Below are 72,089 nucleotides of genomic sequence, written 5' to 3' on the forward strand. Positions count from 1 at the left end.
AATAAAAGACAACTATGGTTGTAAGTTATGGTAAAACAAATCTACACAAGTCTTTTTTCTAAAGAAATCCATGTTGTCGTCATTCACTTCGGATAGCGGTTTTTTGGCTAGCAAGTACTCTAGATGTTTGATGACATATACCCCACAATCGCCACTGCAAAGGAAATAAAGTTTTTTAATTATTGGAAGACCATATTGATTATTGGAAGACCAAAGTATTTTAATATAAATATGGTTAACAGAGTTATACCTAGTTTTGGTCTGTGGCACTTTTTCTGTGCCAAGTCTTGTGAACTCAAAACGCACTTTCTGTGCTTGTAGTTGGACATCTTTCCTATGGCTTAACAGCCCACTGGATTGAATTAGAAATGGTAGCATTTTTCCCCATCTGCTCATTTTATTCTCAAACTCCTTGTTGGAGACCACAGTGATATCAGAGTCATAAGCTTTTAAAAGACAGCTTGTCAATGATATCTCTAACAACACCCAATGTGTCCCAGAAAAATTAATTGGGGTAAACACTTCATCAATGTCTTTCCAACTCCTTTTGAAATTGTTATCATCACCTACCAAGTAATCAAGCACTTCTTGTGGCCAAATGTAGCTTGATTTGATTTTCTTCTTGTTGAATTGTTCCCAATGTGGTTCGAAGAACTGTTGGAACATAGAATCCACGATGGTGAATCTTTCGGAGTAAGTCTTCTTGTAAGTGTACACTCGTTCTTTCATCAACCCTAAAGATGCATCAATGTGCTGCATGCCAAATATTATAAGTATATATGCATTCAAATTATATATATTTTTTAAAAAAAATTATTTCAGTAGTCTTACCAGTCCGTCCAGCCATGTACGTGGTGTAAGTAGCTGAATAAACCATTTCGCAGTGCACGAACCAGCCAAGAGAGAAATAGGCTTATCATTCTTTTCTAAACCAATTACCCATTTCTTAAAACGTCTCATTTGCTTTTCGTCATATGGCTGTAGGGGATTAATTTCACAAGGATCAGTTACAATTGTCTTTGCTTTCTTTTTCTTCTTAGTTGGATCAGTAAACTCGGAACCAAAAATTCTTTTCGTTGGAACCCTCCTTCTCTTGAATTCCACCCCAGCCATATCTCCAGGAGATACCACCTTACAGCTAGGGCTATCTTCTCCAACAACGTGCTCCATAATAAATGTATAGTGTGGTGAAGCAAGATGCTCATCTGATAATGAATCCTCAGAATCACTACCTTTACGTTGCGAGAGCACTAATTCAATTAGATAATCCAACTTCTCCTCCATTCTTTGTTGGTTACTTTTCAAAGTGTCAATATCAGCTAACAACTTTTCATGGTGGGTGTTAATTGGAGTTGGTATCTCTTTCTTGTCTTGCTCGTGACGATGCCCATCTGCTACATCGGGCTTTGTGGGAGATTCCTCACGTTCTTCCCTTTCAAACTCCAATTCCACATCATCGTCTACAAAGCTAATAACACGTCCCATGAGTAGTTCATCTGGTCCTTGAATAATAGAGTCATGAAATTCTTTCTCTTCGGGTCTTGGATTGAGCGTGGCCTTCACAAGATTCTGCAACAAAATAATAAATTAATAAAGTATAAACATTACTTATAAATCACAAACTCAAATAAAATCTTAACGACTTACACTTTTTTTCTTAAATACACCTTCAATATCTTTCTCTTTCAGCATTTTATGCGCTGACCAGCTAAGCATTCTTGGAAAGGCCAGGGGTTGTTGATCAGCAAATGAAGAGAACTTTGTGAAAATTTCATAGGCCCAATATTGCAGAGCAATGGCATAACCATAAATTGTGTACTGAGGTGCTGGTCTTTTTCTCTTTTGCTCAACATTCTTCAAGTATTTATTCCTTAGCCTTTCCATATCTTTTGCCAAGCCGAATAATGTCTTCTCGTACGATAATCTCCCCCAAGGATATTTGAAGAAGTCATCTTCATTTTCCACCATGGAAAGGACATCAATAAAGCATTTCATCTTTGGTTCACTAGGTAATAAAAGAGAGTCTACCAAAAAACATAGACCTAATTTCCATACATCTTCTTTCACATCGCACCTTTTGAATCCATCTTCCAACTCTTCAGAAGACAAACATTCTTTATTGTTCAAGTATGTCTGGAGAAGTCTTTTACTCTTGGTCATTTCTTTATACTTTGCCTGATCCGGAGAAATTCCACAATTCAATCCAGTGATCAAACCAAATTCACTAATTCCAAACCTTGTATTCTGACCACAAATATTAAAATTTAAGCAGTATTCGTTCTTTCCTCTACCAACAACTCTCCTAAGCAGTAACTGGTGAATAATAACTCCAGAATATTGTAGAGGCGGAGCTAAGAAGAATTGCTTGAATGGTGACTGTTTCGCTCGTTCCAACAAGTCAAATGTCGTGAACTTTGCTATTATTGTACTCATAATGCTCCCTCCCCTATACGCAGCCTTTGCTGGATAATGCCTTTCAGTAGGAAGCATGAGGAGTGACATCTGAAAAGGTAAATTAAATAAGCGCTTAATACATAACTCATATATATTCACACTTTCTTCACATACGGTTCACACATTATTTACACATGGTTCACGCATAGCTCACCCAAATTCACACCAACCTCACATAGTTCACACACAGTTCACACACAATTCACACACAGTTCACACATAGTTCACACATAGTTACTATTGAGGTACATTTTATGTACACTAGTTTAGAAACTCTACAGCAACCAAATCACACCAAACCAAAATACCAAACACTGCAGCAATGACAAGTAAAGAAAACACAGGGGAGTTTAGAGCATGAAGGTCTCCTAAGTTCATTTTGCTAGTCTTGCCATCTCAATTCGCTATTCTCAAAGAGTTACAGAGCTTCTCTTCTCTCTTTTTCTCTATTCTCTACCTTTTTCACCAGCCATCTACCGTACAAGTTTTCCATAACTCAGCCAATCATTTGTACCAACTGCAAATTCTAGTTGTCACCTTAATTTTAAACCACCTTGGCTGCAATTGCAGAACCAAATGCAACTCTGGCCAGCATTGCCATAAGCTATGTCTTACTCTTGACCACTTAGTACATATGGTAACTAATGTGAGAGACATCCTTAAATAACAGTTATTATAACTAAAACAAGCCTAATCATAGTGCATACCCCACAACAACCAGAATATATTTTCCTCAAAAGTTCCCAAAATAAAGTCCCATTCCTCATTCTAGTCAACCTTTTCTTGGTTATATTAAAGAAATATATGTATATATATTCATGATTTCAGCCGAGGCCATACCATAATACACATCACTTAGAAATTATTTCAACACTTCAAAATAAGACAGTACAATTTGATATTGACAGTATGTACAAGTTTCTCATCATACTCTTGCCTCACTACAAGGAAATAAGTCTAATAATGGCTTATTATAATCAAGAAAAGGTTCAAGAATCACTTTTAATAGGGTTAGTTAGTATAGTTTCCTTTTATAATTCACACATTATTCACCATAAGTTCAGAACATGGTTCACACACCATTCACCCCAAATTCACACATGGTTCACACATCATTCTCACATTGTTCACCATAATTTCGGAACATGGTTCGCACATCGTTCACACACTATTCACACCAAATTCACACACTATTCACACTAAAATCACACATGGTTCACACCAACTTCACTTCATACATGGTTCACACCACAATCACACATGGTTCACACCAATTTCACACATTGTTCACACTTAAATTACATAGGGTTCACAACAACTTCACTTCACACATGGTTCACACTAAATTCACACCACAATCACACATGGTTCACACCAATTTCACATATTGTTCACTGAAATTACATATGGTTCACACTCGTTCCTTCACACCAAATTCACACTAAATTCACTCCTTATTTCCCAATTAAAACATGCCTCAAGTAGTTAGAAATTCCGAAATTTAACCAAAGTAAAAATTCAAAATAAACAAAGGAGTCATAATAACAACAAGGGATCCCAACAACAATACCTTGGGCTAGGGTATCGGGCTTGCAAGGGGAGTGTGGGGTCTTAGGTGTTGTAAACCTTGGGCTCCGGCGACGTGGGCTCCGGCGACGTGGGCTCGACGATATGGCTGAAATGTGGGTGGGTTCGGCGTCGGGACCAAGCGGAGGGGATGGGTTCGTGGGTTCGGGACCAAGAGTGTAAAAGGGGCTGGTGGCTGTGGAGATGATGATGCAAGTGGGAGGAGGGACGAGGTGGGTGCTGGCCGGAGTACCACCGCAGCTTTGACGGGAAAAAATCTGGGTTTGGGAGGGAGGGTTTTCAATGGACGGGAAGGGGGAAGAGTAAGAAACTGAAAGAGTTATTTGGGTTGTTTAACAAAAGGGGTAATTTTGTCTTAAAGAGTTAAAAATGTGAAAAACTTTAACTAAGGGTTAGAGTTATAAATATGGGGCTGAATAGGGTTAGTTCATGGAGTTACCCTATTAATTTAGATATAAATGAAGTTAATAGTAATCCTTGAATATAAAATGAAATATAATTTAAATAAAATAAAGGTGAACTACACATGATGTGATGCATGGCCTCCAGCTACCGTTATGTCCTAGTTCTGCTGCCACTTACATTTAATTTACAATTTTTTTTTCTCTTTTTTTTATACAATTTTTTATTATTAATGGAAAGAGCCTCCTCATGCTTTTTTAATATATTCTATTTCTCATGCTTAATTGTTCTGAATACTTTTCAGCCCAATATAAAATGATTTCGACCAATCTATTTATGAACATAAAATATGAGTGGACTTTGCTTTGTCTTCAACCCTTTTGTCAACTTCATAATTTATTGTTTCATGAATTCGTTTAATACTATGCCTCCAAACAAATCTAAAATATAGATGGTATAAGATAAACTTAATTATAATTAAATTATTAATTTAAGTCACAATAATTCGTGTTTTGGGATACATATACATAACAAAAGAGTATCACAATTTCGTAATTTATGGAGTAAAAAACAAACAAACAAAAACTCTCATTCATTGTTTTAATGCCCGTTTCATAGGCTTAATTTGTTGAAGATTTCAGATTTGTCAACCATCAATTTACGATTTCCGGATGAGATTATGAGACGTCTCTTTTAAGTTTTTATATATATTCTTTGGTTTTCAATATGACGTACGTAAATATTAAAAGCAATAAGGAGTTCATTTGGCAAGTTTATTGATTGTTGAAGGAAAAAAAACTATATTGTACTCATTAAAACTCGGTTTTAGGTAAATGGTAATGCATTATGCACGCACGGGTTGTACTTATGTTTTAATTAGTCCAACACTTACTAGGTTTGATCAGAGTACTTATAATGTAACAGAGTATTTGATAACTCCAACCAGCTGATCTAGCTCTACCAATAATATAAAGAATATAATATATATGAGTAATAATACTATATATATATTATATATATACACAAAATATACCCTTAAAAATATACAGTCACTTTGACATTATTAATAAATATATATATATATATATATATATATATATAAGGGTAGGTTTTTTTTTATCATGTACAACACTATTATCTTATTTTCTACACGTAGAAAAGTTATGATCTAGTTTATATATATATGACGGTGCTTATTACACTCATAGCAAACACACCTCCCAAATTTTAAAAAAAATTTAGATAATTTATTGTGTCAAAATCAGAGTTCAAATAAAAAGTCTGGATAGTTTTGTATTGCACGATAAAAATAAATTGGACTTCTATTTTCAGCACAATATTATTCATATATTTTTAAAAACTTACAAGAAATTCGCTATTATTATATTGAATACAATCTTTTAAAAAAATTAGAATCATAATTAGTACTACCATACCAATAGGATAAAAAAAAAATACCCTACATGTATACATATTATTACCATTCTTCTTTATAATTATTACTTAATGAGCAATCAACGAATTACGCCATAACGTGCACTTTCCACCATTGTATTTAAGTGAATAATAATATGTGTATTAAAATTATGCACAAAAATATTACACCAACTGACAAGATACTGTTTTTAAAACAATGAGTCCAGTCCGAAATAAATTTGATTAATTAACTGTCACGTCAGTTGATGTTACGTTTTTGTGTACAATTTTGGTGCATATATCATTACTCTATTTCAATATCCCTTTCATACATACACACACACATATATATATATATATATATTTATATGAGTAAGTACTCAATGGTAAAAATAATTTTTTTTACATTAATCACCTATTTTACCTTCTATAGTATGTCCCAAAAAATGTAACTATAATGGTAACCTTATCATTGAACAATATATATCTCTATATATTATAAATGTGAGTTTCATGGAAATTGTTTGTTTCCATTAGATTTAACATTTTTTTATTATTATTTTCTAACTCCGTTAGTTTTAAATTCATCTAAATAAGGTAAATATATTCAAAATAAAGATAAAAGGTAATAAATGAGTCATAATAAGTTCTCATCACATATTTTAAAATTTCATATTAAAGTATTTAAATTACTCTATCAATTACGTTTTCAAAACCATACTTGAAAAATAATTATGTTCTTAAATTTATTAATTTTTTTAATTTTTTAATTATTTATTTTGTCATTTAATGTATTTTGTTTATCCAAACATATATGTAATAGTGATATAAGACATAAATATAGATATTTCTTATTTTCTCATTTAGATTTACTACACGAGAAATTATTTATTTTAATTGCTCTTAGCAATTAATTAAATAATATATATTTATGTATAACTTTTTGTTTGCTTTAGTTCTTTTAAATTAAATAATTAAAACTTGATCAATAAAATTTTTAAATTCATAGTTTTAATTTAGAATTTTTGAATATTTTATTATATTGAATATTTTTCTAAAGGAAAATTATAAAAAAATATTTAATTTTAAAACTAGAATCACCATATATAATACATAAATCAAAATATAAAAATTACCAAAATTTACATTATTATGAACAATAAATTTCAAACTAATAAACAATATCAAATAATGTACTTTTAAACTAGATAGCACCATATGTTTTGTAAGAACGCCCTAATTTAACTATTTACTTTGTAAAAAACTTCATTCAATTCATATTTATTAGAAAATACCATTTTAAAGAAAATATTTCGTGGGGTCTTATCAAAACATGCAATTTGGACCCAATAGTTTAAAATAAAAATAAAGTGTCTTTATGCAATCTGAAAAAAATAAAAAAATAGATCCCACTGTGACAAATGAAAACATAAACCATAATATAAATGTTCATAAACTTTCTTGGTGTTCAACTAGATCGTTAATCACTCATGGACACCTCGCATCATACATGCCTAGACATCAAAACTCCCCACATATCACTGTGTGTGCCAAAAAGAAATCCTATTGCCTTCTTGAAATGGGAAAAGTAAAGGGGTGAGCTAAAAGTCCAGTAAGGAAGGACAAATAAAGTACAACAATCAATAAAAAACATAACGTATTCTACGTACATATCGTAAACTCATGGCATAACATAATAAATCATAATCATATCATATTCATATCGTAATCTTAAGACTTCATAAACATAAGCATAATCGTACATCATGCGATCATGACATCCATATTGTCCATGTCACATCATGTGGTAATCAGCAAAAGCATAAACCGATAAAACATCCTCTATGAGGTAAACATGAACTCTGGTCCTCAAATAACCTTGACGCGTTCGTCCTATGCCACTACAACAATATAAGGGTTTTATAACTTTATTTGGGAAACATTAAAAGTCTATAATGTCTCTCGCTGGGCGAGACATCGTAGGTGTAGACATTGTAAGTGCACATACCACATCTCATAATGGGAGATGTGAGAGACATCCCATGTCTCCCAATGGGAGAGGTTGAAAGGTGTCTAAAAATGTGGACTTTCAATGTCTCGCACTGGGAGACATGGGATGTCTCTCACCTCTACCAGTGGGGGACATTGAAAGTCCCTAGGAGACTTTTCAATGTCTCTCACTGGGAGATGTGGGAAGTCTCTCACCTCTCCCTGTGGGAGACACTGAAAGTCCTTGGCAAACTTTTCAATGTCTCACACTGGGAGACGTGAGACGTAAGAGACATCCCACGTCTCCCAGTAGGAGACATTGAAAAGTCTCACATTTTTAAAAAATAAATAACTTAAATTAAATTAATATTAATATTTATTTAATTTGATTTAATAATTAATAAAAATTAAATTGATTTAATAATTAATATAAATTTAAATTGATTTAAAAATTAATTAAATTGAAATTTATATAATTAATAAATTTAAATCGATATATTTAATAAAATGAAATTGCTAATCTTCATTAATGAAAATTTATATTGTTTTACAAGATAAGCAATATTTGTTAGAAATATGCAAAATTAACAAAAATAGCACTATATATGAAGAAAGCTGTAACGCCCTGGATAGCCAAGACCGCTACACTGTGTACTTATAAAGGTTCAAGACTTGCTAATCAAGTCATTAATTTAAAAACGTGTCACTAAACATGTATGAGCTAAGGTTAAAAAGGTTTTGGTCTCAAAAGTTTCATTTTATATACTTGAGCAGTTATATACATGGGATCCCAAAAGAAACAGAGTTTAAAAGTTGGATTACAGACTCCCAAAAATACAGACAAGTGTCAGCTATACTAAGGCAAAATGAACAATTTCTGGGTCTCGCGTCCCTGCCTAAACCTCAACCGTGGCAGCTGAGCAGCTGGCCATGTACATTCCGCTCGAAGAGCTCTCCAAATCAAGGCTGATCAAGCTTGCCCTTGCCTTTACATGCACCATGTAGCACCCGTGAGCCAAGGCCCAGCAAGAAAACATGATGTGCAACTCAAACAATAATAACAGACAACAAATTCACTAAGTATGAACTCTCGTCTAATAATCCACATTAGCCATTCAGCACATATATTCATAATCAAAGATGCAATCAATCACTTGTAACTTTCATATCACATAATAGTAATCAGGCCCGACAACTTAGGCCGCACCCTCTGTTTACCCCACCGACTCAGGCCCGCTTAAACCGAGCTTAGTGCATATTAAGCTGTCCTTGGCTACTAGTGGCCAAGCCGCGCCCTGTGCGCTAGTGTAACCCTTGGTACCCTTAGGCCGTTGGTTCACTAATTAGCTTGCATGGCATAATACCATCTTTTCAAGCATACACAATAGGGAACCCTTAGCCCCATTACAAATATTCCACCAGGTGCAATTTCCTTACCTTTGATCTTTGCAGTTACTAATTACGAGCGACGCTCCTCAAGCACGATCCATTCTCGAGCCTTAGCTTTTATCACCTAGTCACAACCAAGGTGTAGGGTTCTATTAATATTGAAATAAGGGTTTCCGGATACAAAACTAACTTCCGGGAAATCAAATCCTACCAAGCACGGTGGTGAAATAGATCCAGAGCACACTAGGCTCGATTCCATGCTAAAAAACCCTAAACGTTCAAGTGAAGCCTAGTCGCAACCCTGACCTCAAAACAGAACCAAGGGCATGCCTGAAAGAAGACATGCGTCGCGGCCCTTGCTTTGGGCGCCGCCCTTGGCCGAGCTCTCCTGGCTCATCTTCATCCTAGGGCCGCAGCGCTCTAGAACAGAGCCGCGACCCTTCCCTTCGTGCCCAGAAAACCCATCATTTCCAACATCTAAACCTCATCCAAAGCCATCCCAAAGCTCCCCAATTCAAAACCCTTTAATCACAACACTTTTATCATGATTCTAACAACACATCCAAACAGAAATCCAGTCCAAAAACCTACTAGAATTCCATTTCCAATTTCTGAAACTCAAAAACTTCAAACACTAAAACCAACCATACAAACTCAGATTGAAACCTCTAAATCATGAATTAAAGCTTACCTCTTTTGCTGAACCACTTCTCCAAGCGAAATCCAAGCTAATTCCGAAGCTTTCCACCTTAATTCTGCCCTTAAACACCAAAATCACAATTACCTCAATACCCAGTCAAAACTCAAAATTTGTAACCACAAAGAAGGAAATTTCATTCTTACCTTAGTCCTGATCAAGTTCCTGATTGATTCTTGAGCTAAGCCTCTAAATCACTCCTTCAATCCGCTGAATTCCAGCTCAAATCCTCCAAATTCCTCTGTTTATTTCTTGTGTTTCCCTTGGGAGAGAATAGAGACAAGGCTGAGAATAAAGGGTCGGTCTAATTTCTTTCTACTATTTTCCATTTCTTTGTAAGTCTATCCTCTGTCACTTAGGTCAAACCCGAGGCTCGGGGTGCCGGAAACCCCCCCGAGGGCAAAATGGTAAAATTCCCCAATATTCCCACCTAGACTTCCTAACCTCAAATATATCTCCATATATTTATTTTCATAACCCGATAGTCTAAATAACTATCTGATACCTAAAATACCCCTGACTTATCCAAAGTCAACTGCTATGCCCCATTGTTACTTTTCCCCGCTATCTAGCCCTAGGATCGCCTCGAGTCGTGCTCTGCAAACCAACCCACATAATAATGTGGTTCTCACATATACCACATATATATATCACATTAACACCAATATAATCATACAAGCATTTTAATCATATAATTATGCATTTAAATCAATAAAGTCATTCAAATCACATTTAACCCAATAATGCCCTCCCGGAAAACTAATCATGGCCCTTAAGCCTCATTAGCGAATTTGGGGTCATTACAAAAGCCGTAATATGAAAACCTAACAACGAGGTAGGTAACTTTGTATTATCGATAACACATATGTCGCCCATTCTTGTTGCAACTCATCAATTTGTGCCTCTATATATGGCGTACTTGTTAGCTGCAACAAATATAAAGTAAAATATATATTAATTAATTATTTGTTTACATTTATATATATGGTTTAAAAAATAATTTGTAAATTTTAATTAATAATACTGTAACACCCTGGATAACCAAGATTGTTACACAGTGTGATTATAAAGGAGCAAGACTTTCTAATCAAGTCATTTAGTTGAAAATGTGACCCTAAAGTTATAATTAGGTTAGGGTTAAAATAATTTGGTCATAAACAGGAAGTCTCTCATTAAAACAAGCGTTTAATACATGGGATCCCAAAACAAGTTTTAAAGGAAAATTTACAAAAAATTCAAAGTTTATGTACAACCATAAGCCACTCTAATGGAAAAATAGGCAATTTAGGTTCTTTTGTCCCTGTATCATCCCTCGGTCGTGGCGATCGATCAGCTGACTATGTATATTTTGCCCCAGAGCTCTCCAACTCAAGATTGGTCCACCTTGCCCTTGCCTATACTTGCACCACGTAGCATCCGTGAGCCAAGGCCCATCAAGAAAACCATATTGTAGAGCATAAACAATAATCAATAGTCAGATAATTCACAAATCATCAATCAGATACTCAGCAGACCACATTTCTCACATAATCAATTATATCAAACCAATAGTCAATCATTCTTGTAATAAACATGCCATTATCATCAAATTAATAACAATAAACATATCACACAACATCTAGGGTCGACGCCCTTAGGCCGCACCCTCTGTTTGTCCCACTAACTTCTGCTCTCTTAGGCCGAGCTCAGTGATTATATACTTAACCTCAGCTACCAGTGGCCGAGCCGCGTCCTTGTGCGCCAAAATTAATTCCGGCATTCTTAGGCCATTTATTTCATGTTCACATGGCATAATTCCATCGTACAATTTTACATACAAGTATAGGGAACTCTGAGTCCCAACATAACCACATAACCAGGTGCATTTTTCTTACCTTTGATTCCGAGCGCTCTAGCTAATTGAGATGACCATCAAGCAGGATCCCGTCCGAGCCCTAGCGTACACCCAGTCACAACCGTAAAATAGACTCCTCATTAACATTCAATTCTGTAATCCAACTTTAGAACCAATCCCAAGCTCTCGGGAAGCCCAATTCCACCAAACGAGGTGGTGGAATCGAGCCCCGAGCTCCCAAGCAAAAACCCTAAGAAAAATACCCAAAATCCATTTATGGAGGCAGGGTAGCGCTACAACGCCACAAGAAGGGCGCTACAGCGCTACACTCAGAGAGCCAGCCCCCTCAGGAACCAAGCATAGCGCTGTAGTGCTCCTATCCTAGTGCTACAATGCTACAACCAGCACATGCAAAACTTCTGGGTTTTTCCTTCGAACTTTCCCAAGCCAAAGCTCCAAAGTCCCATTCCAAACTTCAACTAAACTCAAAATTGACCTTATAACTCACTATACCTCAGGTTAAAGAACCTAACAACATCAAAAACTTGGCTACAAGCATCATCAAACACAGAAAACCAGAATTGAGCTTGAAGCTCAAGAACTTCATTTGAAACCCAGAAACTCAAATGATCAAGACCAGAAATTATTACCTTTAATGGGAGAATCCGACCCTAGGTTTCTCTCAATGCCCTTCCAACTTTAGTTCCTCCAATCCCTAAGCTAAAGTCCTTAAATTCCCATCCAAAATTCAAGTTCAGAAATCAACCTCAACAAAACTCAGAAATCTCAAAAAAAAAAAAAAACCTTAAACCTTACCTTAATTTGAGAATTAATTCCAGCTAACCCCCTTCATTTACTTCGAGAATCAAAGTTCCAAGACTTAGCCTAGAATTTCTCTGAGTTCTCAGCTTCAAATTCACAAGAGAGGGAGAGAGAGATAACAATTCGTGAGAGAGAGAGAGAGAGATAGGCTTGGTGCTCTATTTTCTTCCTTCTTTTTCTTTCCATTCCTTTTTAGCTTCTACCCCTTTCTACAACTTCCACTAGAGTCTAAAATGAACAGAATACATCATTTATCCCCTTTTAAAAATCAAAAGACCCTTTTGCCCTCCCGATTAAATCCAAGTCTCTTAATCATTCTAAGGGCATTTTTGTCATTTGCTCCCAATTTCGGCTAATTCCTCAAGTGTCCCTAATGTTTACCACTTAAATCCCGTCATCTAATTAATCACCAATTATTTTCCCCATTGTCAAATTGTCTCCAATGTATTTCCCAAATTCCCATAAATACCCCCAGGCTCCTCCAAGCCAAGTATAAATCCCCACTGTGACTATTTTCCCAAGCCGCTCACTAGGATCGTCTCGAGCCTTATGCTGCAAATACATCCGCATAATAATGCGGTCTTAACAATTTATGACAAATAATCCTATTTATGCCCTCAACGGGCTAAAATTACAAGTATGCCCCTATAAGCTAAACATGGCCTATATGCATACTAATACTCGTAGTCATGCATTTCACATATCCATATAATCATATAAGCATGCTCATCACATAATCATGCATTAAACCATATAAATCGCACATAAACCAATTATGCCCTCCCGACAGACTAATAAAGGCCCTTAAGCCTTATTAGTGATTTTTGGGTCGTTACAACTATCCCCTCCTACTGAGAATTTCTTCCTTGAAATTTTACCTTAATAACTCGGGATATTGATCCCGCATCACTGACTCAAGCTCCTAGGTCGCCTCCTCGACCCTACTATTCCTCCATAACACTTTAACCAGAAGAATTGTCTTATTATGTAGAACCTTATCCTTCCAGTCTAAAATCTGAACCGGTCGCTTCTCATATGAAAAATTTGTCTGCAATTCCAAGTCTTCATACTTCAACACATGTGTCGTATCTGAAACGTACTTCTGGAGCATGGAAATATGGAATACGTCATGAACTCTCGACAACAATGGTGGCAAGGCTAACCTGTAAGCCACCTGTCCGATCCTCTCCAGGATCTCAAAAGGTCCAATAAATCTAGGGCTTAGCTTGCCCTTCTTCCCAAACCTCCTCACCCCCTCGCAGTGGTGAAAATCGCAGAAACACGTGGTCCCTAACCCGGAACTCCACGTCCCTACGCTTAGGATCAACATAGATTTTCTGTCTGCTCTACGAAGCAAGCATTCTAGCTCGGATTTTCTCAATAGCTTCATTGGTATCTGAACCATATCCGGCCCCAAATACCTCCTCTCACCCATCTCATCCCAATGAATGGCGATCTACATCTCCTCCCATATAACATCTCATATGGAGCCACTCCAATCGTTAACTGATAACTGTTGTTGTACGAAAATTCAATCAACGATAGGTACTTACTCCAAGATTCCTCAAAGTCGATCACGCATGCCCTAAGCATATCCTCCAACACCTGAACCATCCTATCAGACTTAGTTTGAGGATGGAAGGCTGTGCTAAACTTCAACTAAGTCCCCATAGCCTTCTGCAAACTACCCAAAACTTGGAGGTAAAGATAGGATCCCGGCCTGACACTATAGACTTAGGAACCCCGTGAGGGCATACAATCTCCTTCACATACAACTCTGCATATTGATCCACCGTATAAGTCGTCTTCACTTGAAGAAAATGAGCTGACTTGGTGTATCTATCCACTATCACCCACACCGAGTCATGAAGCTCTACTGTCCAGGGTAAATCTCCCACAAAGTCCATCGTAATATCCTCCCATTTCCACTCGGGAATACCCTAAGGCTGAAGCAACCCTGTTGTTCGCCGATGCTGAGCTTTCACTTGTTGACAGGTTAAACATCTGGCCACGTACTCCACCACATCCTTTTTCATCCCGGGCCACAAATACAACGTCCATAGATCCTGATACATATTTGTGGTACCCGGATGAATTGAATATGGCATAGTATGCAATTCATCTAGTATTTCACATGTTATTCCCCCATCAGTTAGAACACAAATCCGACCTTGATACCGTAGTATATCAACCTCAGAAATGGAATAGTCCTTAGCTGCCCCCGCTAAGACATTCTCTCTAACCTCCTGTAACTGAGCATTCACTAGCTGACCTTCCTTAATCTGCTCTAATAGGGTCAAATGTAGAGTAATGTTGGCCAACCGGCCCACTACCAACTCTATCCTTTCCCTAGACATCTCATTAGCCAACTCCCTTGAAATCTGAGTGGAACTAAATAACTGACCCGAGCCTCTCCGATTCAATGCATCTGCCACTACGTTTGCTTTCCCTGGGTGGTAAAGAATGTCACAATCATAGTCCTTTACCAACTCTAGCCAACGCCTTTGTCTCATGTTCAGGTCCTTTTGCGTGAAGAAGTACTTCAAACTCTTATGATCAGTGTATATCTCACACTTCTCCCCATACAGATAATGCCACCAAACCTTTAGTGCGAATACCACCACTGCTAACTCCAAATCATGCGTAGGATACTGCTGCTCAAACTCATTCAACTGTCGTGACGCATAAGCTATAACCTTCCCATTCTGCATCAACATACAACCTAAACCCAACCTCGACGTGTCGCAATAAACCGTAAACTTTCCTTCCTCTGAAGGAAGACTCAACACAGGTCCAGTAATAAGTCACCGCTTCAACTCTTGAAAAATGCCTTCACACTTGCCTTCACACTTGTCAATTATGTCATTGGTGCAACAATCTTCGAGATCCCTTCCACAAATCGCCTGTAGTAACCTGCTAACTTGAGGAAACTCCAAACCTCTGAGTCGTTTCTTGGCCGCGGACAATCTCTAACTGCCTCCACTTTAGATGGATCCACCTTAATCCCGTCTTCACCAACAATATGTCCAAGGAATGTCACTTCTGCTAGCCAAAACTCACACTTCTTAAACTTGGCGTACAACTGGTGCTCTCTTAACTTCTGCAAGACCTGTCGAAGATGTAGCTCGTGCTCTGCCTTTGAACTGGAGTACACTAAAATGTCACCGATGAATACAATGATGAACTGATCCAAGAAGTCCTTGAACACCCTATTCATTAAGTCCATGAAGGCTGTTGGGGCATTGGTCAAACCAAACGACATGACCAGAAACTCATAGTGCTCATACCTCGTTTGGAAGACCATCTTCGGTATATCCTCCTCCTTGATCCTCAGCTGATGATAACCAGATAGAAGATCAATCTTCGAGAATACCGTCTTTCCCTGCAGCAGATTGAACTAGTCATCAATCCTTGCTAGAGAATACTTATTCTTGATAGTAAACTTTTTCAACTCTTTGTAGTCTATACACATCCTCAAAGTCCTGCTCTTCTTCTTAACAAATAGAACCGGAGCACCCCATGGAGAAAAACTAGGCCTAATGAACCCCAAATCCAGAAGCTCCTGTAATTGTATCTTCAATTCCTTCAGTTTTGTCAGTGCCATTCTATATGGTGCCCTCGACACTGGCTCTGTCCCTGACGCTAACTCAATAATAAATTGAATCTCCCTATGCGGCGGCAGCCCTGGTAAATCCTCAGGGAATATATCCAAGAACTCACAAACCAATCTGCTCTCCTCTGGCCTTGCTGGAAACACCCTAGTAGTATCCACAACAATAGCTAGAAAACTTATATGTAACGCTCTAAACTCCAGGAACCGTTATGGTGTGCCTTTTAAACATTGCTAAACTCGCTAATCGAGTCATTTGGGCATAATCATGTAACTAAGTATGATTAGCAGTTAGGGTTAAAATTTTTGGTTAAGATGTAATGTTTCACTAAAACGTTTACTATGTACATTGGGATCCCAAAAGTATAATTTAAAGGTTAATTACAAGAAAATATTTACAACCAGCCAACCTACCAGCAAAATAGGGTTTAACCCTAGTTTCTCTTTAAACCTTCGGCCGTGGCGGTCAAGCAGCTGCATATGTACACATCGTCACCTAAGCTCTCCAACTCAAGGATGGTCCAGCTTTCTTTTGCCTTTACCTGCACCATAGAGCACCCGTGAGCCGAAGCCCAGCAAGAAAACACAATATGCCCATGAACAAGTAATAACATGTTACTAAGACATAATAAGCATGCCTAGCAGTAATAATCCTACTCATGCATGCAAGCAAGTACAAATAAATGTTTGTGAAGTCTTGTGCTTTGAGTAGATGACTAATAAGTCTCCCACTCTGAGGTAGATGACTAATAAGTCTCTCTGAGGTAGATGACTAATAAGTCATTATTTGAACATTTGACTAATACGTCACTCTCTAAATAGACAACTGATAAGTCAGTCTTGGTCAGATGACTGATAAATCCGTCTCGGTCAGATTACTGATACGTCCATCTCGGTCAGATGACTGATAAGTCCATCTCGGTTAGATGACTGATAAGTCCATCTCGATTAGATGACAGATAAGTCTATCTCGGAGGTCCCATACCCTCCTAGCCACGAGACATGTAGGTCACCTTAGCCTTTCTGGCTCTGGCTCTAAATAACTAGCCTTTAGACTCGACAAACGCTTTTGGTTTTCATCGAACTTATGTTCGGTCCGGCATTAATGCTCATGATAAGTCATTCAATGTAGATGTCGATTAGATCTAATATTTTTAGCTTGCGTTAAACATGCTAAAACTGTCCTTGACTCATAAGTCAATGTCATACGACTAGTGCTCAGTACTACTTTCGAACTTGACTAATGAGTCACAACTTCACAGTTAATACTGAGACCATTTCTGATTCTTACTAATAAGTCAGTGCCATTCACAAGTGAGCAAGATTTCCTAAGCATTTGATATGGAATTAATGTCCACATTTAAACACTCAACATGCCTCAATAATAACCATGCATGTCACATATGGGGTGCAGTTTTCTTACCTCTGGTTCGAGCAAGAAATAACAATTGAACGACCCTTAAGAATGATCAATCCTTTTGATTCTTTAGTGGTCACCTAGTCATAACCAATCACAATCTCCATTAATGAAAATTGACCATAAAAAGGGTCTTGACCTAAACCTCACTCCCGGGACCCCGAATTGTACCCAAACGGTGAGTGGATTCGATCCCGAGCCATAGGAATTGAATCCCCGAGCAAAAACCCTCAAAAGTGCCTAAAACATGCATAAGAGAAAATAGGTTAGCGCTACAGCGCTGCCCCCCTAGCGCCCCAGCTCTACAACCAGGCTTGATTTGCCCTGGCTAGCACTATAGCGCTAGGACCAGGCAGAATCGCCCTGGTTCTTACCTCCTTCGATTCCTCTATTTCTAACCTGAAAAACAAGATCCCAAATTCCATCCAAATCCCTAAATGAACCCAAATACCATATACACAAGTCCTAGGCATCATAACCCAAGTAACCCTTGCCAAAAACTCTCATAAATTCCCATTATCCAACTCAAAATCCAGCTGAAACTCAAATAGAAAAATATAGCAAGAACAAGAGTTTTAATGGTTAAAAACGCACCTCAATCTTAGAATCACACCCTCTTCAATGGTAGAACATAACCCAAAAGCCTCAAGGCTTGGTTCCCTAGCTTGGTTGCTCAAAAGAGCTTCAAAATCCAAGGAGAAATGAGGAAGAAAATGATGAACGAATGAAGAGGAACAAGGTGAAGGAGATGCTATATTTTCTATCGATTCCATAGCCTTCTAATGGCTAAATGTAACCTTAGGGTGAAAAGACTAAAATACCCCTATGTCATTTAAAGTCTTCTTAAGGCCACCAAGGGCAAAACCGTCCTTTCTCCTATAACTCGTTAATCATAATTAACGCCCTCCAATTTCCGTTATTCTCAATATTCTTAAATGCTATGAAATAATATCCCATTACCTTTTAATTCTCGGTAATGTTCTAATCCTTAAATTAACCCGAGATTCACCCCGAGCCCTGAAATTAATCCTGTTATGACCAGACCAATAACTTGCATTCAAAGATCGTCTCATGCCGAATGGCTCGAACAAATCCACATTATAATGTGGTCTTATTCAAAATTCACCAACATGCATCACTACAAGAAAAAGCATTACAGATAACTCTGAAAAAGTGTTATAAAAAACAATTTATAACATTTTACCAAATGCTAACATAGCTCATGTTATTAAAAGTCTGGACATTTTTATAATAATTTTCAAGTGTTATCAATAGTGTTATAATTAACTATTCCATAACAATTTTTCTTTGTTATAAAATACATACAATATCTATTTATCAAGCTTATAATAATTTTTTCAAGATTCAAACATTATGCTTATTTAATGATACTATTTAAGTGTTATAAAATATGTTATTATAGATTCTTTTATAACATTTTGCGCATGTTATATTATATTAATGATAACTTTTTGTTATAGTTGTTATTTTTTTACAAATAAATATTTATTTATTTATATTATATTTTAATAAAATTTATTTTTGATACCTTGATAACAATATAATAAAAAAAACAATAGATTTGCAAAAATGTCAATATCATCATATTAACTAACACGGTCCAAATACATGTTTCATTTAAGAAGTGAATAACTTTCAAAAAGTAGAATTTAAAGACTCAAAGTCATCATAATAAAATTCTAGCTAAAAAAGTTTTGCTAAAATTTAAAAAAACTTCCATATTTCACTTAAAAAGCGGACAACAAACCAATAGCACCAATAGCCATGGATGGCGTTCGTCTTTGCTCTTCATCTCCAATGACTTCGGCGACATCGATATTGTCTGTTATAGTATTGGGGTCGCTCTAGTGGTCATCCTTAGGAGTCGATCATATACACTTGGTCATCCACGCAATCCATAGCGCGATTGGAGTGAATAAAGTAGCATAGACCTTAAAACTCTAATGCGACATCAACGAAGAATAGCATAAGAATAGCTTTCCATGTACCCGTGATGGTCGTGAAGTGAGAGCCATTGAATCAAATCCCTCTACCACTGAAATCAACAACACAAATCAAATTACCCAAACAAAATCGAAAGAACGGGAGAGAGAGAAAGAGTTCACACATGCAATACTATAAAGGTTTGGAAGAGTGGTGGAATATTTGAGAAAGCATTGGACATTCCTGTCAATAAAACTTCCATTAGAACTACAAAGAGCCCTAGCAAAGAGAGACATTAAGGAGAAGAGAGTGATTCTAGGGCCAAGAGAGAATTTGCAAAAAATGAAAGGCATCACATGGGCCCAAAATCCAACATTCAACTTCAAAATCTAACATATATGTATGCAAGACAAAATTTTGGATATATAAATTGCAATAAGTATAGTTGCAATTTCATTAGCACCCACCTCAGTGATTGGAATAATAGGATCAGGTTGCATTTCCCACAATCATAAGTAGCAAAAAATTTGAACTCATCAATAAATTTGTTAAAAGCATCTTCATACTTGCTCCCCAAAAGGATTGTAGCATAAATGTGAGACAAAATAAATAGATTAACAGGATACTAACATGATTATGTTTCCAATCTTACTGGCTTCAGAGCATGACGTGCCATTTAACTAAAATATGTTACTAAACAATGTCTTGAACAGAAATCAGTTCATAATGATTGTTATGGTAGAAATAATATTATTTTACACAGAGAAAGACCAAAAATAAATCTTCAACTTAAAAACTTTGGAATATAAATACCTATGGGTTCAAATCAAACAATTACACTAACATCCTACATATCATCATTAGCCATTTTAGAAGTTACTTGCTTACACTATTTCAATGATTGCGTTGGGAGGAGAGTAGGGAAGATGCCATGGTTCTCTAAAGGTATTAGGATCCATAAAGTACATCATGTGAACAGGGCTTTGAGCTTCTTCAGATTTGGTTCCTCGCACCTATTCAATAAATAGTAATAATAATTATTATTTTTAAAAAAATGTGAAAGATAATGTGCATCATTTTATCAAAACTCTGGAAGGAAAAAAACGTAATAAAACTCGACACGAGAAAGTGATTGTAAAAAAAGAAATATGTTTACATATGTATATACATACCACAAATAATGAATCGAACCTGCACGGTTATAACAACCTGAACCAATACATTTTATCCTTAAAGTATTTAACAACGTAGCCAGAAGAACCAAAATGCACGATAGCAGAACTAAGAAAGGCCAGGGTCCTCCAAAAGTATAAAGCAACTCTTCAAGAGGAGTATAGGAACCAAAAATTCTACAAAGAAGTAAATAGGATATGTAAAGCTACCTCGCATATATATATATGAACTCAGCACGACTAGGAAGAAGATCAAGTGAACAAGGAACACAAAGATTGTCATCTGAGCCATTAGTATCTTTATATGTGCCAATGGGGCATTCCTGTAAAATTGTATAGCAACTAAATAAAATTTATGCAAAACACAATTCAACTTGTATAAGTAGATTGAGTGCTAGCACTAAGAATATTCTCTTAGTCAAGAAAACAACAAAATGGGAGTTTCATCGCTTTAATTCAACATTCAAATAACATAAAACTTGAAAAATCTCTTCTCAGTTCTAGGTACCCTACTTTATATTTCATGGAACTTGTACTACCCTGATTTCTAGTGATTATAATGGAATAATAAATAGGAAGAAGAATGATTTTGCCTCCATGTTCAACATAAACAATTAAGCTACAAACTATGACGACTGTGTGTGTGCATACAGACAAGTAACAATAAAGATTCAGAAGTGGAAAAAAAACATATTTTGGGTACCATTGGAAATATGAAACATACCCTGCAGTAAGTGCCATAGAGGCCCTTGGGACATTTTCTTCCAGTGACAATGCCCTTTTTACCATAAAGACCACCATTATTCCTAGAGCACCTCCACTGTCAGTTAGCATGATTCATAAAAAAAAAAAAAAGTAAACTAAGATTATTAAACAAACATAATGGTTGTATACTTGTATGTGACTATTAGTTACAGATTAACAAGATTATTCAAGTTGTACTAAATGCCAATAGGTCCATTACTATGTTTTTAATATTTAGACAGTTAGAACCTTGAACACTTGTTACGACTTAGCAGTCATATTTTTAGAGTACATTTATTTTTTTCATGTTTCAATTTCCAACCATACCTATTGCCAATGGAGCCACTTATTATTATTAATTTGGCTAAAACTTGTCAGACTGGTCAACTTGTACCAACAGTAACAACAAATTGAAGATCTAAAATTCCAATGGATGCAATCATAGTCTCATAGAGATCATAGCTGACCTGGAATAGAACAAAAATGGATCAGTGATAACGGAAGTTCTGGCTTCTTAAACCAGAAAAGATCATCCCTAGCCTCTTCCTTTCTCCATGAACTCTTAAACCAGCATTCTCTAGTGCCAAGGTCTCAATAATATGTTGTAGCTTTGTGCCAATCAAAAGAACTAGCTGCATCTGACAATATTCAAAGGCTCATTTTAAAGGTTATCATTGTTGCAATATATTCAAATGCCTGGTGCTAGCACCTTATTGAAAGAGGAAATAAAGTTTCAAAATCTACTGAAATTGGAATGATTGCAATCCAGAAATAGAGGTTAGAACCTGTTATAACGTACACAAGAAGGGAAAAAAAAACTTTCAGCCTCTGTATAATCTAATCAGAATAATGCTTAAATCATGTTGATATATCTAATTCAAAGTAAAAATTACAACCTAAATAAAGAGCATTACACAACATATATGTGTATATATATGCTATCCCAAAAATCAGAAGTAAATGACATGGCAAGCATTAATTACACGTGGCTGACACCTGGAAGAATCTGTGTTCGTCTATCGACCAGGAAAGCATCCCGTGTCATACGACCAGTTTCTTCATACGACCAGCCTGGTCGTACGCACATTATACGCAGAGAAGATCTTAAGCAGTTATGATAGAATCCGAGATTATCTCCCACAATTTCCTGAATATCCGATTGTTTAGGAAATAATATCTGTAACAAATCAATGTAAACTTTCCCTGAGCTTATAAATAGAAAAGAAGGGCTCAGGGAAAGGGATCCGATCCAGATCCGATTTTTTGTATCTTGAGCTTTGAGATTAGAGAGAAAGAGACTAGAATATTTGTATTTTTCTTGAGAGGTTGGTGAAACTCATTGAACCCTAGTTCTTTGATCACTCCTTTGAATCTCAATATAATAACAATCTAAGTGGACGTAGGTCATTACCAGATCCTGGGGCCGAACCACTATAAAATATCGTGTTCTCATTATTTTTGTCATCACGTTCTTTTCAACGCATTCATACACGTCAAGCGTACTTTGACTCTGTGTCAGTTGCCCAAATCTAGGGTCAACATTCTGGTGCTTTCATTGAGAGCTTGATTTATCACCGTTGAGAAAACCAATGGCGAAAACTGCAAGGAAAACTGGACAGGCAGCCGCCGCTGCACCATCAAACCCGCCTCCTCCTCCTCCTGCAAGCGTGGCTGAGGATGAGCCACATTTGGACTTTGAGGAGGAAGAAATGGATGACGCGACATTGAAGAGTACTCTGGGGGTGTTGCATGAAGAGCTGGCCAATCTGAAGGCCTGTCAGGAAAGTGCTGCCGAAATCATGGCGCGGCAGCAGCAAGAGATTGAACGGTAGTGCGTGGAGTTAAGCGAAAGGCAGGCAGAGATGGACCATCGCCAGAGCGAAGCCATGGCAGCCCTAGAGGTAGCCTTGCAATTGGCTAGGAATCAGGCTGCACCTGCCACGCACCCTGATCAACCCACAAATGGGCCACCCCACAGGGGTCCCAATCCTAGTCCGCCTATCCAACCCTTAAGTCCGCAAAGGCTCGAACAGCCTTAGGTGCCCCATGACGATGTCCCACTAGACCCTGAGGTACAACCTCCATCCCAAGCTGATCGCGGCAATCCCCTACATGAGAGGCAGAATAAGACCAGGCATCAGCCTCGCAGTCCTAGACGCCATAGGGACGACGAGCCAAACATTCCGAACAGAGGACAACATCCTCCTGATAACAGGAGGAACTCAGAGTTAGGCTCTGCGGTCCGTGGTCCCCAACGGCATGATAATGCACGGGGACCCAACGACCAATGCAGGCTATCCTCTAATGCTCGGGACGTTTCATCCCGAGACGGAAATCGAGGGAACAGTCGATCCCATCATGGCTAGTCATGATTCAGAGATGGCAATGGTTATGATGAAGCCGATTTCGGCAGAGGAAATGCCGGTCAAAGGAATGACGAAAGAGGTGGAGGCAGGAGCCAGCCACCTCAGAATGACCAACTCAACAGACGGGACGCTGGGGGGCAGCCCAGGGAAAATAACATCTTCAACCGGCTCGGAGCTAGTGAGCAGCGGAGAAGAGACGAGGATTTGAGAGATGTGCTTAATGATCGCTGTGAGCGACATGGCGAGAACATCCCCCCAGCAACAGAGGCCACATCAATTCCTATCGCTGTGCAGGCCCAGATAGATGCCCCTCAACCAGGCCGTGCAACAGCTGGTCGGGGGAAGAACATCTTACATCGACCACGACAGGAGGAAAGATACTCCTTTCGTCCGGAGGATAGCTATGGCAGAAACTCCTAGCAAGTTTAAAATGCCTACGCTTCCCAACTTTGATGGGTACGGTGACCCGGTATCTCACGTCAATAAGTTCGAGATACAAATGGACATTCAGAAAGTGTCCGAAGATGCTCGGTGCAGGATCTTTCCTACAACACTTTCTGATGCCGCACAGGAGTGGTTTTTCAAGTTCCCTCCTACAAGCAAAGCTTCTTGGGAGATGTTCGTAAGGGAGTTTTACGGACAGTTCTACGTAGGTCGTGTGCATCCGACCGAGGCAAACCAGCTGGTTGAAATATGCCAGCAGGATGGAGAATCGGTTAAGGATTACATCCAGCGCTTTATGTGAGCAGCCGCTAGAGCAAAAATGGTGGGGGACAAAGGCAAAATGATGGCAATAACCGCAGGGGTTAGGCGTCGCTCCCCCCTCTGGAAAAGCCTCCGAAAGGAAGGGGTTAGAACTACCCAGGAATTCTTGGACTGGGCTGATCATTACATCAAGCTCGAAGATGCCATTGCCGACGATGGAAAGCCTCCAGGCAAGGGTAAGAAGACTGCCGAGCCCGCCAAAGTCGCCAATGGGTCTAAACCTAACGGAAACGGCAACGGCAAAGGCAACAGGAACGGTAACGGCAATGGCAAGAATGGTGGAAAACAGCCACACAATGAGCCTTCCACCTCTGACAATAAACGAGCCAAGGGTAATCTTTATGAACCTCGGTTCACTAACTATACTGCCCTTGTTGAGTCTCAAGGAGAGGTTTATCAGGCCACGAGTTCCAGTGTGCCTTATAAGAAGCCTACCCCAATTCGAAAGGATATTTTGAAAAGAGACACTACCAAGTTCTGTCGTTATCATAACGACTACGGACATGATACCAACGAATGCAAACAACTGAAGGATGAGATTGAGTTCCTTATTAGACAAGGACACTTGAGAAGATACGTACGGGCCTTGAGAAATTCCCAACGAGAAGCTCCAGGTGGCAACGAGCAAGCACCCACACGCCAACGCTCGCCACCTTTGCAGCCTGCCCCCGTGACTGGCACATTGTTAACCATCTGTGGAGGCCCGCACCTCGCGGGAAACTTCGGAAAGGCCAGAGAACGATACGCTCGAACTCTGCGCCACGACCAGGACATTGAGATGATGACTATGGAGGACTGCGCGCCAAAAAAAGGCTCGATTAGTGGAAGGTGAGATAACTTTCTCTGATAGCGATGCCCAACATGTCCGATTCCCACATTCCGATCCGCTGGTCGTGGATATCCAAATGGGCAACATGATGGTGAAGAGAGTGTTGGTCGATACAGGAAGTTCGGTGAATATCCTGTATAAGTCTTCGATGGAACGCATGAAGTTGTCCGTCAAGGACCTGAAGCCCTGCAACCAGACGATATACGACTTCTCAGGTGAGGGACTCGCCCCCGCAGGATCAATCAAACTACCAGTGACGACAGGTACAGCGCCTGCTACCAGAACATTACTCGCTACCTTTATAGTAGTCGATTGTCCTTCGGCGTACAATGCCATCATTTGGAGACCTATACTGGTTGATCTACGGGCCGTCACCTCTATGTGGCACTTGGCCATGAAATTCCCGACAGACGCAGGAGTAGGATGCGTAGTGGGAAACCAGAGGGAGGCCAGAGAGTGCTACAACGCCTCAGTCGCAAAGGCAAAAAAAGGGATGTCAAAGAGCACTACCTCAGATAGGTTGCAGATGGTAATAGATACGTAAGCCCAATCCGGTGATGAAGTCACCAAATAGGGTGTTGCCCAAAGTGAGGATAGAGATCTAGATCCTCGCTTTGGGGATTTTGAAGAAAACATTGGACCCGTCGAGGACCTGGAAAAGGTCCAACTCGACGAAAAAGACCCGACCAAAGTAGTAAAAGTCGGGAAAAACCTAGAACCAACCACGAAGCATGCACTGGTGGAATTTTTGCGGAAGAATCAGGAAGTCTTTGCCTGGTCGCACAAAGACATGGCTGGGATAGACCCTGCAGTTATCAGCCAAGTCCTGAACATGGACAAGACTTTTCCACCCGTGCAACAAAAAAGAAGGCTACTCGATAAGGATCGATCGAGAGCCTTAAAAGAAGAAGTTGAAAGGTTGAAGGAGAATGGGTTCATCAGGGTGGCGTTTTATCCATTGTGGGTCTCCAATCCAGTGCTGGTTCCCAAGCCTAATGGAAAATGGCGAACCTGTGTGGACTTTACAGACCTCAATAAAGCCTGCCCAAAGGACTGCTTCCCACTCCCCAGAATCGACCAGTTGGTCGATGCTACTGCAGGACACGAGATCCTCTCCTTCATGGATGCATATTCAGGCTACAACCAGATTAGCATGCATCCCCCTGATGAGGATCACACCAGCTTTCTGACCGATACAGGCTTATACTGCAATAAAGTAATGCCCTTCGGACTGAAAAACGCAGGTGTGACTTACCAGCGGTTAGTAAACCACATGTTTAAAGAGTTGATCGGAGTAAACATGGAGGTATATGTGGACGACATGCTGGTAAAGTCTAAAAAGGCAGAAGGACACGTGAAGGATTTACAGGAATGTTTCGACGTATTGAACAAGTACCAAATGAAACTAAATCCTCTTAAGTGTTCCTTCAGAGTTGGATCAGGGAAGATTTTGGGGTTTATCGTTAATTCAAGAGGAATCGAGGCCAACCCCGACAAGATAAAAGCCCTGATCGATATGAAGTCGCCTGAAAAGATCAAGGATGTACAAAGTTTAACTGGGAGGATTACAACCCTAAGTAGATTTATTTCGAAATCAACAGACAAATGTGTCCCTTTCTTTAATCTACTTAGGGGCAATAAGAAATTTGAATGGACAGAAGACTGCGAGCGAGCCTTTCAGGCTTTGAAAGCCCATATGGCACAGCCTCCCGTTCTATCGAAGCCAATAGAAGGAGAAACTTTGTTCATTTACCTGGCGATCACTGAAGTTGCTACAAGTGCAGTATTAGTACGAGAGGAAGAAGGCGTACAAAAAGCAGTTTACTATATAAGCAAAAGGCTAATCGGAGCAGAACAGAGGTATCCACCAATCGAAAGGTTAGCATATTGCTTAATCCTGGCCTCTAGGAAGTTACGTCCTTACTTCCAAGCCCATCCAATCATAGTTTTGACCGACCAGCCCCTTCGACAAGTCCTCCTGAAGCCAGAAGCGGCTGGGCATCTGTTAAAATGGGCAGTCGAACTAGGGCAGTTCGATATAACATATTCACCGCGAGAAGCAGTAAAGGGACAAGTCTTGGCCGATCTCATTGCGGAATTCACCGAACTTCCAGATAACGAGCAATGCGAAAAACCTAATGCACCTGAGCCTCATTATGAAGCTCACTCGTGGAAGTTGTTTACAGATGGATCGTCAAACGAATCCCACGCGGGAGCAGGAGTGATATTGATAATGCCAGAAGGGCATCGATTTCACTGTGCCATCAGGTTTGACTTTGTAGCCTCGAACAATGAAGCAGAATACGAGGCCCTCCTCACAGGATTGAGATTGGAAAAAGACATGAATATAAAGGTGCTCGATATTTACAGTGATTCAAAACTGGTGGTGAATCAGGTTCTAGGGGAATATCAAGCACGGGGTCTCAAAATGGGAGCCTACCTACTTAAATAAAACTCGAGATCTATTGGCACAGTTCCAAAAATATACCCTCCAGCAGATACCTCGAGACCTGAATTCAAATGCAGATGCCTTAGCCAAACTTGCAAGCACGAAAGATGCTGACACTCTGAACATCGTGCCAGTAGAAAGATTGGGCGAGCCAAGCATCCGAGCAGAAGTGACTAGCATGGAAATCTGGATGGGAGATACCTGGGCACCATACTTGGATTATCTTACCAGCGGTACCCTGCCGACAGATAGGAACAAAGCTAGACCTCTTCAAAGGCAAGCCGTGAGATATATACTGGTCGATGGTGTTTTATACCGAAGGGGTTATTCCATGCCACTGCTCAGATGTGTCACGCCTGAGAAAGCTAAGGAACTGATGAAGGAGGTACATGAGGGCTTCTGTGGAGATCATGCTGGGGGGCAAAGTTTGGCAAAGAAGATTCTAAGGCAGGGCTATTTCTGGCCAACTATGAATGAAGACTCTGCAGAATACGTGCGGAAATGCGATAAGTGTCAAAGATTCTCCAAAATTCCACGCGCAACTCCAAACGAATTGAAGCAGATGCAGAGTCCATGACCTTTCACAGTATGGGGCATAGATCTGATTGGCTCACTGCCAAAAGGAAAAGGTGGAGTAAAATATGCAATCGTAGCAGTCGACTACTTCACCAAATGGGCCGAAGCTGAACCACTCGCTACCATAACGACCAAGAAAGCTCTTGACTTCGTCATCTAGAACATTATTTGCCGATATGGTTTGCCCCGAAAGATTGTTTCAGACAACAGAACCCAGTTTGACAGTGATCTATTTACAAACTTCTGCGAAAGGCATAGGATTATTAAAAGCTTTTCTTCAGTTGCACATCCACAAGCCAACGGGCAAGTAGAAACCGTAAATAAAACTCTTAAGGATACCCTGAAGAAGAGGCTTGAAGACGTTAAAGGAGCATGGCCAGAACAGCTGCCTGAAGTCCTCTGGTCGTATAGAACGTCACACCGAACGGCGACAGGTTATACTTCGTTTTCTTTAGCATACGGATATGAAGCCATGTTGCCAGTCGAGTTAGATCCGCCCTCGCATTGACGAATTACATACGACCAGGATCAAAACAACCAATTGATGATGGAGTCCCTAGACTCAATTGATGAAATACGAGAAAGAGCCCAACTTCGAGTAGCTGCGTACCAGCAAAAGGTCGCCCGTTACTTTAATTCAAAAGTAAAAGAAAGAAAATTCAACGTCGGAGAGCTAGTGCTACGATGAGTTTTCTTGAATACCCGCGACCCCACTGCTGGAGTACTCGGACCAAACTGGGAAGGACCATACCAGATCAAAGAAGTCCTTCACCCAGGTACCTACTAACTTGCACGCTTGAATGGAGATCTCGTTCCATGCTACTGGAATGGAGAATACCTGCGCAAGTATTACCAATGAACAGTCCTTCTTAAAGAACTGGCTTGTATTAATTTTTACTTTTTACAAGTTTCGAAAAAGGTTAGCCACATTGTATGGCTAATCCTTATAAGTGTAAGATCTTTTTAAGATCACTCGTACAGACATGTTTAATCCATTTTAATACGAGATTATAAGGGACTGTGTGCAGCCAGTCATTCTTGCCAACCTTTGTAAATTTATTTTTACAAGTATTTGTTCATTACATGTGTTGTTTTGCTGTATTACAAGCGTTGAATTTCATAACGAGCAGTAATGTTCGAACAGGTTGTGGTCAAGGCAAGTCACCAAGGACCTAAAACTCCTCGATCACTTGGGGGGCATATAAGGTACATCGATAGCAAAGCATACCACGAGGTATGTAAACACATGAACAAAATAAGTGAAAGCATGCTACGATACTTAGAGTATTTTTCAAATTTTGTGATTTTGTTAAATCAAACCAAAGTACTATGCTAAGTTCAGTCATGCGAACAGGTATTATAATAGAAATATTATAATATCATTAAGGCAATCGTTTACACCGCGAGCATTAGTGCTCAGATGTAAATGTGAAAGTAAAAGGAAAAACATTTACACCGCGAGCAGTAGTGCTCGGATGTAATTGTTCAAACATAAGTAACATAAGCTACCCACGCAGCAATAGAAGGAAATTGTCTTTACAAGTAGGCCCGTGGGTCGCAAAAAATTGTGAAAGATAGAAAAAGAGAGGGTTACTTTGGAGCAAGAGCATTCTTATCAGCTGGAGGATTAACCTTAGCACCAGCGGCAGGGGTCTTGGCCTTAGCCTTCTCTTCTGCCTCCAGCCGAGCAGTGCATTGCGCCATTAGCGACCGTTGCAAATTCTCGGCTAGGTAGTCGATTCTAGCCCCCCGGTTGTGTTTCCAGAAATCATAGAAGCTTAGGAAGGTGGCTTGCTTATACTTCTCCAGATTTCTGGCCCCATCCCCCTCAAGCTCCTGATTATGCTCTTCAAGCTTTTTAATGCGCCCCTCGAGTTCCTGTACTCGTTCCCCGAGCTTCTTCGCCTCATCTCTGCTGGCGGTCAGATCAAGACTGAACTGCTTACACTCTTGGGTATTGATAACAACACTCTCCTTCCATTTTTTCTGCTCCTCGATGGATTTATTCCGGGCCTCTTCACTCTCCTAAAGCTCTTGGGTAAGAGTGGATTGGTCCTCGCATAGCTGCTCGTTCAGCTTAGCCAACTCCTTGTTCTCCACAAGCAACTTGTTGTTTTCCTCGAGCGGCTTGGTCTTCTCATCCTCAAGCGCTTGCTTAGCCTGGGCAAGCCTGGAGTCAAAGTTCTTCTCTCGAGAGACCATTGCCCCAGCACGACGCCAGCTAGCAGTCAGAGACAAAAACCCCTGAAGAAAAAAATGAGTTATGAAAAGAAGTTTAGCATAAATGACAAAGCAGCAAAAGACGACTTACACTGGCAATCTCATTCAACCCTCTGTTAACGATCTCGTGGATGTCCATTGTGGCAGTGTCGTTGATGGCGACCTGGGTGCGCTTATGCTTGGAAAGCCGATATATTCTCTCCCTGGCCATGCCAACTATGTGGCTGGGCAGGGAGCCTTCGGACAAATGGTCCAAAGTCTCTTTGTCTACAGCCTTTGAGGAAGACCGAGGATTGGCAGCTGTGGGAGTCTGCTGCTCGGGGACAGGCGGATGTGGTAAGTCCACCTTGGAGGGAGCGTCGGTGGGAGCATCTTCAGTTCGGGCCTTCTTCGAAGGGGTCTTGCTACTTTCCCCTCGAGCCCATTTGCTGTCCTTCTTCGGGACAGAAGCATCGGCAGCAGCTTGGTAGTGTGCAAAGAAGTCCCCGGAGTCCATGCCTGCACAAAGAATAACATTTCAAACGATGAGATTAAAGGGTTGCAGAGAAACAAAGGTTAGAGTATAAGGGTTGCAAAAGTAAGGTACCCGAGCTACACCTACTGGTCGTAACATTATCTACTGAACTACCTAGTTCCCGAAAGAAATCTGAATTTAAAGAAAGAGCGTTCCTAAAGTTTCCGTCCCCATCAAATAGGTGTATGGGAATTGGCAAGTTATTTAAAAATGAGAATGGTGTACCGTATACATCCGACGAGTCGCCAGACTGTTCGGCAGGCTCAGCAGCCTTTTGTTTCCCCTTGCCTTTGGGGACCGACGGTTCTGCTGCTCAGTGGGGAACAGCAGGTTCCCTGATTGTAACCCACGTTGGCCTCCTCCTAGGAGGAGGTGCCTGAGGTTGCTGCTAGGGATCCTGCTCACGTCCCACGCCAGCATGGACACCACCCGCCACAGGTTCGCTGGTCGCAGGTGGGGAGCCCTTAAGGCCAGCCAACCTAAGCTTAGCCTCAGTAATCAAGTTTTTCACACTCTTAGCAGCATTGGACATACTAGCCAAGAGTGCTGCCCTCGACTCCATTCCTGGAGTGGGGGTCGGGCGCAACCATGGACCTGGAACACGGTGGAACAATAGAGTATTATGAAAAGAAAAACTTAAAGGGCAAGAACTACTGGTTTAAGGCTCGTTATTTCCCTTACCTCCTCGGGTGAATGCCAGGTTGTCCGCAGCAATGTCAGGCGTGAGAAAGTACTCCAGATGATACTTCCCCACGTTGGAGATATGGGTGGTTTTGGATAGGAAGGTACGTCCGGTCTCCTGATGGCAAAAATGGAAGAACCCCGTACCGTCTTGGTTGGGGTTGGACTTAAGGTCAAATAGATAATTGACCTCATGAGGGGAGGGGGCAAGCCATTTCTTAAGTTTGTAAAGGATATAGAGCGCGGTCAGCATCCTATATCCGTTCGGGGTAATCTGAAAAGGGGCCACCCCGAAGTAATTAACCACCCCTTGGAAAAATGAATGCAGAGGCAAGGTGGCACCCGCCTCGATATGGTATCTCGACCAGGCGCTATAAGCCCCCCCTGGCAGGTTGGCTCGCTGGTCGATGGTAGGTTTGACTAGGGTCACCCCCATCAGATTATACTTATTTAAATAATTTGAGACCATGTGAATGGTCACCGTACTTAGAGATACCACGTGCCACTTGACAGCCGGCTGATTGACATGGCGAGGACGGGCACGCCCCTGAACTTCGGTTTCAGGAGGGAATTCCCCTCGACCACTGGTCGGGGGAGCATCAGCAGAAGGCTGATTTGGAGAAGGGTTGCATCTTTTTCTGGCCTTGGTTTTTGTTCTGGCCATTTTCTGGGTAGGAGCTGGTGGAGGATTTGGGTTAGAACGTGAAAATGGGATTTCTGGAATCAACGTGGATGAATTCTCTTCGCCTTCGAGCAATTGGGCTAAGAGTTCGTCTTCGATGGGTCTTTCTCCCCCCCAAGGGTCTTGCATATGAACTGCAAACAGACAATGGAGGAGATAAGACACAATCTGCGAAGTAGTGTGGGAAGTTGGGATAACATTGCTCGTGCCTAAATAGCCAGCAGCATCCTAATCCTACGCTAACTTCAACGTGGATAAATCAAAAAAGGAAAGAAAAATGTTTTCTGAAAAGAACTTTTTTCAACTCCTGAAAGGCGGGAATTTTTTTTTCAGTTTTTTCGTCTAGCTTAAAGGTTGAATCTTTCGTCAACCTAACGTCCCAAATCAGAAACTCTATCTATCAAAGTATTGATCTAACCTGTACAAGGTATAAAGACGCGCTTCTACAGAATATTATGCAAAAACCCTATTCAATAACACAGGCATATCAGACCAGAAAAACGACATGCATGGCATAATACAGAGCTTAAAGGATGGAATCCTTTCCTGAGAGAAGGAGGAGATTTGGAAGAAATTGAAGACTCGAGCTAGAAAACCTTCGGCTAGACGTCGGACTGATATTCGAAGCTCTGAAATCTGGTGCAAGTTCTTGAGAATATGGTGAAAATGGTGAATAAAAAGTTTTCTTAATGGGAAAGGAAAATTTATTTATAAGGGTTGAGGGTATGGAAGAAAGGTGGTAATCATCACTTCCCACTTTCGAAATGTGGGGAAGTGTATAAGCCGTCAAAAGTGTCTTTTTGGAAACTGAAAAAGGCTTGATTAGACATAATTATGTCATGGTTTCCAAAAACACACGGGGGTTCTGACAAACATCGTGGGAATATGAACGGTTGTTCCCTTAAGTTTCTTCATTGCTGGTCGCAACAAACAAACTTGGGGGGCAAATGCTATCCCAAAAATCAAATATAAATGACATGGCAAGCATTAATTACACGTGGCTGACACCTGGAAGAATCTGTGTTCGTCTATCGACCAGGAAAGCATCCCGTGTCATAAGACCGGTTTCTTCATACGACCAGCCTGGTCGTACACACATTATACGCGGAGAAGATCTTAAGCAGTTATGATAGAATTCGAGATTATCTCCCACAATTTCCTGAATATCCGATTGTTTAGGAAATAATATCTGTAACAAATCAATGTAAACTTTCCCTGAGCTTATAAATAGAAAAGAAGGGCTCAGGGAAAGGGATCCGATCCAGATCCAATTTTTTGTATCTTGAGCTTTGCGATTAGAGAGAAAGAGACTAGAATATTTGTATCTTTCTTGAGAGGTTGGTGAAACTCATTGAACCCTAGTTCTTTGATCACTCCTTTGAATCTCAATATAATAACAATCTAAGTGGACGTAGGTCATTACCAGATCCTGGGGCCAAACCACTATAAAATATCGTGTTCTCATTATTTTCGTCATCACATTCTTTTCAACGCATTCATACATGTCAAGCGTACTTTGACTCCGTGTCAGTTGTCCAAATCTAGGGTCAACAATATATAATCCACACTGTATCAATATCTACATTATATGTATATACACACAAATACAACTGAGATGATGATTGATACCTCCTACGGGCTTGTGAATCCCAAGAGAGCGAGAGAGAGAAAATCATTGGAATTCGATGTCGTATTAAGCTTTTGTTGAAGAACCCAAAAAATCAGTTGCCGCTGCCAATCTTCGACTCTTCTCTTCACCTTCTACTACTTTGGCAACATTAGTAGGGTCATATCAGATTCAGTTCTGCGGTCCTCTGGTCCTCCTCAGAAGCCGATCAAATACACTTGGTCCTCCACCAAAACCTTAAGCACAATCGGAGCAATTAAAGCAGTGGAGATCTCAAAATTCTCAGAGAAAGCTTCGCTGGTGTTGTTGATGGCGCCGGAGAATGGACAAAGAATTGGAGGAGAAACTGTCATGAAGTGAGGGGGAGACCATCTGTGACATAGAAGGCGGGGTGGAGAGGGATTCTACGGCGAAGTGAGAATAAGAGATCCAAAGAAAAAAAAAACATGTGATAAGCCCAATGCTCAATATCATACTTAGAAACCAATATATGAGATCTTACCGGCCCAATAAACAATAGGAATATCCTAAACAATAACACTTTTTGAAAAATGTCATTTTTCAGTGGAATATAAAGTCAAAATTGTTGTAGGGCATGAAAATACACAATCACGCCTTCAACGGGCCAAATTACCAAAATGCCCTTATAGTAAAATGTGGACCCTTATGCATGCATTTATCATCATATAATAATATAATTCCCATAAACATGCATATAATCATTTAATGGCATAATTAATCAATTATGGCCCTCTCGGCCTCCTAATTAAGGTCCAAAATCTTATTAGGGATTTTGGGGCTTTACAACTATCCCCTCCTTACAGAAATTTCGTCCTTGAAATTTATCTACACATCCCAGAACATAAATTACGCACCACTGATTCCAGTTCCCAGGTCATTCCCTCGACCTCACTGTTTTTGTAACATTACCTTGACCCAAGGTATAACTTTGGTTCTTAGAACCTTGTTCTTTCTGTTAAGATCTTAACTGGCTACTCCTCACAGGGTAACTTAGCCTCAATTTTCAGATTCTTATAACTCAACACATGAGTCTCTTCTAACCCATGTCTTCAACATGGAAACATGAAATACACTATATAGAGCAAACAGTGTCAAAGACAAGGTCAATCCAAAGGCAACCTGACCGATCTTATCCAAGATTCAAACGATCTTTTCTACTCTAGAGCTCAAGTTTCTTTTACCTCTTCACCCCTTTCCATGGTGATACTTTAAAGAAGATACAACCTTCTACTTGGAACTCCATGCTCCTACATCTCAAATCATTATAAATTTTCCATTTACTCTAAGAAGTGAGCCTCCAGGCTCTAACCTTTTCAATAACCTCAATGATCCCCTGAACTACCTCAGGATCCAGATATAATATCTTATTCAACTTATAAGATGTTCTTCCAATAATAATTGGATAACTCTCTCTCTCTCTCTGATTTACCATCAATCTGAGAGTAATAAACTGTATATTCATTGCCTTCTGAAACCTTCCTCAAAACATGGACGTAATAATAGAGTCTTCATCTGATAAGATGAACCTTGAATTTCCATGAAGGCATACCACCTCTCTCTCACACAAATATTTGAATAATGATCAGCTGTGTTACTTGTCCTTACCGATAGAAGTGGCTCACCTTAAATACTGGTCCACAATGACCTAATCCAAATCACACTGACCCACTATCCTGGGCAGCCCCACCGTGAAACCCATCGTGATGTTTTCCTTATTTCCAATATGGAATACTCAAAGGCTACAATATCCTTACTAATTTCTGATACTCTGTCTTGACCCGCTAACAGGTTAAGAACTTTGCAATGTATTCCAGTATGTCCTTCTCCATCCCAGGCCACCACTATAAAGCTTTCATATCCTGTTACATTTCCATGATGCCTGGATGAAGAGAATAAGAGGATATTATGAGATTATCCAGAATCTCCCATTTAATCCCAATGTCCATCGGATTCCAAATCTGATCTCTATACCTCAATAAATCCTTATCTGACACTGTATAATCCTTAGCTAATCCAGCTAAGACTTTCCACCCAATCTTCCTATATGTGATTCACTTAATCGTCTTTCCTTTGATCTTTTCTGAAATAACAATCTCAAGAATAAAGCTGGCCATTCGGCCCACCAGAAACTCTACCCTAGTCCTGGTCAGATCCTTTAACAACCATGATGCATAGGCAATCACTTTTCCCCGTCATTGAGGTGTCATAACAACCTACAAACTAATTCTGATCTGTAAGAAGACTGAGAAGTCTTCCACAAAATATATATAATATCCTGCCTCTCCAAGGAAACTCCTGCCCCAAAGGCATTCCTTGACCTTGGCAAATTTCCAACTAATAATATATCATAATACACTACAAGAAAAAGCTTCATTAATAGCATTGCATTTGGACATTATTAAAAAAACGCTATTAAAAAGTTACATAATCTATACAGCACACTGTTCATTTAATTGGCGGGAGTATTATTTCATTATTGGCGCTTATTGTTGTTCTTATTTTTTTGTCAAAACAACTTAATTGAAAAAGGAAAAGACAAAGAAAAACCCATTTCCCCTCCCTCATTCCCGTCTGTCTCTCTCTTCCCACGTTACCCGTCTCTCCCATTTTCTCCATTTTCACTCCATAGCATAATCCATCTCTCTCTCAAAGGAACCCAGACGAACTCGCCTCTCCCACCCACTCACTGTGAATCCCTCTCTCAGAGGAACCCAGACGAACCCAGCGCCAACGAACCCAGTGCCTCTCCCACCCGCTCACTGTGAATCTCTCTCAGAGGAACGCAGACGAACCCAGCGCCTCTCCCACCCGCATCTCGGTTCTCTCAGTCAGCACAGCCAAGGGTCTCTCTCGGTTCTCTCAGTCGGTGCCTCTCCCGTCCGATCACTCTCTCTCAGTTAATCAAGCAGCTCCGAAGTACACCTCTACCCAGCAAGTAAGTGCATGCATTTTTGTTTCTTCTAATTGTATACATTAAACTCATTTTTAAAAACAATTCTCTGTCTTTCCTCTAACTCCTTGATGTATAACTTGTTTTCTTCAATAATTTGAGCTTGTTTCTCTGTAAGACTCTGCAATCGGTTTCTGACCTGGGCATAGTGCTGATGTTAAGTAATAGAAAACACCAAAAAGAAACTCCAAGGGGCATAGAAAGATGTGAACAGATAGAATTGTTTTTAAAAATGTTGTAGTTTTCTCTTTAGTAATTGAATGGTAAAGGGTATACCTGGATTCTTCCAAAGATCGCCTCAACTTAGTTATCTCAAGCCATAAATTCTTTGTGGTATTTGTAATCCACATAAAAGAAACAAGAAGTCTTAACTATATAAAAGTTAATGTTAATATAGTTAAGGTGGTTAAGTTAGTTAATAGTCTCGGGTTAGATTAGTCTTTTGCTCTCTATTTAAACCGATGGTTAGAACTCTTTGGAGTACAGAGTATGATGAGTTAGTGATATTGATTCATACTGAATCATAGCTAAGGAGATTAAAGTCTGAACAAGAATCACTTTTCTTGTTCTCAAGTGTTTTGAGAGGCAAAAGTTTTCCTGAGAGTATTTTTTTGTATTTGTTCATGATCATGGTGTTTTGATCATTGAGAGATTGAGCTGCTGTAATCAAGAGTTGTATACACATTGTATCAAGATCAATAAAGGGGAGAAACTGGAAGTAGGAACTACCATTTGGCCGAACCAGTATAAAACTGTTTGTGTTTCTTGCTTTATTTTCTTTTCTGTTTTGCTGAGATAATTGCTGTAGCAATACTTTAGCATTCGACTGTTTGATTGGTATTTCTGTGTTCTTGTGCATCAGTTTTAATTATTGCTAACATTTAGCATTAGTTTGTAGTTGTGCTTGCTGTTTAGTTGTGTTAGCAGGAATTACCACATTCTTCATTATCCTCTCCACAGTTGATGCCTAATAAGAAAATTTCAAAATGACAGTAATTAGATAGTTTTAACATTTGTCCGATTCTCAAAGGTCAATCATCTAGTTCCAGTTTCAGGCTAATAATGAAATTGGTGTTGGCCATTCTTAATCAACTAAAGGTAGGTAATCTTAGTACAGACATACCAGGCTTTTATTCGTGGAGAGGATAGAAAATTTACAACCTTATATCACTAACAAGCTCAACTAGGCACCACAACGCACAGGTCAAGTAATTTCTATAAAACTTGAAATGAACCCACAGCTAAAATTCCCAATTACTAGAAGAGCCACACCCTTATACCTCATCAAAATCCTGGAAACTTCTATATATTTTCAACAACCCCACTATCTTAATTACATATATGTCTAGATCTCCAATCCACCTAAAATTTAAAAAGTAAAAATTCACCTATTTTCTACGTCAGAGTATGAGTTTACATACAAATAAGTAAATCATCCTGTCAGAATTTCGAAATCAAGTCCAGATTTTAGACCCAATAAAATAAATTATGAACCAAAATTCTCTCTGGTATGATTTGGTGAGACAGACTATGGGGAATGGGGAGCCAGATCTATATAAATTTTATTAACTACCCAATTAAGTCAATTGTAGAATACAAACCAAAAATCAGCAAAATCTAATACATACGAATAAAAACAGTTACGAAATATTGCATCCTCTTCACACTCACTGCTATCTGACTTGGTTCCTGAAAAACTCTCTAGTGATTGCTCAGTGTTCCCACTTCCCATCATAAACCCAAATACAGTGCTTGCTCTTCATACTCTTTTTTTTTCCCCCTGAATTCTCAGGAAAAAAGGAAAGGAAAAACGGAAAGGAAAGAAAGAAAGAAAACTTCACCCCCTAAATTCTCTTCGTTGGTTCTCCGCATTTCATCTCTATCAGGTATCTAATGTTACTCTTTAATTTCCATATCTATGTTTTGATTAATCTAATTTATGTATATCAGCATTTGGGTTTTCAAGAAATTTTAATAATGTACTGAGCTGAGATTCTCGTAGGTGAAAAGAAATTAAGTCAATTTTTGGTGGAGTTGGTTTCTTAGAGGTTTCTCTCGTGATGAAATGATGGGATTATTTATTTGTTCTCAATTATTTTTTATCAAATAGACAATTTCTGGGCTGTTGAAAAATATTTTACTTGTTTTTTGTTCTTTTGATTTTGATTTATACATTTATAAGCCAATACTTTGTATGTAAACTAACTAAAACAATATTGGCATATTATCTACTTTCTTATATGAGTTTGCTCTATTTTTGTCATATACTCTATGATGAGTTCTATTTAATATCCAAATATAAAGGTAAAGTGAGCTATTTCATTCTACTTGGAGTGAATTATATGGTACTAATTAAAGAAAACAAATCAAAACTATGATTGGATTCAGAAAACTTAAAGTTGTACTTCCATCTTAAAGTTATCTACCAACTTTGATACAAGAACACTTGATGGGCACTAAATTGTTTCTCTCTCTCTTTACTGTTTTCTGGCTGGAATTGAATTCTGGGTTGATTGGTCTGGATTTTATTGCTGTTTTTTTCTCTGAATTACTGGGTTAGCAATTGTTTGAAGCAGGAAGATTTTATCAGTTTTGCCTAATGATAAAAGCAGTTTATATGAGTTCTGTTTCAATCATTTCAGGACCACAAGAGTACAATAAAAGCAATTTACACGGGTTCTGAATTTCTGGAGAGTGTTTTTGCTGGTGTTGAAGTTGGTATAGTGTTTCTGTACTTGGCATTTTTTGTTCATACTAGTTCGTAACTGTCCTTTATGCCTTAACAAGCTTAAATGATCATTTCTTCTGCTGGACTAATCCTGAATATTGATGCACAGGCTCGATGCTTATTTGTTTCGTCGATTTCAGTTATTCAGGATTCACTCCACGAACATAAACAACGGGTGGACTTGCCAAAAAGTAAGTGTTATGTTTATGGATAGTTTCCCTTGATATCAATGTACAAAATGTGTCTGTGCATGCATGTTTTCATGTCACTCAAACTACATCAACATCAAGAACAAGAATATTCACAAGCTCATTCCCTCCCTCCCAATACTATTACAATTTTTTTTGGTCACTGTTGTATATGCAAAAACAATCAATAGAATATTCTTTAGATATTTTAATTAATTTCTTCTTTTTGTAGAGAAAGAAAGAAAGATAAAACTTGTTCTAATTGTAGCTTAAATGTTAAGATATTAATGTTTATGCATTTTTGTTGAGTGTTCTACAATTCTAACATCTACTAGTCTTCCTAAAAAAAATAGTTGCTGGGTTTATTATATCTGTGTATTTATATGTATTGAAAGAATGTTAGCTACTTGTTGTCTTTGGTTGATTTGTGTTGAATTTCATTTTCTTATCTATAGTATTTACAAGTTATATTAAATATAAGAAAGTGAAACTAATTTTCATTTCCATTAAAGATATTTGGTTTCGTTTGTCTATTAATTGTTTTAATGTTTGCACAATAACTCTCTCCTTTGCTCATTATTGTATTCTCTCAAACTTGTTCCTCATATTTTTTTTAATCCTATTGAAACATATTGTGCATTGTTGCAGGTACTTTTCCTTCGGATAAAGAGAGAAGACATTTCTACCTTAGGTTAAAGAGAGAGAGAGAAGACATTTCTGTAGAGCATCAGGTTTAATCCTTAATGGGCTTATATGCTTATAGAGATTGAATGATCTTATTTGTTTGTTATTCTGTTTAAATCAAACTTGAACTAAATTTATTGTTTGTATTGGTATTATCTCTTGTTCTAAATGTTATACTCATGATCAAATAACAAAGTCAGTAGTTAAAAGGAAACTCTTTCTCAAAACTAGAACAACATATTCAATGGCACATTTAAATAAATGTGTAGAGTGTAGAATGTAATGTTAGTAAAAACAGAAGTGAACCAAAATGAATATAGCTCAGAAAACTAAATAGAGAAGAAGAAAAGAAATAATGAAACCAACACAAGAATTATATTGGTTGAAGAACAAAGATCACTGTGATCTTTGTCTCTACTCCAGTTTCGAACTTGATCTCATATTCTTTATTGAACAATTGATAAAGTATGAATCCTATAAGACAAAGTATCTTTGCCTACATATGTCACACTCCTCACATATAAATAAATTTATAAACAACTAGATATCTTTGTCCTTTTTTCTCTTGATCTGATTTTTTTTTTTTTTTTTTGATTATGAAGAATACTAAGACTTATATAGCTAGCTTAGATAGTAGCTAAGTGAAGAAAATGTTGAACAAAAATTGGGTGAAACTAAACAGGTATTATTTCAAAAATAACTTTAAATTTCAAGTAATATTGAAGGCCTAAGAAAATATATTAAGGTTAATCTCTTTTTTTTTTTAAAATATGTAGAGCTACAAAAGAGTACACGGATGCGGCATGGGACTTTGTGAAAATGGTAGAAAGAAATTATGGTTTTCCAAATAAAATTATCTGTCCTTGTAAGAAGTGTCGAAACTTAAATCATCATTGTGTTGATGATGTTTTTGAGCACTTAGTTATAACCGGAATGGATCCAACTTATCGTATTTGGGTTCACCATGGAGAGCAACCCATTGATACTCAAGTTGACGAAGTTTCGAATGATATGGATGCATTTGATTTATACACGACTGCTGCCATGGATGATGTGGACAATAATATAGGTTGTGGAGGTGGTGAAGATGATGAATTTGTTAACGAAGATCTTCAAAAGAAGTTGGAGGATGCGGAAACTCCTTTATATGAAGGGTGTGAGAAATACACAAAACTTTCATCAATTGTAGGTTTATATAGGTTGAAGAATCTGAATGGTTGGACAGAAAATTTTTTTACTAGACTATTAGAACTCCTTTGTGATATGTTTCCCAAAAACAATGTACTTCCTGATTCCATGTACTCAGTTAGGAAATTTTTGAGAAATTTCGATTTGAAATATGAAAAGATTGATGCTTGTATTAATGATTGTTGCTTATTTAGAAAGGAGAAGGCTAAAATGGATGTTTGTCCAAAGTGTAGTGTTTCTAGATGGAAAGTTGATAAACGCACAAAAAATGTTAAAGTTGGTGAGGCTGCCAAAGTTTTGAGGTATTTTTCGATAATACCCCGAGTGAAAAGATTGTTTAGATCAAAAGAAATGGCTGAAAACTTAAGGTGGCATTTCACTCATAAAAGTATTGATGGGAAGATGCGACATCCAGTGGATACACCTGCTTGGGATTCCATTAATGAAAGATGGCCAGAGTTTAATCTTGAACCACGCAACCTTAGGCTCGGACTAGCTGCTGATGGAATTAACCCCTATAAAAGTCTAAGCTCCACTTATAGTTGTTGGCCAGTGATGCTTGTTATCTATAATTTACCACCTTGGTTGTGCATGAGGGACGAAAATACATTTTTGTCATTATTGATTCCAGGTCGTAAACAACCTGGAAACGATATTGATATTTATTTGGAGCCTCTTATTGAAGACTTAAACAAATTGTGGACTAATGGAGTGCATACTTATGATGCATTCGACAAAAGCTTCTTCAATTTGAAGGCAATGTTGTTGTGGACAATAAACGATTTTCCTGCATATGGAAATCTTGCTGGGTGTACAACCAAAGGCAAGACAGCTTGCCCGATTTGTGGTAATGATACATGTGCAACTAGGCTGAAACATAGTAAAAAATTTTCATACCAAAATACTAGGAGATTTCTCCCGTTTGATCATCCATATCGGTCTAAGAAAGCATGGTTCAATGGAGCTACAGAAGAAAGAGGCCCCCCTAAAGTTTTGAGTGGTAGTGAAATTGTTGAAGAACTAAATCAAATTACCAACGATTTTGGAAAAAATATGAATCCCAAAAAAAGGAGTCGGGATAATAAGGTGGAAGGAATGTGGAAGAAGAAATCTATATTTTTCAATCTACCATATTGGGAGGTTAGTTTAATATATTTTGAAGTTATTTAAAATTGAAAGTTTAAGCTTATAAAATGTAACTTCAATTTGTTGATGATGTGTCTTTAATCTTTGTAGGTTTTGTTAGTTCGTCATAATTTGGATGTTATGCATATAGAAAAAAATGTGTGTGATAGTATTATTAGCACATTGTTGGGCTTGAATGGAAAATCCAAAGATCATCTTAATGCTCGATTGGATTTAAAGGATTTGGGTATCAAGAAGGCCTTGCATCCGGTGGAGAAAGATGGGATTATACGACTTCCAGCAGCATCTTACACACTTTCTAGATCAGAGAAGACAATGTTTTGCCAAAGGTTATTTGATTTAAAGTTACCTGATGGTTATAGCTCAAACATTAGTAACTGTGTAGTAGTTGAGGAACGTAAGTTGATGGGGCTTAAGTCTCATGATTTCCATGTCTTAATGCAACAATTGCTGGTAGTGGCCATTCGAGGATTGATGGAGGATGGTCCAAGAGAGGCAATTATAAGACTTAGCAAATTTTTTAATGGATTATGCCAACATGTGGTTGACGTAAAAGAAATCATAGAATTGGAAGCAGAAGTAGTTGAAACAATTTGTATGTTTGAAAGATATTTTCCTCCTTCATTCTTCGATTCTATGGTACATTTAGTTGTTCACCTTGGACGAGAAGTGTTATTATGTGGTCCTGTTCAATTTCAATGGATGTATCACTTTGAAAGGTAAATATTTTTAGTAACCTTTCAATAGTATAACATGAATTTCCCTTAACTAATGAGGAAGGTTCCTTCTTTATTTGTAGATATATGAAGTTACTTAAAGGGTATGTGATGCAACCTACACATCCCGAAGCATCTATTGCTGAACGTTACCTTGCTGATGAGACAATGCGCTTTTGTGCATCATTTTTGAAACAATCTAATGACGAAGGTTCCTTCATTGGACGTAACGAATATAATGATAGTGATGTGATACTTGAAGGTCGTCCACTTCATCGTGGTGTAACTGTTACACTAAATGATAAGGATCTAGCTAGTGCACATCGCTATGTATTATTCAATTTAGCTGTCACAGAGCAATATTTAGAGTGAGTGGATAAACTTATTATCTTCTAATTTCACTGTCGCTTAATTATTGATGGTGATTAATTTTTTTTTAAAATATAGGATGCATCTACAAGAACTAAAAAAGAATAACAATACTTTAAGAACCAATCACACTCTACTTTGGAAACAACATACTGAGCTTTTTCCCTTGTGGTTAGAAGAAAAGGTATGGGCCAATAATTTTTAACATAGCATCAAATTTGTATTAATCTGAAATTACGATTAAATTATGTGATAAAAATGTTTCCTTTTGTAGTTTTCTACTGCAGAATTTGATGCTATGTTATCAAGATTAGCACATGGTCCTCGTAAAGCAGTCATATCCTATAAGGGATATGTTATTAATGGGCAGCGATTTCATCCTAAGGATGCAGAGAGAACGACACAAAATAGTGGTGTTTATAGGGAAGCAACAACAATGTGTAGATCTAGTGCTAAAGATGATGCACAATTGGCTGATGTTGTAGGATATTATGGGTTAATTAATCAGATTATACTCTTGGACTATTACAATTTTCATATCCCTTTATTTAGGTGCAATTGGGCACATGTTGGCAAGGGTGTAAAGAAGGTTGATTGGTATACTCTTGTAAATCTACACCAAGGACAAAAAGAGTTTATTAGAGAACCATTCATACTTGCTTCACAAGCTAAACAGATATTTTACGCAAGGGAGAATGAAAATTCAAATTGGTATATTGTGTTAAAGGCTCCACCAAGAGGACACTACGAATCAGAAATATATGATGACCAACATGATGAGAATTCGATTGCTCAAAGTTAAAAAGTACAACATTTTCTTATTAATCATAAAATGTTTAGTCATTACTTTTTTATGATTTTTTTTTATTATTGTACTTATTAAGTTTCTTGAACTGCTTTAAAAATTGTTTCCTTAACTTGAGCATTGTGATTGTCATATTTAAAATACATGTTTTTGTATGATGCAAATTTAGTGCATATTTCAAATTACTTTTAACTAAATCTCTTAATCTCTTAATCTTATACAGGTACAATATGGAGACTAGAAAAAAGAAGCAGGATGGAAGTGTAGTCAATGAAAAGGATGGAGGTTTGGTCAATGAAAAGGAGGTTGGATCACCTTCAACTCAAGTTCACTTGCAACCTGGTGCTTTGAAAGCAATTGTGGCAGAAAAGAGGAGGCAATTAGCAGCTAAGTTTGGAAAGTTGGCAGAGAAGAAGAAATCGAAGCTTCGTTTTGCATCCTCTACTAAAGTTGTAATTGATTCACCACCTGCATCTAAAAGATCTTATGAAGCAGCGTTTGGTATAAATCCAACAAATGAGGATGACAACGAAGATGAAAACATGTCCCCACAATGAGCAACTGCGTTAGGTAGAACCCAAGCAACATCTCCACTCCACAACCTGAACAAAACAAGAAGATCTCTGCGCCATTTTGTTGACAATGATTTTGAAGATGATTTTAACACTCCACAAAAGAATTCAGAAACTATGATGAACGAGTCACCCAAGTCTAGGTTGATTAGGCCATCAACCAAAGGTTCTCCTGCTGCTAATACAAGGTCCTCCCATCGCCAATCTATTGCTCATGAAGAAGATGTGCCTCTCAATAATAATCAGGAAGAATTTCTAGTTAACTCTACAGAGCATGTCACTCAAAACAAAAGAAAAAGAGGCCCAACAAAGCTGAAAGGTATTGCTCTCCAACCTGATGGTCGTATTACTGTAAGGTTTAATGCAAAAGGACAAGCTGTAGGGGAAGGCTCGGTTGGTCTTTCATCATTTATAGGTCCTCTTGTAAGGGAACTTGTACCATACACAATAGCTGATTGGCGAAAGGTTCCAAAATCAATGAAAGATATTTTGTGGTCAACAATCCAGGTTCTAAACTTATATTTATTCATGTGTTAAAAGGTAAAATTTTTAGGTGAATACTCATAAATTAATATTTAATGTGAATGCAGACAAGGTATAAGGTGGACAAAGATTGGGAACGAGACTGGTGTATGAAAGTAATGGGAGACCTGTGGAGATCTTCCAAGTCCAGGCTAGTTACTAAGTTGAACGGGCTACCAAATGAACAAGAACGACTAAAATTAAAGCCTGATAATATCAAATCAGAAACTGAATGGAGAGTATTTGTGCGTGAAAAAACCAGTAAACAATTTCAGGTAACCAAAATTTCAATATATGTATTATATAGATTCTGCTTATTACAAATAAATTGGGTACCATACTTATTTCAGTTTGGTTTATTATCAGGAGAAAGATTGAGAAAAAAAAAACACTCATTGCTTACTTAGCTGTTACATCTCTGATATTGATGAATTATAGTTTTAATGCTTTTGGTATGGATAAATAGCTAAAGTTCTTTATTACATCCTATAAATGTAGATCAGTAGATATATCTATATATATGTATGGATGCCTTTCGTGTATGAAAGAATTGTAGAAATTTTAGAAATAAGTTTATCAATGATGGTTCTATGATTATTCTTGGATTCGATTATTAGAATTTAATAGTTTATTCATTATCACAAGTGTTTATATAATCTAATTTTAAATATGTTTAGCTTTATTGATATTATCATACATATGTGGATATATATATATATTAATTAGTTTAAAGTTTTATATTGGTATGCAGTTTAGACTAATTTCCTTATGAATATATATCTATAGAGAGAAAGAGAAGAAAAGATCTGTCATATGTCTATAAAAAAATTAAAATTTCTAAGCACATGAATGATACTCTGTTATTAGCAATTAGTTAGTTCTTTTTATATATGCATAAATAGAATAAACAATAAGAAGACATGTCTGGTAGTTAGAAATTGACTTACCACTGTTGGTCTTTTTTTTTTTTTTTATGCTACTCCACTCCATCTTATTGTATATAAGTCATAGGGACGTTGGATTGGGATTACTTCTTAAATTCCTTGAGAGATTCGATCCATTTACATCTTCTCTTACAGAATCACTCATTTCACACATTTAAACTTAATTTAACAAAAACAGAAAAAGATATATCATATGAGGCCTGTTAACAGTTTCATTTAACATATAAATCAATTTGGTAATGCAATACAATCAATCAGTAAAAATAATCATATTCAGGAACTTAATTGTTATATTTTATAATTTAGGAACTAATTTACTAAATCAAATAGTTTAAGAGGCTGTTATGCTAATTTTTTTATTTTTGAACTTGTTAGGAATGAATTTGATGTAAAAGTATAACAGACAAAATAATAAAAAAGAGCAAGTCAACCAAGGGTGTAGTTTCTTTTGTCATGGCTTAGTTGATGATCTAGATAAGGGTTCTTTTTTTTAGGCTTTGACAGAGAAAACAAAACCCAGTTCAATATCTGGTTAGGTGAAAATGTTTATCAAGAGATTGGATAAGTAAGATATTTTTTTCTTGGTGTTATGGAGTATATAATATTCTTATTCTAGAACAATGCATTATGCTATATCAGTCAATTAAAACTATTTCAGGTCTGATCAAATTAAGGCAGTAGAAATCCTTAGTAGTTTCTGCATAATCTTAGCAACATTAGATTGTCTTGGCTTGATATGCACATATGAAAGTTAAACTCTATTGGCCTCAAGAGCTGCATTGAGACTACAATTATGGTTAGTTTTTAGAATATCTTTATGCTCTAAATTTGAACTCTTGCAACCACAAACAAATTTCAGATTCCAAATTTACAATTGGCTTAATTGTATTCAAATTATGTGAGCAGTTGCTGCCCTGTTTTCATGAAACTTTTGTACTTTAAATGATTTACTATTTCATTGCTAGAATACTGGTTCTGTATGTTTCTTTTGCTGCTGGAGTGTTTACTGTTGGAGTGTTTATTACATACTCTTTTCTTTGCTGCCATAGTTACTGTTTTATTGTTGAAAAACTATTATGTGTACTGTGTTTACTGTTTTATTGCTAGAATACTGGTTTAGTTTTTTTGTTTTACTGCTGGAGTGTTTGGTATTCTGTATGTTCAATCGCTGGTTCATTTCTTATTTATTTTAGGCGATTAGCAATAAGTTTAAAGAGATGAGGAAGAAACAACTCCCACATACATGCAGCAGGAGAGGATATGCTCGACCAATGGATGACATGGTAAAAATTTAATAAATATTTTTGGTAGCTAAACATAAGAAAATATATGTTCTCTTTCTGAAAAATGTACTTGGATACAGAGTAGGGAAAGCTCAAAACCTGTAACAAGAGTTCAAGCTTTCTTAAAGACACACACAAAGAAGAATGGTGAACCTGTGAATGCACAAGCTGCTGAAGTTATTGTAAGTAATTTACCCTTTGTTTGTAGAAACATATGTATTTGTATGCACATAGACTTATTTAACAGTCAACTTGAAATGATTTATAGGAGAAGCTACAAGTTCTTGCAAATGAAAAACCAGATTCATGCACAACACAGAATACTGTACAAGATGCTCTCACTATCATATTTGGTCCTGACAAGAATGGTAGATCATTAGCTAATGGGAGGGGAGTAACTAATACAAAGTTAGCTATTCTAAGAGCAAGAGATGACCATATTTCACAATTGGAATCAAGTCAATCTGAGATGAAGAATAAAATGTCTGAGATGATGAATCTTATTAATACTATTGCAAAAAGTGTAAACATTCAGGTAAATTAAATTAATTGACTTCTGTTTATTTTACTCTATTCATTGAAAATTATAAATGACTAAATTATTCTCAAACTTGTAGGGGTTTACTCAACCAAGTGAAGCGGAGTCACACATGCCTTCTCCTATGGTAACTACAATTTTAATTACTACCTATCATTTCACTTTTAATTTTTTAAGTATCAATATTATCTATAAATAAATATATGTTTTATCATGTAACAGAGTGTTAATAATCTGAAGTTCACTCCTGAAAACAATGCTTGCAATTTACTTGATTGGAATGGAAGTGGAGAAATTGTTGCAGAAGGTCGATGGTCTTCTAGTGATCCTTTATGTGAGGTGCATCATCTTCGTCTTGGGCCTAATGCAATGAGAGTTTGGGTTGATGTTGCTAAGAAACCTACTGCATATTTATGGAGACCAACATCACATATGAGTACAATTGAAGAAGCGGTTGGTTGCACTGTTGCTTGGCCTTCTAATAAAGTTACAATGAGGTAAAATTTCATGCAACTTAAAAATGATTTATAAATAGTACAACAAATCAGCTGTAGTAACTAATTATATCATCAAAATATATAGGAAATGAACATAATGGATGAAATTCAATTGTTTCTTGGTAGATATCTTTGGTACGTATCTTTGCATAAAATTAACTAATGAATGAACATGTGTTTTCAACTATTTTGGCTACATTGTTTTCTTAATTTTATATATTTTTCACTCTTACAGGTGCACAACTAATGAATGAAGTGTAATATTTTGGAGGGACGCCCATGATCAACAAATTATGAATCAGTTTGTTTTAAAACTTTTGCTTATGTATTTTGTCTTGCAATATACTCGTACTTTTGGGATATTGATATTTTAGCTTTATGTAGCGAACATATTAAGAATATTTGAATTTATGTTAAGGTATAATTTTTAACGTGTTATATGTTTATCATTTGTTGCAATTATTCATATGTTAAAAGATAGAAAAATATAAAATTTTTTGTTATGCCATGAAATTGTTCATATGACAATGATTAATGATAACAATAAAGAAACGCTATTAAAAGTAAGGATGATTACAAACAAAAAACGCTATGTCTGATTACTAATTACATTTTCAAAATGCTATTACATATCTTTACATAATGTTTGGAAAATGCTATTAAAGCAAGGGTAATTACAAACATAAAACGCTACGACTGATAACTAATTACATTCTTAAAACGCTATTGTATATCTTTACATAACAATTTAAAAACGCTATTCACAGTAAGTACGACTACAAACATAAAATGCTACGACTTATAATTAATTGCATTTTAAAAACGCTATTGTATATCTTCACATAACTTTTTAAAAACGCTATTAAAAGTAAATAATACTACAAACAAAAAACACTATGGTTGTTAACTAATTACATTTTAAAAACGCTATTGTATACATTTCAACATCATTTCTGCATAACGTTTGAAAAACGCTATTAAAAGTAAGTATTTTCAATTTAACATAATCAATGACTACATACATAAAACGCTATGACTGACATCTAATTATATTTTTAAAACGCTATTATATATCTTTCAACAACATTTTTACATCACAATTTAAAAACGCTATGAAAAGGTCCAGACTTTTAATAACATGGGATAATATAGCGTTTGAAATAACGCTATCGTTTGTTAAAGACAGCGTTTTAAAAACGCTATGGAATGCAGTTTTTCTTGTAGTGATACCATTAATCAAGACGATAACAGATCCAATTCAGATAATTCTTGAATACTCTGTTCATCTAATTTATAAAAACAACTTGGCATTAACCAAATCCTCAAAACATAACTCAGCACTCCCAGTGCCCTTATCTAATATAACGGTAGTCTTCTGCATATCCTTCTCCTCAATCTCTAGCTGGTAATAACCAGATCAAAGATCCACCTTGGAGAATACCATCTTACTCAATAACTGAGCCTTTAGGTTTTACAACTTTGCTGAAGTCGTTCAATACAATGGCCTAAACTTGATTCCATCCCTGTCACCAATCCAATCACCATTATATCCTTTTTGTGTAAAGGTAATCCTGACAATTCCCCTGGAAATCCTTCCAGAAACTCACAGACTAATCCAGTCTGTCCTAATCTCACTGGCACAACCTAAGTGGTATCCACCACACTAGCTAAGAGTTCTATGCATCCTCCTGCAATAGATCTCTAGCTCTAAGTACAGATGTCATTAGCATACCAAATCCATGCACCGTGCCAGCTACCACAAGGCTTCCCACTCTCAAGCTCAAGAGTTACTATCCTTTCCTTGAAAACCAGTATTGTCTTACACTTGGCTAACCAATCCATATCCAAGATCATACTGAAGTCAGTCATAACCAACTTTATCACAACAACTAATGAGTCCTTTCCACCATAACCTAACTCATCACAACATAATCATGCCATATGCATATCAAATTTATGCTTCTCTAGATGCAACAAACAAAGAACAACATGGCACGGAACTAGTCAGCATAATACAAAAATCAAAACTAGAAAGCTGACCTGCCACCCGTGAGGAACCAACCTCAGTCTCAGTCTCTGACTCTAACTGCCTCAGAATGAACACTCGAGCTGAAGTCGAGTTATCCATCCCTTTTTGCTCATCTATTCCTTGCCTTGGACAATACTTCATGAAATGCCAAACCATTCCACATAAATAACATGCCTTTGCTCGACATTCTCCCAGATGATGTCTCTTACACTGGGTGCATTTTGGATACGTCATCCAACTCTTTTTCTTGCTCGCTCCAATAAATGGAGGTGTCACTGCCTGAGCTCCATGCTCTCTGGCATTCTTCTTCTCATTTCTTATTCTCTCAACAGCAAGAGCCTTCCCTACCACCTGAGCGTAGGTGGAGGTTTCATGCACTGGGGCAACTCTAATGCCTTGAGCTATCCTGGAATTAAATCCTTGGATAAACTTTTCCTTCCGAGCTACATCTGTGGGTACCATATCAAAAGAAAACTTGGCCAACCCATCAAGTTTGTTAATATACTCGGTTACTGTTGCGTTGCCCTGAATCAAGTTCATAAACTCATTCATCTTAGCAGTCTGGGCCGCATCACAGTAATACCTTTCATTGAACAGCTGCCTAAAATCTTTTAAATCCATCACAACTGTATCTCGTGTCTGGAATACTACTTCCCACCACGTCCGGGCATCATCCCGCAATACAAATGTAGCATAGATCACCCTATCGTGCCCCACCAGCCCTATATTGTCAAGAATGGAGCTGATCATGCCCATCCATTGCTCCGCTCTGAATGGATCTAGGCCTCCCTCAAAGACTGGAGGGTAATACTCATGGAATCTTCCACACAAAAATTCCCATCTGCTCTCAACCCTAGGCTGAGCCAAAACTGGTGCCACTCCTGGCGTAGCAAAGGAAGAAGTGTTCCCCGACAGATTCCGTTGTTGCTTCAAACACCTATTCTCTTCCTCTTGCCTCTGCAATCTTAATTCCACATCTGTAATATTTGTTGGAAATTCTGAGGGGCAGATGAAGAACTCAACCCCTGGCTGAAACTCCCAGCCTCAGTATAACCACCACCAAGCGTCATTATCTGCCTTGCATACATACCTGCTGGTTGAATCTGTAGTCAGTAACTTGACCCATTAAATATGATGAGCATATCAAGAGCTTTCCCCACGGGAACATTCTTACCACACTACAATCACAAACCACTGTAGTGCTAAAAACAAGCCCATATCATTCATACATCACTCATAATCCATGCTCTTCCAACATTCCTACCATGCCTCTAACTCCAACATGCAAATATCACAATTATATATATGCATGGAGAAAGTAATCACACATTCAAGAGCCAGGTTCTATCAGTATCTCATGCACCTTAATACAATGTGCAGGTAAAGAATTTACATTCCATTTAAGATGTTAAACACATAACTACAAAAATAGTTACCATTCTTTGAGTGAAGCAATCTTCAGTGACGAGTGTACATGCCCAGCTTGTCTTCAAGAACCCTTAACCTTGGCTTGCTCTGATACTCTCTAAATAGATAAGTCACTCTCTAAATAGATGAGTGATAAGTCTATCTCGGTCAGATGACTGATAAGTTTATCTCGATTAGATGACTGATAAGTCCATCTTGGTTAGATGACTGATAAGTCTATCTCGGTCAGATGACTGATAAGTCTATCTCGGTCGAGATGAATGATAAGTCCATCTCGGTCAGATGACTGATAAGTCCATCTCGGTCAGATGACTGATTAGTCCATCTCGGTCAGATGACTGATAAGTCCATCTCGGTCAGATGACTGATAAGTCCATCTCGGTCAGATGACTAATAAATCCCTCTCGATCAGATGACTGATAAGTCCATCTCGGTTTGATGACTGATAATTCCATCTTGATCGGATGACTAATAAGTCTATCTCAGTCAGATGACTGATAAGTCCATCTCAGTCAGATGACTGATAAGTCCATCTCGGTCAGATGACTGATAAGTCCATCCCGGTCAGATGACTAATAAGTCCATCTCGGTCAAATGACTGATAAGTCCATCTCGATCAAATGATTGATAAGTCCATCTCGATCAGATGTCTGATAAATCCATCTCGATTAGATGATTGATAAGTCCATCTCGATTAGATAACAAATAAGTCTATCTCGGAGGTCCCATACCCTCCTAGCCATGTGACGTGTAGGTCACCTTAGCCTTTTTGTCTCTGGCTCTAAATAATTAGCCCTTTAAACTAGACAAGCGCTTTTGGTTTTCATCGAACTTAAGGTCGGTTTGACAATAATGTTCATGATGAGTCATTCAATGCAGATGTCTATTAGATCTAATCATTTCAGCTTGCGTTAAACATGCTAAAATTGTCCTTGACTCATAAGTCAATGCCATATGACCAGTGCTAAGTACTACTGCCGAACTTGACTAATGAGTCAAAGCTTCACAGTTAATACTGACACCATTGCCGATTCTGACTAATAAATCAGTGCCATTCATAAGTGAGCTAGATTTTCTAAGCATTTGATATGCAATAAATGTCAACATTTAAACAATGAACATGCCTCAATAATAACCATGCATGTCACACATGGGGTGCAATTTTCTTACCTATGGTTCGAGCGAGAAATAACAATTGAACGACCCTTGAGAACGATCAATCCTCTTGATCCATTAGCGGTCACCTAGTCATAACCAATCACAATCTCCATTAATGAAAATCAACCATGAAAAGGGTCTTGACCTAAATCTCACTCCCTAGACCCTGAATTGTACCCAAACGGTGAGTAGATTCGATCTCGAGCCTTAGGAATTAAAACCCCGAGCCCAAAACTCTCAAAAGTGCCTAAAACATGCATTAGAAAAAATAGGGTAGTGCTACAATGTTGCCCCCTTAGCGCCCCAGCGCTACAACCAGGGTTGATTTGCCCTGGTTAGCGTTGTAGTGCGACCCTTTGAGCGTTGTAGTGCTAGGACCAGGCAGAATCGCCCTGGTTCTTCCCTCCTTCAATTCCTCCATTTCTAACCTAAAAAACAAGATCCCAAACTCCATCCAAACCCCCAAATGGACCCAAATACCATATACACAAGTCCTAGGCATAATAACCCAAGTAACCCTTACCAAATTCTCCCATAAATTCCCATTATCCAAATGAAAATCCAGCTGAAACTCAAATAGAAAAACAGAGCAAGAACAAGAGTTTTAATGGCTAAAAACTCACCTCAATCTTAGAGGCGTGTAGGTCACTTTAGCCTTTCTTGCTTTGGCTCTAAATAACTAGCCTTTAAACTAGACAAGCGCTTTTGGTGTTCATCGAACTTATGTTCGGTCCGACATTAATTCAAATGATGAGTCATTCAATGCAGATGTCGATTAGATCTAATTTGTTCAGCTTGCATTAAACACGCTAAAACCGTCCTTGACTCATAAGTCAATTCCATACAACCAATGCTCAGTACTACTTTCAAACTTGACTAATGAGTCACAGCTTCACAGTTAATACTGAGACCATTTTTTATTCTAACTAATAAGTCAGTGCCATTCACAAGTGAGCAAGATTTGCTAAGCATTTGATATGGAATCAATGTCCACATTTAAACACTCAACATGCCTCAATAATAACCATGCATGTCACATATGGGGTGCAGTTTTCTTATCTCTGGTTCGAGCGAGAAATAACAATTGAACGACCCTTGAGAACGATCAATCCTTTTGTTCCGTTAGCGGTCACCTAGTCATAACCAATCACAATCTCCATTAATGAAAATTAACCATAAAAAGGGTCTTGACCTAAACCTCACTCTCGAGACCCCGAATTATACCCAAACAGTGAGTGGATTCGATCCTGAGCCTTAGGAATTGAATCCCCCGAGCCAAAAACCCTCAAAAGCGCCTAAAACATCCATCAGAGAAAACAGGGTAGTGCTACAGCGCTGCCCCCCTAGCACCCCAGCTCTACAAGCAGGGTTGATTTGCCATGGCTAGCGCTAGGACCAGGCGAAATCGCTCTGGTTCTTACCTCCTTCGATTCCTCTATTTCTAACCTGAAAAACAAGATCCCAAATGCCATTCAAATCCCTAAATGAACCCAAATACCATGTACACAAGTCCTAGGCATCATAACCCAAGTAACCCTTCCCAAAAAATCTCATAAATTCCCATTATCCAACTCAAAATCCAGCTGAAACTCAAATAGAAAAATAGAGCAAGAACAAGAGTTTTAATGGCTAAAAACTCACCTCAATCTCAGAATCACACCCTCTTCAATGGTAGAACATAACCCAAAAGCCTCAAGGCTTGGTTCCCTAGCTTGGTTGCTCAAAAGAGCTTCAAAATCCAAGGAGAAATGAGGAAGAAAATGATGAACGAATGAAGAGGAAGAAGGTGAAGAAGATGCTCTATTTTCTACCAATTCCATAGCCTTCTAATGGCTAAATGCAACCTTAGGGTGAAAAGACTAAAATACCCCTAGGTCATTTAAAGTCTTCTTAAGGCCACCAAGGGCAAAACTGTCCTTTCTCCTATAACTCGTTAATCATAATTAACGCCCTGCAATTCCCGTTATTCTCAATATTCTCAAATGCTATTAAATCATATCCCATTACCTTTTAATTCTCGGAATGTTCTAATCTTCAAATTACCTCGAGACTCATCCTTAGCCTCGAAATTAATCTCGTTATGACCAGACCGATAACTTGCATTCAAAGATCGTCACATGTCGAATGGCTCAAATAAATCCACATTATAATGTTGTCTTATTGAAAATTCACTAACATGCATGAAAATACACACTTACGCCCTCAACGGGAAAAATTACCGAAATTCCCTTATAGTAAAATGTGGACCCATATTCATGCATTTATCATTATTTTATAATATAATTCACATAAACATGCATATAATCATTTAATGGCTTAATAAATCAATTATGGCCCTGCTGGCCTCCTAATCAAGGCCCTAAACCTTATTAGGGATTTTGTGGCATTACACTATACATCCCCCCTGTAATATCTCCCTAGCCCTCAATGCTGATATCATGGGTATGCGGGGTCCACATACTGTACCCACGAAAATAAAGGGATCCTCGCCCTCCGGCTCAAAGGTCACCATTTTCTTCCTACAATCAATAGTAGCTCCGTATCTAACCAACCAATCCATGCCCAAAATCATGTTAAAGTCCTCCATACCTAACTCAATCAAGTCTAATGATTACTCCCTACCATCAACCATCACTAGCACTTTAATCCACCTCCTAGAAACTACCAGTTCCCTTGTAGGCAATATAGTCCCAAACCCCGCAATATAGTACTCACTAGATCTACACAGTCTATCAATCACCTTACTAGAAACAAATGAATGTGTAGCACCAAAGTCAATCAATACAATAAAAGGAGAGCTAGTGCTAGAAAGATGAGTTGTCACTACCGAGGAACTAGCCTCAACCTCTGCCTGAGTCAAGGTGAACACTCGAGCTGGAGTCAAGATATCCACCTTCCATGCGTCCCCTTTCTTCACCGTTGGGCAGCCCTTCTTGAGGTGTCCCACCTCCCCACACACATAACAAGCCTTAGCCCGACATTCGCCTGGATGGCATCTTCTGCACCTGGTGCACTCGGGGTAGCTCCTCCACGTATCACTGCCTCCCTGATTGCCACCCTGAGTACCTCGACCTCTCCTATCAGGACCAGGAGCGGTCGAAGTATCAGGGGTCTTCCTCTTCAGATCACTGGGGCCTCCGCCCCTACCAGACCCAGAATATGGAGGCACCGCTCTGTGATCCTCTCACCTTGCAACACGCTCCCTCCAGATCTTGTTCTCTACTTCCTCAGCGGTAAGAGCCTTCTCAACAGCCTGGGCATAAGTTGTCGCCCCAGGTACTGTTGTAATCCTCACATCTCAGGCTATCATAGCATTAATCCCTCTGATAAATCTATCTTGCCTAGGTGCATGTAAAGACCCAACTATTCTAGACCTGGGACCATTAATCACTACTATATTAATCATAAGAAAACGTAGATGTGAAAACATCATAACTTTATTATGTAAAGAAAATGTTTGAATACATAAATATTTACTTAGGATATGGGATCCCATTGTTTTGAAAATAAAGAAAAACATAACTTAAATAAATGGGTTACAAAATCAAGTGCGAAAAATAATACATAGAAATCATAATTTAAAGACTTAAAGACTTCATCCTCTAATCGAACGCTCAGTCCATCGATTCCATCCAGCCTCAATACACAACCCCCAAGCTGCCAAGAACCTTTCCACCACCATAGCTATTTTCCTGCACATAAAAACATAAAGGAATGAGCCTAATGCCCAGCAAGGAAAAACTAACAACATAAATCATATACATAACATATGCTATATCATAAACATATACTATACAATAAACATATGTCATATACTACTACAATGGCCATTATATTACTTGGGGCTTGTTAACTAATAAAGTCATATGCCCATTAGATTTGTGGGGCTTGCTAGCTAAGCAAGTCATATGCCCATAAATTTATTGGGGCTTGTTCGCTATACAAGTCATATGCCCAAGTCTACCAACATAAATAGTATAACATTTCATAACACATCAATCATAAGATAACATATAACATATAAAATCCTATCCTATTTTCCTTACCAATATACAGGGATATGAGAACAGTATCGGGACTTTGGAACACTCCTAAAAACCATAATAGAAAGGTGAGTATACTAAAGAAAAGGGATGAAATGAACAAACTATACAATCGAAAAGATACTTACCAAGAATCTTACGTTTAAGATCTTAGATGCCTAACCAAGAATATAGAATATGAGTTAGGATTTTGAGTAGAAAAAGTATAAGAATAACACAGAAATGAACTAGAAGAAGGAATACCTTGAATGCTTCTATAACTGAACTACACCTCGAACCGAAATATACTATGAACCTTATTTCCCGAGTGTTTATTAAGCTTATAAAGATGAAGCTTATAACCCCAACCCAAGTGTTTATCACTCTAAAATAACCTAGCAGCTTGCAGACTCTGAACTTAGCTTGATGAATGAATAAATGGCTGGGTACTAGGTCCTATTTATAGAGTTCAAGAATGAAAAGATCTGTATTTAGCTTGAATAAAATAATGGCTTTTTAATTGAAAAATCTTTGAATAATCGTTCAGCAGAGGCTGAAGGCTTGGTCAAAAAGATTCTAGACTTATCAAGAGGTTAAGGAATAAATTAAGCTTGGTTTCAAAAACATTTACAAATCTGGCACTACAGCCGATATATCGCCTGGGCTAATATGCCCAAGGCTCGTCGAGGTGGCCGTGCGAAGTTACGTTTTTTTCATATTCCCCTATGGCGATATATCGCCCCTAGTGCTGCGATATATCGGCATACGCTGAAATATTATACACGTAATTGCACTTTTTCAGCCTAATTTGAATTGAGTAGACAGCCTTGACTAAGTCCTCTAACGATTTCAAAGCTGCTGGCAGACCCTAGGATATTCAAATATTACTCTTAATAAATTTATTCCTCAAAATACTTAATTATTCATTAAACATTCACATGACAAGTGTCATTTCCTTATTGGGTTTATCTAAATCTTATATTATAATAAATATCACCTTCATAATCAGTCATATTAATTAAACCTTAGGTTATAATTAATATTCTTAAACTATAGGTTAAACTTAAAAAATCTGCAAGTGTTGCTACGAGTGTCCAACTAAATCCCGGTCTAAACCAAAATCCATAGTCATAAAAAATACTACAACTATTACTATTGCTACTACTATCTAACTAGCTAAGTGAAGTTCTTGGACTCTACAGTGCATCGGTAGACACAAGATTCGATGTAAACTTTGCAAGTTTGTCGAACTTTAGGGCATATTCTGTAACTATCATGTTGCCCTGAACCAACCCCACAAATTCATTCACCTTTGCTACCCTGATGGTAACATTATAATACTTTTGGTTGAACAAATCCTTGAATCCATCCCAACCTAGGGTAGTAACATCCCTAGTCTGTGATGCTACTTCCCACCAGATACGGGCATCCTCTCTCAGCATATATGTGGCACAAGCCACCCTGTCATGACTCTCTACCCTCATGAAGTCCAGGATAGCGGTAATCATACTCATCCACTACTCAGCCTTTAGTGGATCTGGTCCTCCCTGAAAAGTTGGAGGATGTTGTCTCTTGAATCGCTCATACAATGGCTCCCATCTATTCCCAACCTCCATTGGCTGTATAACCGGTGCCACTGCAGGTGGCACAATGGATGCAACACTCCCTAACAGAGCCTGCTATCTCAGAAGTTGAATTTGCATATCTGCCATAATCTACTGCTAGTTCTCAGGGACTAGCGAAGGGTTTTGGCCTTGGTCTTCATCTCTAGTCTCAGACCTGGTGTCGATAGTCATGTAGATCATCTTGGACACATAGCTATCCAAGTAAATCTGCAATCAATGACTCGACGGTCAGACTATGATGACAGGGTAACAATCTTAAATGCATCACCATTGGAAACAAAACCAATCACAAGCAGTCAAGGTATAGCAATTTATCCAGATATTCATCCACATGCTTAGCAATGCTAATAAGCATGCCTCAATATCATCACACAACAGTCAAGGGCCAGGCTCTATCAGTATCTCATGCTCCCTATTAATCAAACAGATTCGTCATTCATATTTATTTCCAATCATTTAAGCATATAAACACATATAAACAATTACCAAACCCTGAATCGAGCTTATCTTTAGCAACGAATGCACATGTCTAGCCAGTCTTCAGGAACCCTTAAACCTAGGACGCTATAATACCAAGTTGTAACACCCTGGATAACCAAGGTCGTTACACTGTGTGATTATAAAGGTGCAAGACTTGATAATCAAGTCATTTAGTAGAAAACGTGACCCTAAATTTATGTACAACCACAAGCCACTATAATGGAAAAATAGGCACTTTAGGTTCTTCTGTCCCTGTATCATCCCTTGGTCGCGGCGACCAATTAGCTAACTATGTACATTCTGCCCCAGAGCACTCCAACTCAAGATTGGTCCACCATGCCCTTGCCTTTACCTGCACCACGTAGCACCCGTGAGCCAAGGACCAGCAAGAAAACCATAATGCACAGCATAAAAAATAATCAATAGTCAGATAATTCACAAATCATCAATCAAATACTCAGCAGAACACATTTCTCACATAATCCATGATATCAATCTGCAAACCAATAGTCAATCATTCAGGTAATAAACATGCCATTATCATCAGATTAATAACAATAAACATATCACACAACATCCAAGGTCGATGCCCTTAGGCCGCACCCTCTGTTTGTCCCACTAACTCCTGCTCGCTAAGGCCGAGCTTAGTGATTATATACTTAACCTCAGCTACCAGTGGCCGAGCTGCGTCCTTGTATGCCAATATTAATTATGGCACTCTTATGCCATTTATTTCATGTTCACATGGCATAATACCATCGTACAACATTACATAAAAGTATAGGGAACTCTTAGTCCCAACATAACCACATAACCGGGTGTAGTTTTCTTACCTTTGATTCCGAGCGCTCTGGCTAATTGAGACGACCCTCAAGCACGATCGTGTCCAAGCCCTAGCGCACACCTAGTCACAACTGTAAAATAGAATCCTCATTAACATTCAATTTCGTAATCCAACTATGGAACCAATCCTAAGCTTTCGGGAAGCCCAATTCCACCAAACAGGGTGGTGGAATCGAACCCCGAGCCCCCAAGAAAAATCCCTAAGAAAAATATCCAAAACCCATTTTTGGAGGCAGGGTAGCACTACAGCGCCACAAGAAGGGCGCTACAACACTATAGTCAGAGACCTGGCCACCCCAAAAACCAAGCATAGCGCTATAGTGCTCCTATCCTAGATCTACAGCGCTACAACCAGCACATGCAAAACTTCTGGGTTTTTCCTTCGAACTTTCCCGAGCCAAAGTTTCAAAGACCCGATCCAAGCTTCAACTAAACTCAAAATTGACCTTATAATTCACTATACCCCAGCTAAACGAACCTAACAACATAAAAAACTTCGCTACAAGCATCATCAAACACAGAATACTAGAATTGAGCTTGAAGCTCAAGAACTTCATCTGAAACCCATGAACTCAAATGATCAAGACCAGAAATTATTACCTTTAATGGGAGAATCCGACCCTAGGTTGCTCTCAGTACCCTTCCAACTTTAGTTCCTCCAATCCCCAAGTTAAGTCCTTAAATTCCCATCCAAAATTCAAGTTCAGAAATCAACCTCAACAAAACTAAGAAATCTCAAAAACAACCTTAAACCTTACCTTAATTTGAGAAATAATTCCAGCTAACCCCCTTCATTTACTTCAAGAATCAAAGTTCCAAGACTTAGCCTAGACTTTCTCTGAATTCTCAGCTTCAAATTCATAAGAGAGGGATAGTGAGATAACAATTTGTGTGAGAGAGAGAGACAGGGTTGGTACTCTGTTTTCTTCCTTCTTTTTCTTTCCTTTCCTGTTCAGCTTCTACCCTTTTCTACAACTTCCACTAGAGTCTAAAATGAACAGAATACATCATTTATCCCCTTTTAAATATCAAAAGGCCCTTTTTTCCCTCCCAATTAAATCCAAGTCTCTTAATCACTCTAACGACATTTTGGTCATTTGCTCCCAATTCCCGCTAATTCCTCGAGTGTCCCTAACATTTACCAATTAAATCATGTTATCTAATTAATCACCAATTATTTTACCCAATGTCAAATAGTCTCCAATGTATTTCCCAAATTCCTAGAAATACCCCCAGGCTCCCCCGAGCCAGGTATAAATCCCCACCGTGACTATTTCTCTAAACCGCTCACTAGGATCGCCTCGAGCCTTATGCTGCAAATACATCCACATAATAATGCGGTCTTAACAATTTATCGCAAATAATCCCATTTATGCCCTCAAAGGGCTAAAATTACAAATATGCCCCTAAACAGGGCCTATATGCATACTAATACTCGTAGTCATGCATTTCACATATCCATATAATCACATAAGAATGCTTATCACATAATCATGGATTAAACTGAATAAATCACACACAAACCAATTATGCCCTCCCGACATACTAATCGAGGCCCTTAAGCCTTATTAGTGATTTTTGGGTTGTTACAAATACTGTTAACGCGGTTTTTCGCCAACAGTGTATTAAGAAATAATAATGTAGATTAGTGCTTAGAAATAAGTCATAATGAAAATCGAAATGAATTCACAAGAACAGAAATCTTTTACGTGGTTTAGTGGTAATAATCCACCAAGTCGACGAGTCTATATTATTGATATTTCCTCTCTATTCAGTATTACAAAATAATGGACCCTTTTTCTGTCCAATATTCCAAGTATATGTAGAGAAATTCCATGGATAGGTTTGGCTAATCGCGTGAGTCAATCACGCATATACATATTTATTACATTTAATACATATATTTCCCATTTATAATGGGATATGATTTTATCATACAATAAATGTTCTCCTAATATTTGGGACATTAAATATCACAACCTGGTCATAAATAAACGCGTAAAAGGACCCGAGTTTCTAGGGATCCGTGGGCGTGCAATATGTTCAAATTACCACAAGCTGAATATCTCCTCCAAGCTCGTATTTTGACTGTCCCTTGAATATTATGAGCTCGCACTTCACAACCTTCGTGTTTGTAGCTCGGGTTAAACCCAAAACACCTAATACCACACGTGTCCATATGAAACTAGAGTTCTCTATGTGGATAAAGAAAACATCATTCCATTGGTTATTTCTATGTATATTTATTTTCCAGCTATACCCAAGCCGAGTGAATGAACTCGAGCTAAAATTAGGGTACAACATTTGCCCCCCAAGTCCCTACTCGTGTATGATGTTGTCACTCTCTGACCTACATAGTAGGGGCTTTTGGAATTCTGTTACACAAAACTATGTCTGCACATTACTTGAGTACTAGACACGTGGTGTATTGCAATTGGCGTCTATTCAGGTTTCGAGGACTGCAATAATTATTTTCTCAACTTTTTGCCACTATTTTGTCTATTTAACCTTGGCCCTTGGATCTTGAACTAAATTAATTGGATGGCCTAGATCAATCTACATAATTTATGTATAAAAAGGGTGGCCAAGTTTTGACTTCACCACCTTTCATTTAAAAAAATTTCCTTTTCTGCACTTTCGAGCCTTTCTTATTTTCCAAAATTCCCCAAAAATCGTTCACCACACCTAGTCACTCAGAATTTTTCCACGAACTTCCCTTTGCAAAGTCTACATATCATCATCGAAGAACACACTGTAAGTATCTCATTCTTTGGTTTTAAGAGTTTTTTTTTATGGACTTTTGTTCTTCGCCATGTTCATCCGCTATCTTCATAGTAGTCACCGTTAGATTATTTCTAAATGTTTTTAGGGAATATGTTTCAACTTAGGTTCAACAGGTGAGTCCGAAAAAAAAATCTCTAGAAATAAGACATTCACAAAACTGGGAAATTTCTGGGTAATTTTAGGTAAATCTTGGAAATTTTAATGGTGAATTAATTTAGAGAATACCCATTCAAGATAAAGGAAACGAAGGGTTTTTAGGTTTCAAACCAGATAGCTTAGAGGTTACATTTCTCGGGTGGTTTTGTACTAAACCGCCTCCCAAGGTAAGTAATGGTCTTGTGGTCTGACACACGGATCCCTAAATATCAGGGGTCTGTTAGGAAACCGAGGTGCATAACTTAGGGTATCGCGTGGCATCACGCAATGGGGCTGAGGCTAACCTCAGCTCATATAACAAAAGTAAACCATTCCTCCCTTCATACCCTTGTGTCATAGACCTTAAATCCTCTTAGGTTGCCTACTAACAAGGTCATTCTGCTCGTTAGGCGATCTGATGGCTCCTCACAAGAAAACTGCCTCAAAGAATAATGCATCAAGCTTATCCGCTCAGCAGAAGAACAAGGGGAAGTAGGTCAACCCAGAGTCTCCCATCCCGCACTTCAATTTGGTAGTGGAGAAGGAGCTGGTGGTTGACCCAAATGCCTACTTCGAGGATGAACGTATCGTATCAATGATCACGACCCATGGGAGGGTGAACAAAATCATGCTGAGTCACAACATAGAGGTTGGGACCAGAACTCTTCTTGCCCGACCTATGTTGGAAGGAGAACGAAGCTTCTCCCCTCTCTAAGATGACGAGTGATGAGAACTTGAAGGCTAGGGCCTTTCTTCCCTGGACCAATACTTCGCGGACTTTTTAAATTACGTGAAGTTGGATCCATTTCAGATCTCCCCAAATTCTTATAGACATTTGGCGGGGCTGAAATATTTATTTTTGAAGCATAAGTGGGAGGTCCCCACCCCAGCAGATATACTCTACTTTTTCTGCCTCAAAGCTAGCCTGAAGCAGAAAGGGAGAGGTGACAGATTCTATTATCACAAGGTTTCCCAACTCTACCCCCGTCATTGAGCTTCCCCGCCATCCAACGACTATAAAGACTTGTTCTTTATGTCGAATGGGTTCTGAAATTGTGAACATCGATACTTCAACCGGCCTCGTAAGTTCCTTACTTTTGTGTCTTCAGCTCATGACATTTTTATTCCTTTCAAGATGTTTCTTTTGTACATGTCTTAACTAAATTTGTTTCTCGTGTTGCCACATTTGCGAGTACGGGAAAGTCCGCGACCCTCAGAGGTCAATATGAGAAGTTGTCTGGGCTTCCACCCAATGAGAAGGATTACTGCCAGGTCATGAATGACATCACGATGCTGGCATGCAAGTTGATCAATGAAGATCGAACGCTGGCCTTGAGGTCCTGGGCTACCCTTTCGGTGATCCGTGAGCTTCCCTCCTCTCAAGAGGAGGCCTTGCTAGCCACTGAGGACGAGGTGCCTCTTTTGAGATAAAGGCAAGCTCCTGAGGCTGCCTGGGAACCTGATTTAGAACGAGTTGCATCAGGGGCAACAGTACCCATACCCCTATAGGGAATTAGATAAGGTTGTTGCCAATTTTAGGTTAGTTCGATTTAACCTGAATCAGCTTGTCCATCGTCATCCTCATAACCCAGATCGTAATATAACCCTACTCCAATGCGTAGACCACCTAGTGGTACGCCATGACAGTAGTTACCCTAAGGGTATAGTTGTTGTTGACAACACTTTAAACTTTAGATCTTCCATTTTTGAGGAGTATGGAACCAACCGTAGGACCTAGTCTTCTCTGCTCCAGGGTGCATTTGGCCTTGGATTTAGACAATATGTAGATGAATCTAGCCCTAAGGAAGGACTTGATCCTGAATCCCTTAGGATCCCGAAAATACTAACCCTAGACTCTCCCTCACCTCCATTAGTTCCAAGGCCGAAGGCCGTGATAATAGACTCCTCCCCCAGCTCGGAGGGTAGGATCTTTGTTTATTTTCTTTCTTTATGTATATTTTTGACAACCTTATTTGTAAACTAATTCTGTTTTGCTCTTATTAGGCAAAGAGATGGAACAACCTGGAGCTCCTGACCTCTGAACTGTTTTTCAGACAACGAAAATCGACTTGGGTCCCACCGTAAAGAGGCCCAGGATCTCAAAGAAAACCCCCTGCACTGGGAAACACCTCCAATTTCCCTGCCAAGGGGAAAGACGCGAGCTCAACTTAGGAATCATTTTCGGTGAGTACTGTTATTGCTAGGGTTCCACCTCCTCCCCCTCCACCTCAATTCGCTCCTCCTTAGGCCCAAGTAATACAAGCTGAGCCTCCAGCCCCCGTCATCCCAACCCCCACCGTTCAAAAGCAAGTAGATCCCCAGGATCTGGAAAAGGTCCCTGAAGCTTTTTGGGGCATCATTTATGAGACGGCGAGCCATATGGTGGGGCACTCTTATAAGGCCAACTCGAGGGATCTGAGGACCATCGAGGAGTGCAGCCTGAAGAATGTCATGGAGTCAGCTATGGGGATGAACCTCACTGTAAGTTATCTTTCCTTGGTGAAAAATTCCTTATTATTGACTTGTTTCATTATTTTGCAGTCTTTCCTGGCCCAGTATCACAGCATTGCCCGGGCTAGGGTTAGGAATGATGAGCTCCAGGCTTAACTAAATGCTGCCAACACTGCCCTGGCAGCTGCTCAAGAAGGCGAGCAAGCCACCAAAGCTACCTTGGTAGCTGCTCAAAAGAGTGAGCATGATGCCAAGGCCGCTCTCGCCTCGTCCCAAGAAAGCGAGCAGGCTGCAAAGACTGCATTGTTTGCCCTCCAGGCTTAAAATGCACAACTTCAACCCGAGGTTGATGAAGCCAAAGTGAAACTGCTCGAGGCCGAGGCCGCAGTCAAAGAAGAAAAGGCGACTTCATTGTCTTCCATGGAAGAGATACTATACCAGTGCTTGCCCTTCAACCCGGATAGGAACTTCTCTTTCATGGGGGTCGAGCTGTGGGATCTGTACCTTGCAAGATCCAAGGCTCGGATCTTACAAGAACCGTCAGAGACTGGTGAGGCTTCCGGGGTAGTTGAGGGAGATGGCGAGGAGGTCAACTCGGCTGGGCGAACTGGTGGAGCTCAATGATAGCTCTTTTTTTTTTTTATATATTTGTCTATAATTGCTTAATTATAAAATTATGAGTAATTCATTATTAAATTGACACTTGGTAAAAAAATACATAAATATTATTCTACTTTATAATTATAAAAGTTCAAAATTTTAAGTTGCAATTACTTACGTGAGGTTGCTTAATGCGTAGATTATTAGGGATCTCGACATTAGGAAGATTCATAGAGAAAAAAAGATTGAAAGCGTTGATGATCATTGATACAATCTCCTCATGGTTATTCAGTTCTAACTTCACTGGATCACAACAATAAGCATGATATGCATGTGGTGCCAATATAAGCAACATCCAATGTTCATTGCATAAGAAATAAAACAAACAAATTATAACTTAAATTTCAAATAAAGACAAAGTTTTAAACTTACCCATGGTTCCAAGGGACAAGCATAACTTATTCTCTTGATTTTACTTCATTGCATTATCTGAACAAATTTTGAACACGGTCTTCGAATGAACTCCCTTGAGTGGCTACAATATTAGGATTGACAAATAAAAACTTATTTTGGCGACCTTGTTGTACCACATAACTGTAAATGAACCTAATACAAAAATATAATTAGAAAAACTGTTATCTGAATGAATAAATCAAATTAGAAACATAAATGAACAAACTTTGTGAGATATATATCACATGTAGCTAACAACTGCTTGTCCAATCTTCTCCTTTTGAGCGAACTGAAGTATATCATCCTTGCATATATAATAGTGAGACATATCCTAATGAAAAACTTCATACTCTATGCCTAGATTTACACACTCGCCATTAGCCCACTGAGATGCGATATTGTGTAATTGTTCCAATGGAGTGTGGGGTTGTGTTGGAGGAGTTTGTGGTCGCCTTCTTTCTCGTGGTTGTTGTGTTGATGGAGCTTTTGGTCTTTGTGATTTGGTCCTACTTGTAGAAGGAGCCTGTATAATATCAAAAATAAAAAAAAATACAAACAAATTAATCTACAATAGTAAAGATATTTATGTAAAAATATGGCATCACCTCCTGATATATATATCATTAGATATAATGACCAATTCCTTAGGTCATGCTATTAGCACCCCAATGGCTTGAGCAACTATGTACATATCCACATCAGGATATGCAAAAGGGAGAGGAGTCGTTGGCTTAAGAACGCTAGTAATCATTACTTGGTATTTGTTGTCTGCCTTTCTTTCAACGAGTTTACCTGATGCAACAACGTTTGACAGTGAACCAATGGATAATTGGCATACTCAACCCTGTGCAAGAAACAAGTTATATACAAATGAGCATGTTGAAAGAGTAAAGAAATCTATTTGGCTTTGGAATCTTCATGAAAGGTCAATTACGTCTTGCAAAAGTAGTTGTAGTGCAATAATTTGATAATTTGCTTGAGGCACTAGTGGGTCAGGAGTATAGTAGGACGCATACACTGGTGGCACTGATGGGTTGGGCACATATTAGGATGGTGGCACTGGTGGGACTCCAATATTGGATCCCGGTCCACTCTGTTGGGCCATAAATTTTCTCAAGAGTTCATCTTGTTGTTATAGGCGTTCTTCTAGACGTTGTGCTTGTTGACGATGTTGTTCTTCTGAAATCTTTCTTCAAACTCATTTCTAATGGTGTTTCCAAACTTATTTTTCATTGAGTTAGGTGTTGGAATATTCTAGTATACTGTGCAGGACACACCGTGCCCTCTAGCCCTAACACGTCCTCGAGGCTCAGGAGTGCCCAACACCCTCGCCAGCACATCATCAGGGCCATCAGGTGCCCATTTACCCTCAGCTTGGAGTTGCTGGTAATGATCATGTGAAACAATATTCGTAGAAAGTTATATATAGAAGCTAATAATTTGATATACCTTTTCAGAATAATGCCCTTAAAGGAATTTTAGTTGACAAATGTTTTAAATGAAATAAATAATTGAATTGAATTATTATATATATAGACTATGTCCGATATTATGTTGATAATATTAAGTAAATATTAGAAAATTCCAAAGTTTATCTATATGGTCTTAATCTCATATTGGTATGAGAGGATCGAGATTAAGATAATAAACTTGAAACAGTTTGCAGTAAAATAAAGTTAAGGAATCTTTAGATTAATTACTACTAGTACGATTCACTAGTATTATGAATACAAGTCACCTAGATCCTGGAAACTAGTGTAATAGGATACTTTTGTGAAGGTGCGTTTTATATAGTGATATATTGAATTAGACCAGATGTGATTTGTCAATACTTGTTTAAACATCGTGTCATAGTATTAATCAAACATATCAAACAATGATCATATACACGATGATCTTAATCCAGAGGCTACTATGAACTGCTATATATGTCATTTGATCATTTGATTCATGCGTTAAGGTTTCTTAGAATGATCAGGCTAAGAACAATTGTTTTGGGGACTCAATGATATATATGGCCGGGGACATAGTTTAACAGATATCAAGCCTATACCATTTTATAGATTGAATAATGGTTCCCTATTGGGTTGACTTTTGGAACTAAAAAGGTTATGAGTGCTCATGTCACAAATGTAACATCTCATAAAATCTCTTAACATAATTTGCGAAAAAACATAACCATTTTCTAAAAATTAGGTAACCAAAAATCCATATAAAAAAACACTTTTTAAAACATGCAAGAATTCTAAAGTGTGTGCATACTTAAAAGTAAATTAAAGTGTCATAATTTTAAAACATCCAACAAGCCCAAAATAATTTCTTAGTTATCATATGGGTTCTAGTCCCCAAAATATAAATTCCCAAAAGGTCGGTCCACATGTACATCCTCGAGGATAAACTCCAACGCTCACTGATCCACTTTGCCTTTGAGCTTACCTACCACACGAAACAACTAGGTAAGCAAAACACTTAGTAAGAACAACTTAACAAGAATAACCACATAAGTGAAGCAAGGAATTAAACTAACTATAACTAGGCATATAACAAACCAAGATTAGGATTCCGATGAAACTAAACCGTAACATACAATTTAAGAATGTGCGAACATCCTGGCAAACTTATGGTCATGCCACATAACCAAAATTCATATTTTGAAAGTACACCTACACGCAGAAAATCCCATAGCATACATACATTCTTAACTAGTAACATACATACTTACTTAGTCATAGCTAACATACATTCTTACTTATTCATTCATATCTTAACATACATACTTACTTAGTCATCTTAACATACATATTTTCTTAGTCATTCATATCTTAACGTGCATACATACTTAGCCATTCATAACTTAATATACATACGTACTTAGTCATTCATATCTTAACGTACATACATACTTAGTCATTCATATCTTAATATACATACTTACTTAGGGTTCCAGAGGACCTTCAACACAACTTAAAATATCTTAACATATCTTGGCACAGCTTAACATATCTTACCATAGCGTCGATGGGTGTAAAATAGTTACACAAGTTACTCATACTCCTTGAATAATTCGACATACTTTCTTAGTCATAGAGATTCGATTTCAGAATTAACTTACTTACGTGTCACGGGGTTTAACCAGACTCTTATGTCACATGTGTTAAACCGGACTTCTTACCTGTTGCAGGTGGCCAATCGACCTTAGTTAAATAGTCACCGGTGGCGAACTAATTTCTTACTTAGTTCCCTGGTGGCTAGTCGAAGTTCATAGTTGTCACAGTAGCTAGCCGGAATCAGAATCAACTTACTTATGTGTCCTGGAGTTTAACCAGAATCTTATGTCACGGACGTTAAACCGAACTTCTTACATATTGTGGTGGCTAACCGACCTTGGTTACATATTCACCGGATGCAAAATGGTTTCTTACTTAATTCCTAGTAGCTAGCCGGAGTTCGTAGTCGTCGCAGTAGCTAGCTGGACTGCTTACCTTTGTCATGAGTATGCGAACCCTCTAGGACCACGGTCTTGAGTAAACTTCTAAGACTAATTCAAATTATTAGCTTATAACTTAGTATCTAAATGAGTCATTAATGTGTTGTAGCCAAACATATCAGAAATTTTCTTATCTGGATTCCTTAGCGCTTGCTTGTGGAGATCTTCTATCCAGAAGCGAGCCTTCACGCTTAGATAACACTGTAGCGAAACCACATAGTGACTCAGATTAATTATGGTGTTTGATTAATTAAGTTTATGTCTTTGAGTTGAGCGATTAAGGATGAACTTAACAAATTTTCAATACTTTAAAAGCATTTGTTCTTAAAAGTTAGTCTAAACCCTTGAATTTGTAGCCTTATCACATTATTCGTAAAACCATGCCTACAAATAATGGTGCCAAATTTTTTGGAAATAAGTTCCCAATTGCATAATGAGACCAAATTATATTTTAAGCCACTTAAATCTTAACCATTAATCCAAATAAAGTTATCTTATATTTACTTTAAGAAAAAAAAACATGATTTGACTAGTGAATAATGACTTAAAGTTTAAAAACCAAATCTATCCAAAGCATAATTTGATTTGATAACCTTTTTAGAAAGAAACAAAAATCACAATCTATGGGGTATTTCTTAGTCAGCTCTTGCATGACTTTTAATTAATATAAAAAGAGCCTAAATAGTCAAAACCAGCTGAAAATGTTGATTTTAATCTTGTCAAAACGTTGCTCAAACATGCACTCTTCAAGCTGCCAGATTTTCACTCCAGCTTGCACATCAATCACAAAAAGCTTATAACTTGACCTAGACATAACGTTTTTTAGTGTTTCAAAATGCTAAAATCAAGTACTCTTCCTTAATAATTAAATTCTTAAAGTCTCACTTTAAAAGTTGACCAATAAACTAGTGTTTGGCCTATTGGAAGCCACTGTAACAACACCATCTTGGCAGCAAACAATTTTGAAAATCAAAGTTGGAAGATTTATAACTCCCCAACTATAGTGAATTTTAAAAAAATGTTTCATGGGCTTAATATTCAATATGTCAAAAAGATTTTAAGGCTGGAACTTCCAAAAATAATAATAATTACCCATTCAACTAACTGTTCAAAATTTTAAGGTTAGAATTGCCAAATCCTATTCCAGCTTGCACTAGATTCCTAGAAAAGCTCATAACTTGATTTATATAAAACGTTTTTCAGTACTTAAATATGTGAAAATCATGTAATCTTTCCAAATAACGCATTACAAAAATA

General features: G+C 38.2%; 1 protein-coding gene and 2 long non-coding RNA genes across 3 annotated transcripts in view; 2 read left to right on the top strand and 1 right to left on the bottom strand.

Moving 5' to 3' along the window:
• The window catches only part of LOC133780373 (uncharacterized), a 521-nt gene extending 83 nt beyond the window's left edge, over positions 1–438 (bottom strand). Inside the window, exons 1-2 of the long non-coding RNA XR_009869267.1 lie at positions 251–438; positions 1–154 (exon numbers count right to left, since the gene is read on the bottom strand). The exon at positions 1–154 is cut by the window's left edge and continues 83 nt beyond it. This is a non-coding gene — a long non-coding RNA (uncharacterized LOC133780373). The remainder of the gene's footprint in view (positions 155–250) is intronic.
• Positions 439–39,764: 39,326 nt separating this feature from the next.
• On the top strand, positions 39,765–40,912 carry LOC133780374 (uncharacterized). The gene is made up of 3 exons (XR_009869268.1): positions 39,765–39,875; positions 39,995–40,076; positions 40,722–40,912. It is a non-coding gene; the product is annotated as an uncharacterized LOC133780374 (long non-coding RNA).
• Positions 40,913–41,690: 778 nt separating this feature from the next.
• LOC133779087 (uncharacterized) lies at positions 41,691–45,538 on the top strand. The gene is made up of 7 exons (XM_062219086.1): positions 41,691–43,085; positions 43,182–43,810; positions 43,891–44,175; positions 44,255–44,360; positions 44,451–44,671; positions 44,729–44,887; positions 45,205–45,538. Exons 1-7 carry the CDS (start codon positions 41,691–41,693, stop codon positions 45,536–45,538), a joined length of 3,129 nt encoding a protein of 1,042 aa, XP_062075070.1.
• Positions 45,539–72,089: the final 26,551 nt, after the last annotated feature.

The sequence above is a fragment of the Humulus lupulus genome, chromosome 5, assembly GCF_963169125.1.
Source record: "Humulus lupulus chromosome 5, drHumLupu1.1, whole genome shotgun sequence".
NCBI classification, from domain to species: Eukaryota; Viridiplantae; Streptophyta; class Magnoliopsida; order Rosales; family Cannabaceae; genus Humulus; species Humulus lupulus.

Coding starts and splice junctions, on each gene's coding strand:
- LOC133779087 (XM_062219086.1), top strand. CDS start 41,691: ATGGATCCAACTTATCGTATTTGGGTTCACCATGGAGAGCAACCCATT. Junction 43,086..43,181: donor TCAATCTACCATATTGGGAG/GTTAGTTTAATA, acceptor TAATCTTTGTAG/GTTTTGTTAGTTCGTCATAA. Junction 44,176..44,254: donor GTCACAGAGCAATATTTAGA/GTGAGTGGATAA, acceptor TTTAAAATATAG/GATGCATCTACAAGAACTAA.